Source organism: Hemiscyllium ocellatum, chromosome 6 (assembly GCF_020745735.1).
Source record: "Hemiscyllium ocellatum isolate sHemOce1 chromosome 6, sHemOce1.pat.X.cur, whole genome shotgun sequence".
NCBI classification, from domain to species: domain Eukaryota; kingdom Metazoa; phylum Chordata; class Chondrichthyes; order Orectolobiformes; family Hemiscylliidae; genus Hemiscyllium; species Hemiscyllium ocellatum.
Window position 1 is genome coordinate 111,926,502 of NC_083406.1, and position 72,089 is coordinate 111,998,590.

A 72,089-nucleotide genomic window follows, 5' to 3' on the forward strand; every position below is an offset into this window, starting at 1 on the left:
ATAGTCGGTATTGCTTTGTACGAGAAAAATTGTGTCTCAAAAACTTAATTGAGCTTTTTTTGAGGAAATAACCAAGAAAATTGAAGGCAGAGCAGTAAACATTGTTTGCCTGGATTTTAGTAAATCCTTTGGCAAGGTTCCGGTAGACTAACTAATAAAGTTAGATCTTGGGTTTCACAGTGAGTTTGCCAATTGTGTACTTATTGGCAGGAGACAAAGGTGGAGGGTTGTTTTTCAGACTGGAGGCCTGTCCCCAGTGGTGTTCCATAGGGATTGGTGCTGAGTCCATTTTTGTTTGTTGTTTATGCAAATTTAGATAAGAATATTGTAGGCATGGTTGGTAAGTTTACAGATGACCCCAAAATTGGTGATGTAGTAGACAGTGAAGAAGGTTATCTGAGATTACAAAGCGAACTTGATCACTTGGGTCAGTGGGCTGAGGACTGGCAAATGAAGTTTAATTTGGATAAATGTGAGGTATTGTATTTTGGTAAAACAGCCAAGGGCAGGATTTGTGTAGGTAATGATAGGGATTTGGATGGTGTTATAAAACAGAGACCTAAGGGCTCAAGTTCATAGTTCTTAATTCTTTGAAGTCTGCTTCACATGTAGACAGGCTGGATAAGAAAGTGTTTAGCATGCTTGCTTTCATAGCTCAGTCCTGTGAGTATAGGAGTTTGGATGTCATGTCAAGGTTGTACACAATGTTGGTAAGGCCTCTTCTATGTCCAGTTCTGGTCACACTGCTATGGGAAGGATATTATTAAGCTGGAAAGGATTCAGAAAAGATTTGATGGAAAAGGGCAGCAGGTCAGGCAGTATCCAAAGAGCAGGAGAATCGACGTTTCAGGCATGAGCCCTTTGGCTTATGCCCGAAACGTCGATTCTCCTGCTTTTTGGATGCTGCCTGACCTGCTGCGTTTTTCCAACAACACATTTTCAGCTCTGATCTCCAGCATCTGCAGTCCTCACTTTCTCCTTCAGAAAAGATTTACCAGGATGTTACTGGGAATGGAGGATTTGAATAACAAGGGCAGGCTAGATAAACTTGAAACTTTTTTTTAACTGGAGCATAATTTGTTGAGAGGTCAACTTACAGAGGTTAATAAAATCAGGAGAGGTATAGATAAGAAGAATGGTAGATATCTTGAAATTGCCCACCCCAGTGAAAAGCTATTTTCAAGGTGCTAGGAGAAAGATTTAGAAAGGATGTGAGGGGCAGTGTTTACACAGGGTGGTCCATGTGTGGAGTAAACCAGTGGATGTGGGCACAGTTACCATGTTTAACAGATATTTGGATAAATACATGAATAAGAACTGTTTGGAAAGTTATAGGCCAAATGCAGGCAGATGGGACTAGTTTAGTTTTAGGGTTATGGTTGGAAGGAAGGGTCTGTTTCTGCGCTGTATGACTATGACAGCTCAGAGTCAGGGTCAAAGCATGTGCTGCTGGAAAATCACAGCCAGTCAGGCAGCATCTGAGGACAGGAGAAGTCTTCAGGAATGAGGAGGTGGCCCAGGGTGGCTGAGAGATAAATGGGTGGGGTGGGGTGGGGGGGGAGAGGGGGGGGAGAGTAGCTGAGAATGCAATAGGTAGATGAAGGTGGGGGAGATGAAAGTGATAGGTCGGAGAGGAGGGTGGAGCAGATAGGTGGGAAGGAAAATGGAGAGGTAAGACAGTTCAAGAAGTCGGTGCTGCATTAGAGGGTTGGATCTGGGATAAGGTGAGAGGAGGGGAAATGGGGAAGCTAAGAGAATCCTCAGCTAAGAGTCAACCAACATTATTGTAAATCTTGAGTTACATATAGGTCTTCGAGTAAAAAATGAGGTCTGCAGATGCTGGAGATCACAGCTGCAAATGTGTTGCTGGTCAAAGCACAGCAGGCCAGGCAGCATCTCAGGAATAGAGAATTCGACGTTTCGAGCATAAGCCCTCGCTCGAAACGTCGAATTCTCTATTCCTGAGATGCTGCCTGGCCTGCTGTGCTTTGACCAGCAACACATTTGCAGCTTACATATAGGTCTACCCAGGTAAGGCAGATTACCTGTCCTAAAGGACATCAGTTCATCAAGTTATTCCATGATAGTTGTCCTGATTGTCAGTACTAATAGAAGCTTTCAGTTCCAGATTTTGATTGAATCCACCAGCTTGATAGTTGGGTTTTGAACCCATTTCTCCTGGAGCATTCCCCTGGATCTTTGTATTACTAGGCCAATGATATTACAGTGTCTTCCTCCTGAGACAACTTAACAGGTAGATTCTGTAATAATAAGAATATAGGGCCTTGGAATGGAATAAGGAGAAAGAACTGCACTCAATTAATTAATTAACATGAACTCAAACTACATAAAGCAAAAATGTGCTTATTAAAATTAATTTCTCACTTCACTGCATCTGTAACAGAATAAGCTAATTAAAGTTTTCTCTTGGGTTTCTGATTTGGTTCTCTTTGAACTTGATCCACTTCGGGCTCAGAGAATTTAAATGCACAGTTGTTGAACCATTCTTTTAGCAAAACTTCCCTAATTTTATATTCCATTCCCTTTCAAATAGAGGCCAATATTTCATTTGTCTGTGTGTATTTCTCTTAAAAGCTTTTAACTTCTGTAATGGGAGTAGCAGTCGGGTAAGAATCATAGTGTGTAGCTAACTTATCTTCACATATTGTTATGGATTCGTTCCCACAAACTGGAAGAAGTTGAATAAAGTCAGTTTAATGATAGTCAGATCTCATCATCTACGGATAGATTTTCAGGCTAGAGCCAGTTCACATGTAGTGCCACCTAACATTGGATCATTTCTGCAGTTTACTTGATTTTGGTTAATAATAGGCAGAACATAGATAGTAGGAACAAATGGGTCATTCTCACATTGGCAGGCTGTGACTAATTGAGTAGATGTTTTCTAATCAATCTGTTTGGAGATGTTACACAACCCTGTGGCAGATGTGACTGGTGCATGGGCCTCATGGCTCAGATGAGGCTCAGAGCTGGGGATGCTACTATGACACCACATGAGCCCATGTGATTGGAGGGGAGGGGGGGTTGGGGTACCCCAAGAATCAATACTTGGGTCCTAGTTGTTCACAACATATATCAATGATTTAAAGGTGAGTACCACGGGAGATACAATGCTTTATTTCAGCCTCCAAATTTGATTTAGCCCCTTTCCCTACTTCCCCCTCACTTTTCTGGTTTGCATTGCTCATAATGGATGTTGTTTGTAAATGTTTAATTGACTGCTTGGGTGATTACTGGTAGTGGTTAGTACTTAAAAGGGAGAGAAAAATGCAAAAAAAAAAGCCATGGTGATTTTGGCGTGGGAAAGTCGTTCAGTTGTGCATGGTAGCACTTGCAGGGGCCAAATCTAGTATTTCCAAATTTGCAGTTGATACAAAGTGGAAATGTGTGCTATGAGGAAGATGTAAAATGACTTCAGGAGGATGTGGCTGGGCTTCGTGAATGAGCAAGAACATGGCAGATAGAAAATAATACGAAACAAATGTTGGAGTAACATGCAGTGTATTTCTTAAGTGGTAAGAGGTTGGAAAGTATAGATCTACAAAGAATCTAGGTGTCTTTTTCAATAATTCACCTGAGGGCTAACCTGCTAGTTCAGGGAGCTATTAGGAAGGCTAATGGAATGTTAACTTGCATTGCAAGAGGTTTTGAGTTCAGGAGTCACGAAGTCTTGCTGCACTTGTATAGGAGCTTGGTTAGACCGCACCAAGTGGACTGTTAGCTGATTTGGTTTTTTTTTATCTCAGGAAAGATATTGTCATAGAGGGAGTGCGGACTTGTTCCCAAGATCCCAGCACTGTCCTATGGAGAGAGATTGGGAACACTGAAGTTTTTTTTAAGAGTTTCAAACAATGAATGTTAATCTTGTTTGAAACTAGAAGGATATATACAGGTAAGATTTTTTATCATGGTTGGAGAGTATAGAACCAAGGGATGCAATTTGAAAATAAGGGAAAATATACTTAGATCTGAGATTAGGATAATTCTTGCTACTCAGCGGGTTGATAATCTTTGAAATTCGCTATCACACAGGAGTGTGGAAACTCAGTCTTTGAATAAGTTTTTAAGATAGAGATTTCTGATTGCCAATGACACATAGGGTTACGGGGATGGATGGATGATAGACATTGAAGTATTTGATCAGTTGTGATCATACTGAATAGTGGAGTAGGCTCAACATGCTGAATGGCCTACCCCTCTTCAAATGAAACTAGCTTTCAGTCACAATTAGATTTTGATTAATTGGTTAAATTTATTAACTAAATTCAAATTCCACCAGCTGCTGTGGCAGGATTTGAACCCATGTCCCGAGAGAATTAGCTTGTTCCTATAGATTGCTAATCTAGTGACACTGTCACTGACTCCCATCTAAGAGTGTGGGGCAATGATGTGATTATGTTTCAATACATGGAGGCTGCAAACATTCTTGGTGTCCGGTACCCTAAGATTCCGTAATCTGATCCAGACCATGAGGGGCTTGTGAAGCTCTACCATAAATACAAGTTCATTTCGTTTTCTCTTGTCGACCTGCTAGGATAAGGAGCCTAATTATCAAAGTGTTAATGTCAAAAGAGACCACGTGTAGATATAATCTCCTTAACTGATTAGAAAGACATCTGGGATTAGTCCCTCAGCAGCCAGTGAAGCAAACAGAATCATTTTGTTGTTCCTGTGAGATTAAAGTTTCTAAAAGTTACGTCGATGAGCTGCTAATTTAATGGAGAACATCCAATGCTGAAATATTGAGTTGCTGGTGCAAATTTTATAATGGAGCTATCCAAACAGGAACTTGAATATCCTCAGAAACTGTTAAGTTATATGGATGGATTTCTTATTTCTAAGGTAGGTTAAGATCCCACAGAGGTGGGAAAATAATCCATTCCCCGAGGCATTTATAGTACTGCCTGTCAATTGATCAGATTGCATTGGAGTCATATTGACTTTATGCAATTGTTGAAAATGGATGATATAAAACCAGATCTCTTGATTTGCTATCTCTGCAATCTTATTTCCGATGACTCCAAGAGAAACAAGAGCCTGAGTTTGCAAGGGAGAGGATTCTGCTTGACTGACCTTCTGAGGGACAGCTAAGGTCTGACTGCAGAAAAATATTTGGTGAAGTTTGGCATGCAGAGCTATTAACTGAGTTCAAAGCTTTGCGGATTCAGGAAAACTTGAGAATTGGCTGAAGAGTGAAAAGAGCTGGGTATCTGCTAAAGCAGTTACATAGGATATTAATCTAGGTGCCCCCAAAGAGCCAATGCACCCTTTACATCAAAGAACCAAACCCCAAAACTCAACGCCAATCGATCGGATGTGCAAATGATGAAAAGACACAGGGGGATGTGAAAATGTAAGTGACAGCTAAATTAATTAGGAAAAAACTGTGTAACTGAGCAGAAATAGCAAATGAGTAGTACTACTATATTTCCTTTTCGAAGAAAGGTTAACAGCGCATGCAATCTATGATTGATGTGATCTGGGGTGCGGCCACACTTGGTGTATTGTACACAGTTCTGTTCACCTCATAGGAAGAATGTGGAAGCTTTGGAAAGGGTTCAGAGGAGGTTTACTAGGATGTTGCCTGGTCTTATGAGGAAAGGCTGAGGAACTTGAGGCTGTTTTCGTTAGAGCGAAGGTTGAGAGATGACTTAATTCTAATGCAGAAGATAATCAGAGAGTTGTATAGGTTGGACAGTGAGAGCCTTTTTCTTCACTTTGCAATGGCTTGCACGAGGGGACATAGCTTTTAATTGAGGGGTGATAGATATAGGGCAGTTGTCAGAGGTACATTCTTTACTCAGAAAATAGTGCGGGCATGGAATGCACTACCTGCAACAGTAGTAGACTTGCCAACTTAAAGGGCATCTAAGTGGCCATAGAGTCATAGAGATATTCAACAAGGAAACAGACCCTTCAGTCCAACCTGTCCATGCCGACCAGATATCCCAACCCAATCCAGTCCCACATGCCAGCACCTGGCCCATATCCTGCCAAACCCTTCCTATTCATATACCCATCCAAATGCCTCTTAAATGTTACAGTTGTACCAGCCTCCACCACATCCTCTGGCAGCTCATTCTATACCACTCTCTGTGCAAAAATGTTGCCCCTTAAGTCTCTTTTATATCTTTCCCCTTTCACCCTAAAGCTATGCCCTCTAGTTCTGGACTCCCCAACCCCAGGGAAAAGACTTTATCCTATCCCTGCTCCTCATGATTTTGTAAACCTCTTTAAGGTCACTCCTCAGCCTCCGATGTTCCAGGGAAAACAGCCCCAGCCTGTTCAGTCTCTCTCTGTAGCTCAAATCATCCAACCCTGGCAACATCCCTGTAAATCTTTTCTGAACCCTTTCAAGTTTTACAACATATTTCCGATAGGAAGGAGACCAGAATTGCACACAATATTGCAACAGTGGCCTAACCAATGTCCTGTACAGCCGCAACATGACCTCCCAACTCCTGTACTCAATACTCTGACCAATAAAGGAAAGCATGCCAAATGCCTTCTTCACTATTACCTGCGACTCCACTTTCAAGGAGCTATGAACCTGCACTCCAAGGTCTCTTTGTTCAGCAACACTCCCTAGGACCTTACCATTAAGTGTATAAGTCCTGCTCTGATTTGCTTTCCCAAAATGCAGCATCTCGCATTTATCTAAATTAAACTCCATCTGCCACTTCTCAGCCCATTGGCCCATCTGGTCCAGATCCCGTTGTAATCTGAGGTAACCTCCTTTGCTGTCCACTACACCTCCAATTTTGGTGTAATCTGCAAACTTACTAACTGTACCTCTTATGCTCGCATACAGATCATTTATGTAAATAATAAAAAGTAGTGTACCCACCACCGATCCGTGTAGCACTCCACTGTTCACAGGCCTCCAGTCTGAAAAACAACCCTCCACCATCACCCTGCATCTTCTACCTTTGAGCCAGTTCTGTATCCAAATGGCTAGTTCTCCCTGTATTCCGTGAGATCTAACCTTGCTAACCAGTCTCCCATGAGGAACCTTGTCGAACGCCTTACTGAAGTCCACATAGATCAGATCTACTGCTCTGCCCTCATCAATCTTCTTCAAAAAACTCATTCAAGTTTGTGAGACATGATTTTCCAGGCAACAAAGCCATGTTGACTATCCCGAATCAGTCCTTGCCTTTCCAAATACATGTACATCCTGTCCCTCAGGATTCCCTCACAACTTGCCCACCACCGAGGTCAGGCTCACTGGTCTATAGTTCCCTGGCTTGTCCTTACCACCTTTCTTTAAACAGTGGCACCACGTTAGCCAATCTCCAGTCTTCTGGCACCTCACCTGTGACTATCGATGATACAGGTATTGGATAGGCATCTGGACAAGAATGGAATAGTGTAGGTTAGTTCGGCTTCAGATTGGTTTCAAGGTCGGTGCAACATCAAGGATCAAAGGGCCTGTACTGCGCTGTCATGTTCTATGTTCTATGTTCTAATGTTCTCATTGAACTGTCAAACCAAGCTGACAGGTAGCTTAAAATAAGTCTTTTTATGATATGTTTGCTAGGTTGGCTGGAGCAAAAATATTTTCTGCTTTCAAGAAGAGTTTGGATGTACTGTTCATAAATACAAGTTAGTCATGAATTAATGCTGGTAAGAATTTAGCATGAATGCGCTTTCTCAAAGAGTAGTTACAAAGTAGAATTTGTGACCTCAGAAATTAAAGGTAACAAGCGTGGATGGATTTAAGGGCCAGTTCGATGAGTACATAAAGGGGAAAGGAATAGAAGGTTTTGCAGGTCAGGTTAGATGGAGTAGCCAAAGAAGAAATTTGTGTATTTCACAAAATGCTGGCATCGGATAATTGGGCCAGTGGGCTGTTTCGCTGATGAAAGTAGCGGTAATGTCACTGGACTAGTAAACCAGACAGCTACTCTGATCCTCTGGAAACATGGGTTCAAGTCCCATCTTGGCAGATGGTGAAACTTGATCGGAACAACACAATTATGTAATTAAAAATCTATAATTAATAATCATTATCACAAAACCCCATCTGCTTCATCAATGTCTTTTTGGAAAGGAAATGTGCCACCTTATGTGGTTGGGCCAATATGTGACTCCAGATTCGCAGCAATGTAGTTGACTCTTAATTATGCTCTGGACAACAAATGCTCGCCTACCTATAAGCAAATTTTTTTTAAAAATGGTGTGAAATACACCCATACACTGAGTCTGGTTCTGATCCCTGAGAAACATTGGAACCAATGGACAGAAGAGGTCTGAGTTAATCAGAAATTGATATGCTTTTCCAGCCTTGATAAGGAATAGCAAATCAAATTTTTTATTAAAATGCATATGTTAGCGAATGATTATGAAAAATTAATTCAAAACAGATAACAGAATTGGAAAAGCAGTACAGAGTCACTTAATCTGAATGATCAACACCCTTTCTCCACCAGCAGTCCGTCACTCCCTACCATTGTATGATTGCTGCCCTCTCCATACTTTGCATCTGCTCTGATGAAGAGTCATCTGGACTTGAAACATTAGCTTGCTCTCTCTCCCCATGGATGCTGCCTGACCTCCAGCATTTTTGTTTTCAGCATGGAGTCAAATTGCAGTTTCACTGGAAAACTCAGTTGCTCAAGCAAAATGCATACTGGAAATCTAAAATTCAAACAGGAAAGGCTGAAAATACACACAAAGTCAGGCAGTAACAATGGCAAGGTCTGGATTGATGAACTAACATGCATTAATCACATGTTTCCCCCTGCAAGTTCCCCTCGAAGCTACTCACTGTCCTCACTCTGGAACATTTGACTATTCCTATGCTTTGCTGAGTCAAAAGCCTGGAATTCCCCACCTCATGGCATCGTGGATCAATCTATAGCACAGACTCTGCAATGGTTCAAGAAGGCAGCTCACCACCACCTTCTGGTGGACAATTAGGAATGGACAATAAATGCGGGCCCAGGCAGCAATACTCACGTCACAGAAGAGAAAAGAAAAAGTAAAAACTGCCTACATGTATCAATTTGGTAACAATCAGGTAATCTGGTTTCAGGAGATTCTAAGCAAGAGTACCAAGGAAAACTCTCACACGTTTTCAAATAACGCAAAGATGTTTTCTATCTTATAGAGTCATAAAGATGTACACCACAGAAACAAAAACCTTTGATCCAACTTGCTCGCACTGACCAGATTTCCTTAACTCGTCTAGTGCTGTTTGCCAAAATTTGGCCCATATCCCTCCAAACCCTTCCTGTTCATATCCCCATCCAGATGCCTTTTAAACGCTGTAATTGTACCAGCCTCTGTCACTTCCTTTGGCAGCTCATTCCATACATACACCACCCTCTGTGTGAAAAAGTTGCCCCTTACCTCCCTTTTCTACCTTTCCCCTCTCACTTCAAATATATGCCTTCCAGATTTAGACTCCCCTACCGTCAAGGAAAGATCTTGTTCACCCTATCCTTGCCCCTCATGATTTTATAAACCTATATAAGGTCATCCCTCAGACTGCGACGCTCCAGGAAAAACAGCCCCAGCCTATTCCACCTCTCCCTATAGCTCAAATCCTCCAATCCTGGCTGCGTTCTTGTAAATCTTTTCTGAACACTTTCAAGTTTAACAACATCTTTCCTCTCGCAGGGAGACCAGAACTGAATGCAGTATTCTAAAAGTAGCCTCTCTAATGTCCTGTACAGCCACAACATGATGTCCCAACTCCTGTACTCAATACACTGATTAATGAAGGAAAGTGTGCCAAACCCTTTCTTCATCACCCTATCTACCTACAGCTCCACTTTCAGGTAGTTCATCCATTCAGAAATACCAAAAGAACGATGCTCCCCAAGATCTCTTTATTCGGCAGTACTTCCCAAGGCCTTTCCATTAACTGTGTTAGTCCTGCTCTGGTTTACCTTATAAAAATGCAACACCTCGCATTTATCTAAATTAAACTGCACCTGCCACACCTCAGTCCATTGGTCCATCTATTCAATGCCTTGTTGTACTCTGAAATTACCTCCTTCACTGTCCATTACACCACCAATTTTACTGTCATTAGCAAAATTATTAATCATACCGCCTATATTCACAACCAAATCATTTTTATAAATGATAAAAAACAGTTGACCCAGCAACAAACTCTGCAGCACACTACTGGTCACAGGTCTCCAGTTCAAAACAAACCCTCCACCGCTATCCTGTATCTCCTACGTTCAAGTCAATTTTGTATCTAATTAAATATCACACAACACTGGATTATAGTCCAACAGGTTTAATTGGAAGCACTAGCTTTAGGAGCGATGCTCCTTCATCAGGTGATTGTGGAGGGCTCAATTGTAACACAGAATTTATAGCAAAAATTTGCAGTGTGATGTAAATAAATTCTGTTACGATCGAGCCCTTCACAATCACCTGATGAAGGAGCGTCGCTCCAAAAGCTAGTGCTTCCAATTAAACCTGTTGGACTATAACCTGGTGTTGTGTGATTTTTAAGTTTGTACACCCCAACACCGGCATCTCCAAATCATGACTTGTATCTAATTGGATGTTTACCCCAGATCCCATGTGATCTAATCTTGCTAACCAGTCTACCATGCAGACACAGCCTCCATTTTATTGCTAGTTTGGAAGAAAAGTATTAAATGCAGAGCACAAGAGGTTAGGGATGAAACTAACTGACACTCTGCTGTCACCCACCTCCAAACCAATTCTGTTTGTAGACTATGTTTACTGCCTGTGAGCTGGGAGTATTTGATCTGCTGGAGAATGGAGAGGCACTCTCTTCCAAAGCGGTGGCAGAGAGGCTTGGCACTAGTGCTGATGGCATGGACAGACTCCTCACTGCTTGTGTTGGACTACAGCTACTGCAAGTCAAAGGGCACCAAGGTGAAGGTAATCGCATACTTTTTAGTGACCGATTTATTTTGAGTATGTTTACTTGTTTGTGTACTTGAGTAAGTGTGCATCTAAAGTCCCAGGATTAACAATTTATAGGACACTTGTTTGTATTTAGAGCAGTGCAAGTATGTTTAATTTAAAATGAGCTCCTCTTGTGCATTCTGTACATGGTATGACCCTCTTGTCACATGTTCCTGTCAGTGCTTTTCTTTTAATTCATTTTGTGGCATGTGAGTGTCCCTGGCTGAGTCAGTATTTATTGCCCGTCCCTAGCTGCCCTTGGAAAGGTGATAATGAGCTGCCTTCTTGAATCGCTGTAGTACACATCCTTAACCCACAATGCCAATGGGAGGGTATTGCAGGATTTTGACCCAGTGACAGTGAAGGAACAGCGATGTATTTCCAAGTTTGGATGGTGAGTGGTTTGGAGGGGCACTTGAAGGTGGTGGTGTTCCCATGCATCTGCTGACCTTGTCCTTCTAAATGGAAATGGTCGTGGGTTTGGAAGGTACTGTCTGAGAATCTTTGGTGAACTTCTGCAGTGCACTGCCAATGAGCATCAGTGGTGGAGGGAGTGGATGCTTGTGAATGTGTGGTGACAATCAAGCATGCTGTTTTTGTCTGGATGGTGTCAAGATCCTTGATTGTTGTTGGAGCTGCAGTCATCCAGGCAAGTGGGGAGCATTCCATTACACTACTGACTTGTGCCTCTGACCTGCTCCTGTAGCTACTGGGTTCATGTGGTGAGTCCAGCTGAGTTTCTGGTCAATGATAACCCCCAGGATGTTGATAGTGGGGTTTTCAGTGCTGTTTTAATAAGGAATTTTTACTTTCAGAGGATGGTGAATCTGTGGAATTCCTCACTGCAGAGGGTGGTGAGGTCAGGTCATTATGTATATTCAAGGTTGAGAGAGACCTACTTTTAATCATTAAGGGAACTGAGTTATAGGAGCAAAACAGGAAAGTAGATTTGAGGATTATCAGATCTGTGGAATAGTAGAGTAGACTCAGTGGGCTGAATGGCCTAACTCTGGCAAAAGTGAGGACTGAAAATCAGAGTCGAGGGTGTAATGCTGGAAAAGCACAACAGATCAGGCAGTATCCGAGGAGCAGGAAAATCAACGTTCCGTTGATTTGCCCACTCCTTGGATGCTGCCTGACCTTCTGTGCTTTTTCAGTACCACACTTGCCCTAATTCTACTCCTACATGTTGTGGTCTTGTGGTCTCAGTTATTAATTAAAGGTTAAATTCAATGTAATTTGTTTCTTAATGCTTCCTGGAAAGCCTAGCTCCTCAATTCGAGGGCAACAAAAGCCCACTCCAACCAAGAATTCTTTTCATAAGTCTAACTGATTCTCACTCTCAGAGATGCCACCGTCTTTCACAGAATCAGTTGTTTGAGTGGAAGAAGAATGTGATAATGCTTTGAACCCAACCTCATGAAAAGTTTCCTAACTGTAAGAAGTGAGCAATTGCCCATTTCTCCCCTGCCCCAGGTGATCTTGCTTTCTCCTTCTGTATCTTGTCCTGTTGCTGTTTAGAGAGTACCCTATCTGTCTTTATCACAGATTATATCAATAGTATTTGTTTTGTTTACTCACCAAGGGAGCATTGATTAATACCAGAATGGGTATCACTTAAAGATCCCGTAATAGTACAGAATGCATGATAGTTAATATATTCATCTTGGACAGAATTGGAACGTAATTTGCTAGAATTAAAGTAAATAAATCTATCTAAAAAAGAAATTTGAGTGTTTGTAAGTCAAGTACCACACAGGAAAGTGATTATGAATAAATATGATCATTTATTCTTCAATTCACAGTATTGTACAGTAATACAGATCTGTCACAAATCTACCTGACCAAGGCGAGTCCCAGAACACTGTACTATTCAATGGCCTACTATTCACAGACTATCTACCATTGCTTTGCCTTCCTGAGTGATGCTGTCAGGTGAGAGAGACTTTGTTTTTAGCTTTGTGTGTTCATTAAAGGTACCTTTGCCATTACAGTTTAGGTTTGTATTTTAAGACACATTGAAACTTTAGTGGATTTTGCATTGAGCATTGCAGTAGCTAATCACAGTTAGGCTGGCAGATAGGTAACTGACCGCTCCAGTAATGTGTTTGCCAACAGAGAGGGGAAACAGTTCATGTTGTTCTCACACATCCCTTTGTAATCGGCTCAGTTTGGGAAATGGTGGAGGTGTAGCTGGGGGTGACACATTCACTTTTTCAGAGAAGGAGTTGGTGAGAGAGATGATAAAACACATGGTAACCCCAAAAGAGGAAAGGTTTAGATTGCATCAAAGTCATTTCTGCCTTAGGAACAAAGCTTATTGCAGTGTTAGAATAGAAACAGAAATACTCAGCAAGTTTGGCAGCATCTGTGGAGATCTCCGCCTCAATAGTAAGGGATCTCTTAATGAATGGAAGAAGATGCACTAGTCACAAGACCTCCCCAATCTGTACTGTACATGCAGCCCAAAAGAGAAGGGACCCTTCAGTGATTTCTATCAGATCAATGAAAGATATTAAAAGGAGGTGGGGTAGGAGAGCCTTCCCAAATGTATCCTGGAGGTCTGAAGATAATCATCGCAAAGATTTTCCAGACATTTCACTTCATTCCTGGATTCATGGAGGCCCAGAAGGTGAGCTGCTGAGCATTTCCAGCATTTCCCTGGTTTTGCTTCAAATTCCCAGCGTCCACAGTATTTGGCCTTTGTTTTTGTACAGTGTGCCACACTCTCACTGAATTCTGCCCAAGGATGCAACCTCCATTAAGCTCAGCCATGCTCGCCCAGAACCAGCTGGTAACATGTAGGGCAGCACAGAATGGCAATGCCTCACGAAGATGAAGCCACACTTCTTTTCTCACCCGACCAATGGTCACGATCTACGTACGAGCTGTTTAAATGGATGCTGGCAGCACATGTGATGGCAGTTGGCAAAAAATTGGTGGATCCAGAGTTGAACAGCAAAAAGAAAAATTGCTGGGCTAGGAAATGATAGGGAAGGGGAATGGCACCAATTGGATAGATCTTTCATTGAGTTACCCCAGGCATGATGGACCAAATGGCCATCTTCTGTGCAGTAAGACTCTATGGTTGTACATCCCAAAAGAAACTGTTGGACTTCACCAAATCTAATACTTTATTGTCTTATTAAAGAGTTATCTTACATTCTATATTTCTGCAGTATAATTTCTCTTTCAATATTTCACTTCAGGGAAGGGAAGAATCAGTATGAGAGAGCGTTTGGTATTTCTCCTCAGGAGCTATTTGAAAGTCTCTATCGGTAAGTTCCTAAAACGTTCTGTGTTGCTCTTCAAACTCCTTAACAACTACAATTCAACTGTGCAAAAGGAAAAAAAGCTGAACTGTTAACAGAATGAGAAATAACTTTGCTGTCTCTTTCCTGCACTGTGCACATGTCTTTGATATGCACTGCAATTAGAGTTTTCCATGAATTAATTGCATGCTATTTTAGATCAGATAGAGTCATAGAGATGTACAGCATGGAAACAGACCCTTCGGTCCAACCTGTCCATGCTGACCAAATATCCCAAACCAAGCTAGTCCCATCTGCCAGCACCCGGCCCATATCCCTCCAAACCCTTTCTATTCATATACCCATCCAAATGCCTCTTAAATGTTGCAATTGTGTCAGCCTCCACCACTTCCTCCGGCAGCTCATTCCATACACATACCACCCTCTGCATGAAAAGATTGCCCCTTAGGTCTCTTTTATATCCTTCCCTTCTCACCCTAAACCTATGCCCTCTTGTTCTGGACTCCCCCACACCAGGAAAAAGACTTTTTATCTTTTCCATGCCCTTCATAATTTTGTAAACCTTTATAAGGCCACCCCTCAACCTCTGACGCTTCAGGGAAAACAGCCCCAGCCTGTTCAGCCTCTTCCTATAGCTCAAATCCTCCAACCCTGGCAACATCCTTGTAAATCTTTTCTGAACCCTTTCAAGTTTCACAGCATCTTTCCGATAGGAAGGAGACCAGAATTGCATGCAATATTCCAATAGTGGCCTAACCAATGTCCTGTACAGCCGCAACATGACCTCCCAGCTCCTGTACTCAATACTCTGACCAATAAAGGAAAGCATACCAAACGCCTTCTTCACTATCCTATCTACCTGCGATTCCACTTTCAAGGAGATATGAACCTGCACTCCAAAGTCTCTTTGTTCAGCATCACTCCCTAGGATCTTACCATTAAGTGTATAAGTCCTGCTAAGATTTGCTTTCCCAAAATGCACCACTTCACATTTATCTGAATTAAACTCCATCTGCCACTTCTCAGTCCATTGGCCCATCTGGTCAAGATCCTGTTGTAATCTGAGGTAATCCTCTTCGCTGTCCACTACATCTCTAATTTTGGTGTCATCTGCAAACTTACTAACTGTACCTCTTATGCTCGCATCCAAATAATTTATGTAAATGACAAAAAGTAGAGAACCCAGCGCCGATCCTTGTGGCACTCCACTGGTCACAGGCCTCCAGTCTGAAAAACAACCCTCCATCATCACCCTCTGTCTTCTACCTTTGAGCCAGTTCTGTATCCAAATGGCTAGTTCTCCCCGTATTCCATGAGATCTAACCTTGCTAATCAGTCTCCCATGAGGAACCTTGTCGAACGCTTTACTGAAGTCCATATAGATCACATCTGCCCTCATCAATCCACTTTGTTACTTCTTCAAAAAACTCAATCAAGTTTGTGAGACATGATTTCCCACACACAAAGCTATATTGACAATAGAACATAGAACATAGAACAATACAGCACAGAACAGGCCATTCGGCCCACGATGTTGTGCCGAACATTTGTTCTAACTTAAGCACTTATCCATGTACCTATCCAATTGCCGCTTAAAGGTCACCAATGATTCTGACTCTGCCACTCCCACAGGCAGCGCATTCCATGCCCCCACCACTCTCTGGGTAAAGACAATCCCTAATCAGTCCTGAAATATCTCAGCAAGAGGCCCAACAATCACTTCTCTAGCTTCCCACAGAGTTGTTGGGTACACCTGATCAGGTCCTGGGGATTTATCCACCTTTAACCGTTTCAAGACATCCAGCACTTCCTCCTCTGTAATCTGGACATTTTGCAAAATGTTACTATCTATTTCCCTTAAGTCTATATCTTCCATATCTTTTCAACAGTAAATACTGATGCAAAATATTCATTTAGTATCTCCCCCATTTTCTGCTACTCCACATAAAGACCACTTTGCTGATCTTTGAGGGGCCCTATTCTTTCCCTAGTTACCCTTTTGTCCTTAATATATTTGTAAAAACACTTTGGATTTTCCTTAATCTTTAGAACTGATCTCACGAAATGTTAAGTTTCTTGAAATCTGTTAAATCTTGAGTGGATCAACATAAGAAAAAGCATAAAAAACAGAAACAGGTGTAGATTACATAGTTCTCCATACAATATAGTCATAGCTAATCCATAGTTTCAAATCTACTTTCCTGCCTGCTCCACATATTCCTGGTTCTCCAAGCAATCAAACTGCCATCTATCCCACCACTGAAGGTAATCAATGATGGGGCATGTATAAACCCCTGGGGATTTCAAACATGAGTGAATAAATCTGTCCCCATGATAGTCCTAAGTAATAGACATCTTATCCTGACACTGTAATGGGTGTTTCAGATCTGATTCTTGTCAAATCCTTCAGAGTTTTGTAAGGGAATGGGGCAAAAGCAGGGGCCTGAGTTGGATGATAAGCTGTGATCATATTGTCACCTATGACTCTTCTGAAGCCCACAATATTGCCCTCACTTTAGCACTTCAAAAGCTTAAAGAAAGTTGCTGTTAATTCTCAAGTCAACTATTAATGAAGCTCTATCCTAATCTATAATTGCCAATGCATTTTTTCAGAACATCAAAACTAGGAACCGGGGTAGACAATTTAGCCCCTTGAGTCTGCTCATATTTAATATGATCATGGACTGATCTCATCTCAGCCTCAACTCCACTTTGCTGCCTGTGCCCCACAATCCTTCAGCCTGTAATGAATAAAAAAGCCTGTCCATCTCCTCCTTAAATTTGCTTAATGCCTCACCATACAACATACTTTGGGGTCATCGATTCCACAGTTCCTACTCATCTGTTTTATTCTGCCACTCCTTCGTCTAAAAGTATGACATCTCATTCTACATTAATCCACAAGAGGAAACATCCTCTCTACATCTACTTTGTCAATCCTCTTTAGCATCTTTTGAACACCATTAGATCTCCTTTCATTTTTCTAAACTCCAAAGAATATAAGCCGAAACTGCTCAAGTTTTCTTAGAAAGACAAGATTCTCATCTCCTGGAATCGATCTCGTGAACCTTCTCTGAACTGGCTTCATTGCAACTACATCCCTCTGATGTAAGGGGATTAAAATTCTACACAATACCCCATGTGTGATCAAACTAATACCTTGGACAGTTATAGCAATACTTCCCTACTTTTATGTTCTATTCTTTTAGCAATAAATGGCAAAATTCCAGTTGCCTTCTGTAGTGATTGTAATGAGGTCAGCCAAGTGGACCTTGTTGAATATGAGTTCCAATGGTCCAATCAGGGAGCCCTGGCTGACAGATAGAAACAGGAGTGATAGAAACAAACAGAGGTTCTGTTCACTGCGAGGAAGCTGAATCAGTGTCAAGGTGACTTGGTGATGGGATACCGGCCTCTGTGGACTTATTTCACCTTCCTTACGGCCAGCTGTATCTGCATACTAGTTTTCTGCGATTCATGCATGAAATATTTCAGCACAGGCTTGGAGTGCCGAAGGACCTGTTTTTCTTTGTTTTTGTAAACATTCAGATCCCTCTACATGAAAGCACTCTGAAATTTCTCTCTATTTCAATCATAAATTGCTTTTCTAGTCTCTGTTAAAATAACAGAGAGGAAGAATACTCCATAGTTGAGTCATACATGTTTACACTGATGGTGCAGAGTTGTGTCAACACACTAACATTGTGATGCCATAGATCCGAGGAGGAAATGCTAAAGTTCATGCAGCTGATGAATTCAATATGGAATATTTGTGGAAAAGCTGTGGTCATGGCCTTTGATCTTTCGATTTTTACTAACATCATTGATCTTGGCGGTAAGTATCTTTTTCAAAATGCTCTCTTTCAAGAACTTTACAACGTTTGATATTTTTATGTTTAGTTAGTTTCTTTCTCTTTTTTACTGTCCCCAAGCCCACTCATCATGGAGATTTGATTCTTAGTTAGCCCAGTCTATGACCTGCTATTGAGATTGTTTTGGTTTCCTCTCATCATCTTCTCACTTAATATGTTAATATTAACATGCTTTAAAATATTAGATGAATGTTATACATTTCACAGAGAATTTTACAAAGGGCTCACTGGCGTACATACGCACCCACTCCAGTTCCGTCCTCATCCCTCCCTACCTCTGTGATGGTTTCTAAATCACTTCACTCCCCCCAATTCTGGAAACATGTCTAACATAAATTTCAATTGCCCCACAACCCAACAGTTACCTCAACAGGTCATGTCAGAATGAGCACCAAGCATACTTAAAACTCAGGATTAGAGCATGCTAAAACAGTAAAAACAACATGCGATGTATTGAACTAAGTGATCCCACAATCAATGGATTGGATCTAGGCTCCACAGTTCTACGATGTCCAGTCGTGAATGGTGACCAATTGATGATTCATTAGAGGAAGAGGAAGCTTCAATGATTCATGTTTCCTGTGCTGACTGAGGCGGGGTGGGGTTGCGGGGGGGAGGAGCGCGGGAGCCCAGCACATCAGTGCAAAAGATAAAGCTGTGGTTAAATAAAATGAATAACAGGAAAATCAGAAATTGCTGGAGGAACTTAGCATATCTGTCAGCACCTGTGGAGAGAAAACAGAGTTAGAGTTTTCTTATTCAAGGCTAAAGCATTTGCATCTACTTTCAGCCAGAAGTGCTGAGTGGATGATCCATCTCTGCCTCCTACTGAAATCTCCAGTATCACAGAAACCAGTTTGCAGCCAATTTGATTCACTCCGTGTGATATTGAAAAACAGCTTATAGGCACTGGATGCTGTAAAGGCTATGGGCCCCAGTCCTGTTCTGGTTAGAGTACTGAAGACTTGTGCCAGAACTAGCTACTCCCCTGTCTAAGCTCTGTAGCCACAGTATCTAACTAGCTGGTTCTTTTCAGTTTCTGGTCGATGGTGCCACCAAGGATGTTGATTGTGGGGGATTCAGTGATGGTAATGCCATTGAATGACAAGGGCGGTGGTTGGATTATCTCTTGTTGGAGGTGGTCATTGCCTGGCATTTGTGTGGCACAAATGTCACTTGTCGCTTATCCGTTTGGGCCTGGACATTGTCCAGTTTGTGCTACATTTGAGCACGTGGGCTGCCCTAGTAGCTAAGGAATCACAAATAGTGTTGAGCATTGTGCAATCATCAACTAGCATTTCCACAAGTGACTTTATGATGGAGAGAAGGAGAGAAGCAACTGAAGATGATTGGGCTTTGAACATTACCCTGAGGAACTCCTGCCAGGACGTCCTGTGGCTGAGATGCCTGACCTCCAGCAAATGCAACCTTCTTCCTTTGTGCTATGTATAACTCCAGCCAGTGGAGGGAGATTTCCTCCAATTCTGCTTAACAATGTAGTGATAAATCTGTCATTCATGACCTTGATATAACTTTATTTATATAATTGCTACACCCAGGGTCCAAATGTAGTGATTAAAAGAAACCTATAAAACGACACCAATGTTTATTTTGAAGGGGTAAAGTTTGGATGGTTTTATTCTTTTCTGGATTAGTGGTGCTGGAAAAGCACAGCAGTTCAGGCAGCATCCAAGGAGCAGTAAAATCGATGTTTCAGGCAAAAGCCCTTTACCTAGTTGGTTTTATTCTTGGTCTGTTTTGCAGGATGTACTGGTGCAATAGCCAAGGAATGCAACTCTACATATCCACAGTCGAGGGTAACCATCTATGACCTTCCCAAAGTCCTCGAAATGACAAGAAAACACTTTGTGCCTCCAGATGAAAGGCGGATTGCATTTCATGAAGGTACATACAACCATAGCAATTGCTCGATGGTAATTTTTAGATTACACTGTTTATGCATTTCATGATGTCCATGGTGTAGTGACAATGGAGCTTTTGTCTCACTGTTGCTAACAGATTTTAACCAAAACAGACCCAGACATAAGGTGAGATAACACACCAATGGGGGATCTTTGGGAACCCTGGGCTGAATCTCAGGGAATTGGGAGGGATGTAAAAGGCTTGCCTACTCTTCAAAGCCTTTAACAAAGACCCCGTGCCGATTTTGAAAGCAACCTTAAGCAGGTAATGGTTGAACTTCTGCAGCTCAGGAATGGGAAATCAGGAGTTGCTTGCTAACCTCATTGACCACCAACTGAGTAGTCTCAGCAGTGCCAGAACTCAGTAGTGGCAGCTGCTGGGAACTACAAGCAGTCTCATGAAGAACACAGATACCTGACTGGGCATTTTGATAGGAAAAGGATTGAGGATCCTGGTGGGACGGTAAGGGTGAAGTTTGAGATTACGTTCCAGCATTTCCATACAGAATGTGAATCCTGTTCCACAAAGGACAACTTCCCCTCCCCACCCTCCTTTGCCTTACGAAGGACTGTTCCCTTCGTAAATCTTTGGTTTACCCCCTCAACCCCCTCAAAATCCCAGGTACTTTCCCCACAACCATAAAAGATGCAAAACCTGATGGCACACCACCCCATCACCTCCACCCAGGCCCCACATTGTCTTTCCAGGTGAGACAGAGGTTCTCCTGCCTCTCCTCCAACCTAGTTTACTCCATCCGGTGCTCCCGATGTGGTCTTCCCTATATCAGGGAGACTAAACATAAACTAATGGAATGTTTCACTGAGCATCTCAGCCGGGCCCACAGGGGCCAACCTGACCTCCTAGTCACTGCCCATCTTAATTCGCCTTCCCACTCCCTTTCTAACATGACCATCCCTGGCCTCCGCCACTGCGACAACTAATCAAATTGCAAGTTGGAGGAACAATACCTCATCTTCCTCCTGAGCAGTCTAAAGCCCAGAGGATGCAACATTTCAAATAACCTCCCTTCCCGTCCCCTGACTCCCTTCCCAGCCCTTCCCTTCCATTCCTCTGATCAACCATTCCTTCTAGCCACTAGCCAGATTCATTCCTCCCATTGACCAATCAGGTCATACCCTCTAATTATGTTCACCTATCCCTAATGCACCACCCTGCCCCCTCACCACCATTCCCACCCTCCCCACCACTTTATCTGCAACTCCCCTACCCCTACCCACAGCCCTGAAGAAGGGTTACACCTGAAATGTTGACTTCTCCACCATCTGATGCTGCCTGGCTTGCTGTGTTTTTCCAGCCTCCTGCCTGTCTACCTAAAGAACCTCATCTCTATCAGCGCACTATAACACCTTCTGCTTTTGAAGATTAAAAATCCAAAAATTAGAAGATAAAAATCCAAGTCTCCAACATTTTGAAAGATCTGTGCACTTCCACATTGTATTTTGTTATGGACCAGACTGGATCACCTCAAAATATATTACGAAGGTCACCTAGACACTAACATTTTCTTATTTCAAAGGAAATATGAAGTGCTGTGTTCCAAATGCAATTTGATTGGTCAAACTACTCGATGTTTAAGCAAAACACAATTTAATTCGAGCACTATTGTTAAAATTCAACAAGAGAATGAAGAACTTAAAAAACTTAATTTTAGTGAAAAACTTAACAGGCTAATAGAACAATACCCATTACTAATTAACTGGTCCAACCTAGTAACATTCCATAAACACAGCCTTGGCAAAAAGGCAAATTTAGAAAAATGATTTTCCTATCCAGGAGGAAAGAAAACCCAAAAGATAATTCTGAGAGTGAGTGTAGCAGCTGGGAGAGATACCCTGCCTTTCAACACTTCTGAACCCTCAGCAACAACTGCTGAAAGCTGACTAAAAATCCTGGAACTGTGAAAGCTTGATCACACCCAATTGCTCTTCTATTGTTCCAACTATTAAAAAGACCCCAAGGCCTCAAAAGTTGTATTTCTTCTCATAGACTGCTCGGCATCTGTCCTCCAATCTGCCTCTCTAAAAGGAACCAGCACAAAAAAAATCTGATAAAGCCACAGCATTGTCACAATTTCAGTTCTTCAACTGTGATTAAATAATGGACTCCATCTGGAAATGTCTTTTTAATTTTCATGGGCTGTGAATTCATCCTTGATCATTTTGAGCTGAAATTGCAGATGGCAGTTAATAGGCAACCACATTGGTGTGTCTTTGGTGTCAATTAATCAAGAATTGGCAGATTTCCTTCCCTAAAAAGGCTTGAATGAACAAGATGGGTTTTTATAACAATCGAAGGTAGTTGTCATGGTTACCATGACTGAGACGAGTGTTTACCACAAACTTGTTAGTTTATTTCCACGGTTGCTGTGATGAGAATTGAACGGATGTCTCCTGACACTGGTTTATTATTAACCTACTGACATTATCACAATGGCGCTGTCTCTCCCTTGGTACAGTCACAAACATTGATCCATTCCCTGCACCCATCCCTTGTTATGAAGTCTACATTTTAACAAGTACCTGCAGCATAAACATCAAGTCATGTTACTACTGGGTCTTTGTCTTAATCATTCAGTGGCCTGCAAGTTCATCAATTTGTATCGATCGGTGGGAGGTTATGAACAAATTGCCTTTCTCTATATTTTCTGATCTCCTAGTATGCTACTTTTAATTCAGTAAAATATGGAATATGTGTAGTAATGGTAATATTTTGTACAAATGTGACATTGGTTTTGGACCTAACCATCCTGGCAGAAACTAGGCACTTTGGCAGTTAGTATTGACCAGCTACTTTACTCACCTACTGTCCCATCTGGTTCACAACCTCTTCCATTGTAGTTCAATCTCTTGAGTAAATGACACTTTCACCTGCCTGGAGCTGCAGGACTCCCTGAATTTAGAACATTTAGACCTTCCTGCACTAACTCTCCAGTTTCAAGCCATGAGATCCCCCCCCCCCCCCCCCTCCCCACCCCACTCCCCCATTCTGTCCCCAGAAACTTGGTTCCTGCATGTATCTGGATATCACAACGTAGCATTTCTCAGGACAGTTCTCAGATCAATGTCAGCTTGGATGTTCCAAGTGCTTAAACATTATTTTCTCCCTCACTTCATTCAGATTTACAAACCAAACTCAATCTCTGGATATGGGCATCAGTGGCAAGATACAAATTTATTGACCTTTACAAACTTCTCTAAAAGAAATATCTAGAGGGAAAAATCCAGTTTTTAAAAACGTCCAGAAAATTTCAGAAATGAATGTACTGATCATACTTTTTTCATTGGGGCGTAGGGGCTTGAGGGTTGACCTAATAGAGGTTTATAAAATCATGAGGGGTATAGATAACAGAAATGTGAGGTGTCTTTCCCACAGGTGGGGGATTTCAAGACAAAGGGATACATTTTTAAACTGAGAGGAGAAAGATTTATAAAAGATGTGAAAAGCTAATATTTTACACAGAGGATTGTTCGCGTGTGGAATGAACTTTCTGAGGAAGTGATGGATGTGGATATCATTACAATGTTTAAAAGGCATTTGGATAAATGAATGAATAGGAAAGGTTTGAAGGGATATGGGCCAGAAGGTAGGAGGGACTAGTTTACTTTTGGGATTATGATCAGCATGGACTGGTTGGGTTGAAGGGTCTATTTAGATTAGATTAGATTAGATTACTTACAGTGTGGAAACAGGCCCTTCGGCCCAACAAGTCCACACCGACCCGCCGAAGCGCAACCCACCCATACCCCTACATTTACCCCTTACCTGACACTACGGGCAATTTAGCATGGCCAATTCACCTGACCCGCACATCTTTGGACTGTGGGAGGAAACCAGAGCACCCGGAGGAAACCCACGCAGACACGGGGAGAACATGCAAACTCCACACAGTCAGTCGCCTGAGTCAGGAATTGAACCCGGGTCTCAGGCGCTGTGAGACAGCAGTGCTAACCACTGTGCCACCGTGCCGCCCACCGTGCTGTATGACTCCAAGAGACTTACAACATTTCATAGGCCACAAATCCATTGACTACTGAACAGCTTCTAGAATATTACAAAGTGGGGGATATGGGTACAGTTAGAATGTTTAAAAAGCATTTAGATAAGTACGTGAATAAGAAATGTTTGGAGTGATCTGAACTAAGTGCAGCTGGGTGGGACTAGTTTAGTCTGGGATTATAGTCAGCACGGACTGGTTGAACCGAAGGGTGTGTTTTTGTGTTGTATGACTCCATGACTCTTCATTTTGAAGTATAAAAGACAAGTTGAACCGTATGTCCCTTTCACCAATTTTACTGGCTTTTCCTTCTGGGAAGCTAGTTTCCCTTTTAATGCAAAAATCTTTGTCAGGAAACATCCTCTAGAATTGCCAGTGGAAATGATTAGGGGAAAGTAGTTTCTTCTCAATCTCTCCCCTCATCTGAGGTATGGTGGCCCTCAGGCTAAATCATCACCAGGCTAATGAGAGAGCACCCTTATGATCTGGTAAGAGCATGGTGACATAATAGAGTCTAACTTGAGAATTCCATGTGTTACAGCAGCATATGATTGTGTATCTGGACTTGACTAATGGACCAAAAACAAGAGTTCAAAGCCACATTATAGCAGCTCAGGAGTTTCAATTCAGTTACTGAGAAAACAAATGGCACCGTTCCAATATAGTCGACCTCTGAAATGGTCGAACAAACCACTCAAAGGTGATCAAGAGCTTCAAGTTCTTAGAAGTAAATATCACCAACAATCCATCATGGTCCATCCATATCAATGCTACAGTCAAGAAAGCACACCATTGCCTTTACTTCCTCAGGAGACTAAGGAAATTCGACAGGTCCACAATGACTCTTAACAATTTTTATAGATGCACCACTGAAAGTATCCTATCCAGACACATCACAGCTTTTGGTATGGCAACTGCTCTACTCGAGATCGCAAGAAATTACAGAATTGTGAACGCAGCCAGTCCATCACGAAAACCAGTCTTGACTCCGTCTATACTTCCCACTGCCTCTGGGAAGCAGCCAACACCATCAAAGACCCCTCCCACCCCGGTTATGCTCTCTTCCATCCTCTTCCATCAGGCAAAAGTTTGAAAACACGTATCAACTGATTCAAGAACAGCCTCTTCCCTGCTGTTGTCAGACTTTTGAACAGACCTCTCATATTAAATTTAATATTTCTCTGCACCCACTATGTAACAATAACACTGTATTCTTCATTCTGTTCTATTGCCCTGATGTATTTATGTAAGGTATAATTTTACTGGTTAGCACGCAAAGTGGTAGCAAGGTGACTCAGTGGTTAGCACTGCTGCCTCACAGTGTCAGGGATCTGGGTTCGATTCCAGCCTCAGGCAACTGTCTGTGGTGGAGTTTGCAAATTCTCACCATATCTGTGTGCTCTGGTTTCCTTCCACAGCCCAAAGATGTGCAGGTTAGTGTGAATTGGCCATGCTAAATTGCCCATAGTGTTCCGGCATGTGTAGGTTAAGTGCACTAGTCACGGGTAAATGCAGGGGAATGGAACTGGGTGGGTTATTTTTCAGAGAGTCAGTGTGGATTTGTTGAGCCGAATAGCCTGCTTCCACATTGTAGGGATTCTATGAAAAGACTACTTTTCACTGTATCTCGGTACATGTGACAATTAAGTTAAATCAAATCAGTTATAATCAAGATAATGACTTGTTATCAATTTATCAAGGACGATTGGAAATGGGTAAGCATCAGTGAATTAAAGAAAGGAAGACAGATCATTGTAATAGCTGTATTTATTTTTTTCTAAAGGGCATCAATGGCAATATACTGTTGTCCTAATATTACAACCTTTTTAAATACAGGAGACTTCTTCAAAGATCCTATACCTGATGCTGACCTCTACATTCTTGCTAGAATAATTCATGACTGGACTGAGGACAAATGCCTGAAGCTTCTCAGCAGGGTTAACAAAGCTTGTAAACCAGGTAGGTCTACTCCGAACAATGCAGAATATTAAAGGGCACTTGAGTATATTCGATTTTTCAAGATGTGGAGGTGCCGGTGTTGGACTGGGGTGGACAAAGTTAAAAATCACACAACACCAGGTTTTGGTCCAACAGTTTTATTTGGAACTAAAAACTTTTGGAGCGCTGCTCTTTTGTCAGGTAGCTAGTGGGGCAGGTTCATAGGACACAGAATTTATAGTAAAAGATCTTCTGTGTCCTATGATCCTGCGCCAATAGCTATTGATGAAGGAACAGTTTTCCCAAAGTTTGTATTTCCAAATAAACCTGTTGGACTGTAGCCTGGTGTTATGTGATTTTTAACTTTGATTTTTCAACTCAATACAAAAACAAACAGTGCTCATTTGATGAACTTTTGGGAGCAAGTGTTTGAACTGCTGAAAACTATCACACGATCAACATCCTGGGCATGATCATTGAACAGAAGTTGAACTGGACTCACCATATAATCACAGGAGCAGGTCAGAGGCTGGGTGAACCTCAGTGGGTAACTCAATTCCTGACTCCCCGAAGCCCGTCCACCATCTACAGTTCACAGATAATGAGTTTGATGGAAAAATCTCCATTTGCCTGGATGAGAGCAGCTCCAATAACACTCAAGAAATTCAATACTATCCAAGACACGATCACACCATTGGGTGACTGTCTGTGTGGAGTTTGCACATTCTCCCTGTATCTGTGTGGGTTTCCTCCAGGTGCTGCGGTCTCCTCCTGCTGTCCAAACATTTGCAGGTTAGGTGGATGGACCATGGAAAATGCAGGGTTACAGGGTAGGGGTCGGTCTGAGTGAGATGCTCTTTGGAGGGTTGGGGTGGACTCGATGGGCTGACTGGCCTGCTTCCACATTGTAGGGATTCTGTGATTCTATGATTCTGCAAAGTAATCCATCTAACATATTCAATATTCACTCCTTCCACTATCAATGTATAGTATCAGCCATGCATACCATCTACAAGATTCACTGTAGTAACTCACCAATGCTCCCTAAACAGCACCTTCCGAATGTATGAACTCCACTGTCTATAAAGACAAGGGCAGCAACTAGACACATGGGAACACCGCCCCCTCAAGTTCCCCTCCAAGCCGCTCACCATCCTGACTTGGAAATATATCGCTGTTGCTTCAGAGTCACTGGGTCAAAATCCTGGAATTCCCAGCTTCGCAAAATACAGTACGTGGACTGCGGCAGTTCAAGGAGGTAGCTCACCAGCACCTTCTCAAGGGCAACTAGAAATGCTGGGCCAGCCAGCAATGCCCACGTGCTGTGAAGGAATGAATAAGAGAAAAGATACACAAGTTCCCATTCCTGTAGCGAATGCTCAAGCTGAAAGTCCAGGCAGGAGAATATTGGTAGGTGCAAGAGGGCTCTTTACCAATTGCACTGGAGAAAAGGATCTCTTTTCAAAAGGATGCATTAATTTTTGCGATTTATATCTCTCTGAATTAGGCAGTGGAGTATTGCTGATTGAAGCATTGCTATATGAGGACCGGAGTGGCCCTGTCACTGCCCAACTGTACTCTCTGAATATGTTGGTACAGACCGAAGGGAAAGAACGAATGGCCTCCGAGTACATCAGCCTTCTGGAATCAGCAGGATTTAAGGATGTCCAAGTCCAAAGGACAGGGAAAATTTACGATGTGATCCTAGGGAGGAAGTAAACTAGCATGTCTAATTTTCACCCTAAATATATTTCACTCTGGTTAAAGCAAAATGTGTAAATGTTCAACAGGAAGAGAGGCTATTTTCTTCAAGATTCCATCCTTTATGCTGTAAAATGTACCTCTCTATTCATGTATACCAGCTAATATAAGGATCATAATTTCACAGTTGCCATTTTCGTCAAGATATTTGTTGGTTCCCTCCACTCCGTGGGTTTATTTCCATTGGAAACCCATCTGCTCTCACTCACGTCACTGTGGTTATGTTACGGATAGGGAGTAGCTCTGCATTGCCAACTGTGACAATGCTGTGGCTTTGGAGGTTATATTTTCCTAGATGTTTTTAAAAAGAACTTGTATGGCACAGGGTTCGAGCAGTTGGGGTAATGTTAACAGCGTGGAGGATTTAGCTTTTTTTGTAACAGCCTGAACGGTTGTGGCCAGATCCAGATTCCTTTGGTATTTTTGGTATTTTGCAGTAGCATTAGCAGCTATTGGGGTCCTAACAGAGTTGGAAGCTTCAGTGGATGTCTCCTGGCTACTATTCTCTTGATGTTTTTCTCTCCTGTGTCTGAATTTTCCTTTTTGCCAAGGGATGTGTTTATGGGATGTTACTCTAGTGAAACAGTTAATTAGTAATAGTTACTGCATCTCTTATTCTGTTTGGTTTTTCCAATACAGTTAAGTTATTCTAAGTTCCTCTTTCCTTTTTTGTATTTTAACTGTAACGTTTAAATAAATGGTGTTTTGTTTAATGTTGAGTAGTTTGATCAGTCAAATTGCATCTGAATCAGACACTTACTTTTGTCTTAAAATCAGAAAATGTTAGGGTCTAGGCTATCATCTTAAAATAGTTGGAGAGGGTCTGATCTGTTTCATAACACAATGGCCATTGACATCGAGATTCACTATCACAATCCAAGGATAAGTCTGAAAGACTTTGGAATGCTAGGTCAGCTTCAAACTGTTACCCTGCTTCATCACCAGGCCATGAATTTGCTCCCTGGAAGTTGGAATAATGGTCAGAGTTTAATGCCCTCCCTCAGTAGTTCTAGGCCTTTCCAAGGGTGCGATGCTGCCAATAGTCCCATTCACATTGTCTGCACTGGACAGGATTAACCTCTGATTGACCAACCGCTCTTGGTGGAGGAATAGGGAATGGGATTCCCACTGGGTGTCTTTGCTCCCAAGGAAGGCCCATCCTTGGCCAGTTAAGTCCCCAAAAGGCAACCAGCTGGTCTTCCCTTAAAGAGACAATGTAGTACTCCTGGTAGGCAAGATTCCCATTGCCTTGATTCAATGCTACCTAATGGTGGTGATTTCACAAGATCTTAAAAGACATTTGGATAAATATATGAATAGGAAAGGTTTGAAAGGATATGGGTCAAATGCAGGAAAGTTGGCTTAGTTTGGTTTGGGAACATGGTCCGTATGGATTAGTTGGACCAAAGTTTCCATGCTTCATGATTCTCTGGCCTATCTGGTGATTTGAATCAATTTGTCCTAATTAATTAAAGAGTTAAGAGGCTAATAATGTCATTTAATGATACCTCAATCAGTTTATATAATTGATTGCTTCTGAAGGGCAGCTGCTGTTAGATGTCAGCCATGGTTCAATGGTTCCCTTTTCACCTTCTTCATTTGATCATGGGTTCAAGTCTCACTCTAGACACCTGAGCATAAAATGTAGATGAACACTCCCCATCATGCAACCCTACAGAATGGTGAGCTGGAAAACAAAAAATATTTCATCATCATATCAACTCAGAAATTACAAAAGACAACACATAGCATTGGTATAATAGTTGCTTTAGTTTAAAATAAATTGTCTAAAATAACGGAAGCAGGAATAGGAATTGGGAAACATTTTCTTTTTATAAGACCATAAAACAAAGGAGCTGAAATTAGGCCGTTCAGCCTATCAAGTCTGCTTCGCCATTCAATCATGGCTGATAGGTTTCTCAACCTCATTCTCCCACCTTCTCCTTGTAACTCTTGATCCCCTTGATACTCAAGAGCCTATCTATCTCAGTCTTAAATATACTCAATGACCTGGACTCCACAGAAGGCTGTGGCAATTAATTACACAGATTCGCCACTCTCTGGCTGAAGAAGTTTCTCCTTATCTCCATTCTAAAGGGTCTTGCCTTTACTCTAAGGCTATGTCCTCAGGTCCTAGTCTCTCCTACCAAGGGAAACATCTTCCCAACATCAACTCTGTCCAGGCCATTTAATATTCTTTATGTTTTAATCAGATCCCCCCTCATACTTCTAAACTCCATCGAGCATAAACCCAAAGCCCTCAAATGTTCCTCATATGTTAAGCTTTTCATTCCTGGGACCATTCTCGTGAACTTCCTCTGAATACACTCCAGGGCCAGGACATCCTTCCTGAGATGTGGGGCCCAAAACGGCACACAATACTCCAAATACTGACCATATCCTTATAAAGCCTCTGAAGTACATCCCTGCTTTTATATTTAAGTCCTCTCAAAATAAATGTCATCATTGCATTTTCTTTCCGAGCTACTGACTCAACCTGCGAGTTTACCTTGAGAGAATCCTGGACTAGAACTCCCAAGTCTCTTTCCACTTCAGACTTCTGAGTCTTCTCCCCACTTAGAAAATAGTCTATGCCTCTATTCTTCTTACAGTCATGCATGATCTCATACTTTTTCACATTTTACTCCATCTGCCACTTCTTTGCCCACTCTCCTAACCTGTCCAAATCCTCTTCAGCCTCCCCGTCTCCTCAACGACACCTGACTGTCTATCTATCATTGTATCATCTGCAAACTTAGCCAGAATGCCCTCAAGTTCTTTCATCTAGATCATTACTGTATAAAGTGAAAAGTTGTAGTCCCAACACTGAGTCTTGTGGAACACCACTTGTCACTGGCTGCCATCCTGAGAGGGACTCATTTATCCCAAATCTCTGCTTTTTGCCAGACAGCCAAACTTCTATCCATACTAGCATCTTGCCTCTGACACTATGGGCCCTTATCTAACTCAGTAACCTCCTGTGCCGTACCTTGTCATAGGCCTTCTTGAATCCAGGTAGATAACATCCTTTGGTTTTCTTTGGTCTAAAATGTTCATTACTTCCTCAAAGAATTCTAGGAGATTTGTCAGGCATGACCTCTCCTTGATGTGGCCATATTGACTTTGCCCTATTTTATCATACACTTCCAAGTATTCAGAAATCTCATCTTTCACAATGGATTCCAGGAACTTACCCATGACTGAGATTTGGCTAATCTGTCTGTAATTTTCCATCTTTTGCCTGACTCACTTTTTAAGTAGAGGTATCACGTTAGCGATTTTCCAGTCGTCTGGGACCATCCCTGATTCCAGTGATTCCTGAAGGATCACCACTGCCGCCTTTGCTACCTCTTCAGCTATCACCCTTAGAACTCTGGGGTGTAGTCCACCTGATCCAGATGATTTATCCACCTTTAGAATTTCTAAAACCATCTCCTTGGTGATGGCCACCATACTCACTTTGCGTCCCCTCCACGACTCTCTTGAATTTTTGGGATATTAGGGATATTACTTAGATCTTCCACTGTGAAAATTGATGCAAAGAAATTATTCAGTTCCTCAGACATTTCTTTGTTCCCCACTACTATCTCTCCAGCATAATTTTTCAGTGGCCCAATGTCCACTTTTGCCTCTCTTTTGCCCTAAATATATCTAAAGGAACTCTTACACTCTTCCTTTGCATATTACTGACTTGCTTACCCTCATATTTACTCCTTTCCCTCCTTATTTCTTTTTGTGTTGCCCTCTCTTAGTCTTTGGTAAGCTTCCCATCCTCTGGTTTCCCAATGCCCTTCACCACATTATATGCTTTCTTTTTTATGCTATCCCTGACTTCCCTCGTCAGCCATAGTTGCCTCATCCTCCATGCTTCTTTTTCCTTGGGATAAATCCCTGCTATGTCTTATGGATTACTCCCAGAAACTCCTGCCATTACTGTTCCACTGTCTTTCCTACTGGGCTCCTCTCCCAGTCAGGCAGCATCCAAGGAACAGGAAATTCGATGTTTCGGGCGTCGAAGTTCCCATTCCTTGGATGCTGCCTGACCTGCTGCACTTTTCCAGCAACACATTTTCAGCTCTGAAGTCCAGCATCTGCAGACCTCACTTTCTCCTCTCCCAGTCAATTCTACCCAGCTCCTCCCTCATGGCTCTGTAGTTGCCTTTATCCAGCGGTAATACTATTACCCCTTATTCTGTCTTCTCCCTCTCAAATTGCAGAGTAAATTCAATCATATTATGATCACTGCCTCCTAAGGGATCCTTCACCCTAAGCTCCCTTAATAGGTCTGCCTCACTGCAGAATATTGCCTGTTCCCTAATGAGCTCTATCACAAGCTACTCCAAAAAGCTATCTCATAGACATTCCACAAATTCCTTTTCTTGCATTCCACTGCCAACCTGATTTTACCTGATTTTCTGTAAGTACCTCAAAAAGTAAATATGAAGCTATATTTTCTTCATAAAGGAAAACTAAGTACTTTGAATGTTAATCATTTGCTTCCTTCTCAAAATCCACATTGATCTCCCTCCCAATCCACTAAGATCATGCAAGTCCTGGGCCTCCTCCGCCACCTGACGCCTGGAGGAAGCACGCCTCAACTTCCACCTTGGGACCCTCTAACCACATGGGATCAATGTGGATTTCACCAGTTTTCTCATTTCTCCTCCCCCCACCTTAGCACAAATCCAACCTTCCAACTCGGCACCACCCTCTTAAGCTGTCCTACCTTTAATCTCTTTGACCTCCTTTTGTGTCCTATTGTCATTGGTGTTGTTACACTGTTTGATTAGATTACTGACAGTGTGGAAACAGGCCCTTCGGCCCAACAAGTCCACACCAACCTGCCGAAGCGCAACCCACCCATACCCCTACATTTACCCCTTACCTAACACTACGGGCAATTTAGCACGGCCAATTCACCTGACCCGCACATCTTTGGACTGTGGGAGGAAACCGGAGCACCCGGAGGAAACCCACGCAGACACAGGGAGAACGTGCAAACTCCACACAGTCAATCGCCTGAGTCGGGAATTGAACCTGGGTCTCAGGCGCTGTGCGACAGCAGTGCTAACCACTGTGCCACCATGTCACCTGTCCATTTCCTTTCCGTCCTATCTGCTCCATCCTCATCTCTGACCTACCACCTTCACCCCCACCATCATCCACCTATCGCATTCCCAGCTATCTTCCCGCCCCAGCCCCACACCCCTCCTATTTATCTCTCAGCCACCTTGGAGGACCCTTACATTCCTGATGAAGATCTTATGCTTGAAACATCGGCTTTCCTGCTCCTTGGATACTGCCTGACCAGCTGAGCTTTTCCAGCGCCATACTCTTTGACTCTGATCTCCAGCATCTGCAGTCCTCATTTTGTCCTTTGCTTCCTTCTGCCATACACTACAGTAGGTTTCCTGTAGCAATGATAGGAATAAGTTAGAGAGGAAAACATAATGATTTCAGAATCAAGTGGCTGTCATTAATTGTATACAAGTCGATATCACTTAATCGTAGCACTGAATAAGCGCTGTTCTACCAACGCTGCTGATTTCCCAGTGAAACACAAAAATGCCTTCTGCTTATTCAGGTGAACATAAAAGATATCACAATGCTATTTGGAAACAACATAAGAACATAATACGTAGGAGTTAGAATAGGTCCCTTGGGCCATCATTCAACACAATTGTGGGTTGTTTCCTCCCACAATGCAATCTTTTGGCCTGATGCTGTGAGGCTTTGAGCCACCGAGCACTTCAAACATGACTACTACCTGTGAAATGGTTTGAGAAATTTTAGGATGGTCATTAAAATCTTTCGCTGTCTCTCAACTAGCCAAATAAAATAGCTTGACGAGAGCTTAAATGCCCTTCTTTTGAAGAGCAGAGGAGCCAAGTGTTAAGCAGGAATCTTCAATCCTGAGCTTTACTCCAATAATTTCCTACATGTTTTCAATTATCCTTGTTTCATTTCTACTATTTCCACTTCATGTGTGTGTCGATAGGAAGGCCAACAATTGAAACCCATCCTTAATTGCCCTTTGACCCAATGGCCATATGGTGGGGTCCCAAGGTTGTATGATACATTGATGTAGAGTTTGGGTTTGGTGTTGGGTTTCAAGTTTTGTATGCCAGCCGAGGATCAGGATTGATGCTAGCTCATTGGTAAAGTCATAATTAGTGCCTTGGTGAGCCATTTGCCATGTAATTTTAAGCTGAAAAGCAGGAATCCTGAAGAAGGGCTCATGCCCGAAACGTTGATTCTCCTGCTCCTTGGATGCTGCCTGACCTGCTGCGCTTTTCCAGCAACACATTTTCAGCTCTGATCTCCAGTATCTGCAGACCTCACTTTCTCCATGGAATTTTAAGGCCTGAGTTTGACAGACAGTTGAGATTAGCAAGTTAAGAGAAGATTAGTAACTCATATTGAGGTTCTGGATGGAGGTTTGCTTCCTGAGCTGGAAGGTTTGTTTCAAATGTTTCGTCACTATACTAGGTAATATCATCAGTGAGCCTCCAGCTGAAACGCTGATGGTATGGTGTACAGTTGAAATGCACAAGTCATTGCTTTGATGCTGCTTCAAACCCACACCACTTCTGGCAAACCTCCAGTCCATTGAAAACTCAGTGTGTTCGCTCCCACTTCACACCCCATTTCCTAATGAAGGGCTTATGACCAAAATGTGGACTGTCCCATTCCTCGGAAGCTGCTTGACTTGCAGTGCTTTTCCAGCGCCACACGTTTTGACTCTGACTCTCCAACATCTGCAGTCCTCACTTTCTCCTATCTCCCACTTCTAGGCCAGAAGGTCCCACCTACCACTGAAGTTTGATTGGACAGGTTGACTAAGAATAATTAACTATCTTTTGAAGAGTGTGTTTTCTGGCTTGCACTTTCATTGCATCTCTCACTTTGAGCTGTATACACCACTAGAGGGCAAACACAGCCAGAAAACTACATTTTGTCTGTTTCTTACGTGAATTCTCAGGAGCGAGATAAGCCATTAGCAAACCTTTGGGATTATCCTGGCTTCGCACACAATACCCAGCACTTTTGAGGTGTTTTTCAAAGCAGTTAAATGTCCCAAAAAATTAATTTGACACGAAACCAGCTGTGGAGATATTAGGAGAGATGAGCAAACATTTGGCCAAAGAGGCAGGTTTTAAGAAATACACACCTTAAGGAGGGAGATCTGAACAGACAATGAAAATTACGGAGGCACTTGCAAAACGGAGGGATTCAACAGGTTAAAACATGGCTAACAATGCTGGAATAAATAAACTTGGGAATAGCAGGAGTCAAGAATTGGACGGCTACACATAACTCAAAGTGTTTTACTCCTGATTTGGAGATGCCGGTGTTGGACTGGAGTGTTACTCCTGGAGGAGGTTATTGGGAACGAGGAGGGCATAGTCATGGAAAGATAGGCCCATACAAGGTTAAAGGGTGAATGGGATTGGGTGTGAGTTACGGGCAGTAAGTTTTAGATGAGCTTAGGTTTCCAGAGGGTGAAAAATATGTGGAAAGCCAGGAGAGTAGAGGCAAAAGTCAAGAGTGTGGTGCTGGAAAAACACAGAAGGTGAGGCAGCATCCAAGGAGCAAGAGCCTTTCATCTGACGTAAGAGTGACATGGGTTAGGTTCCTTCCCTTATGGACATTAGTGAACCAGATGGGGGATTCCCCCTTACAATAGATTCATGATTATCATTAGACTCTCAATTCCAAATTTTTTATTGAATTCAAATTCCACATCTGCTGTGGTGGGATTTGAACCCAGGTCCTCAAACATTACCTGGGTTCCTAGATTAACAGTGTCGAAAGTGCAGTGCTGGAAAAGCTCAGCAGGTCAGGCAGCAACCAAGGAGCAGGAGAATTGACATTTCGGGCATAAACCCTAATGAAGGGCTCATGCCCGAAATATTGATTCTCCTGCTCCTCAGATGCTGCCTGAGCTGCTGTTTGTCCAGCACCGCACTCTCGATTCTGATCTCCAGCATCTGTCGTTCTCACTTTCTCTGAGTATAGGCAAAAGACAGGGATGGACATATCAGCAGAGAAGGCGAGCTGAGGCAAGAATGAAAGATTAATCTCCGCAATTCTGCTGTGGCCAAGTCAACTAGGAAGGAAGTTCACAGTGGCTCAGTGGTCAGCACTGCTGCCTCGCAGCACCAGAGACCTGGGTTCAATTCTAGTGTCGGGCGACTGTCTGTGTGGAGTTTACACATTCTCCCAGTGTCTGCCTGGCTTTGCTCCGGTTTCCTCCCACAATCCAAAGATGTGCAGATTAAGTGAATTGGCCATGCTAAATTGCTACAGTGTTCAAGGGTGAGTAGGTTAGGTGCATTAGTCAGGGGTAAATATAGTGCAGTGGGTTTGGGTGGGATACTCTTCAGAGGGTCAGTGTGGACTTGTTGGTCTGAAGGAATTGTTTCTACACTGTAGGGATTCTAATTCATAGGGGCATTAAAGTTTTTTTCTGTTTATTGTACAAATAATAGAGAAGGAAAATGAACACTGCTTTGCAAAGCCATCAAAAATTATTCAACCAGATAATGGAAAGTGCATTAATTTTCCAATTGGTTTAGCAAAACAATGTGCCTTAAAGGATCAACATGCCTGTCCACCTACAGTGAGATTGCCAGAGGGAGAGACAATGAGAGATGGGACTCCACATGAAGATACGTCCATGAACATGCAAATTTTTCAGCCTATTTTTAATTATACCTACAAAAACAGAAGTTGCTGGAAAAGCTCAGCAGGTCTGGCAGCATCTGTGGAGAGAAATCAGCATTAACGTTTCGCGTTGAGTAACCTTTCTTCAGAATAATACCTATTTGTTTCATCATTAATAATGAAACAAATTATTAATGATGAAATAATTCATCATTTCATGCTTCAGCCTCAGCCATCTGAGAGTGTAATTCCCTCAGAAGTAGTGATTTCTTGCTGCAGTTGCAGTACTCCTACTGAAGTAGTGATGGGGAGCAAAGATATGGAGGAGAATACTGAATAAGTACTCTGCATCAACTTTCACTGTGGAAGACATCAGCAGAATACCAGAACTTCATGAGAGTCAGGGGTCAGAGGTCAGTATTGTTACCATCACTAAGGAGGAGGTGCTTGGAAAGCTGAAAGATCTAAAGGTGGATGAATCACACTCCAGAGTTCTGAAGGAGGTAGCTGAGAAGATTGCAGAGGCATTAGTGGTGATCTTTCAAGAATCACTGGAGTCAGGGAGGGTCCCAGAGAACTAGAAAATGGTTCATGTGACACCCCGATTAAGAACGGAGAGAGGCAGAAGACAGGAAACTAGGTCCGTTAGTCTCACCTCAGTCATTGGTAAGATTTTAAATTCTATTATTAAGGCTGAGATCATATAGTACTTGGAAGTGCAAGGTAAAATAGGGCTGAGTCAGCATGGCTTCATAAAGGGGAGATCATACCTGGCAAATCTGTTGTAATTCTTTGAGGAAGCCTTTGACAAGGTGCTGCACAGGAGGGTGCTAAATAAGATAACAGCCTATAGTGTTAGGGGAAAGAGAGGACTGCAAATGCTGGAGATCAGAGTCAAGAGTATGATGCTGGAAAAACACAGCAGGTCAGGCAGCATCCGAGGAGCAGGAAAATCGATGTTTCGAGCATAAGCCCTTCATCAGGAATATAGTGTTAGGGGCAAGATACTGGAATGGATAGAGCATTGGCTGGCAGAAGGCAGGCAGTAAGAATGAAGGGGCCTTTTTCAAAATGGCAGCTGGCAGAGTTTTGCAGGGGTCCATGTTGGGACCACAACTATTGCAGTTATATATTAACAATCTAGACAAAGGAACTGAGGGCATTGTTGCTAAGTTCGCAGATGACAAAAAATGGGAGGGACAAGTCGTGTTGAGAAAGCAGGGAAGCTGCAGAAGGATTTGGAAAGATTAGGAGAGTGGGCAAAGAAGTGGCAGATGGAACACCATTTGGGAAAGTGTAAGGTTATACATTTTTGGCAAGAAGAATAGAGGAGATGAGTATTTTCTAAATGGGGAAAGGTATTAGAAATCTGAAGCACAAATAGACTCATAGAATCCTGAACCAAGACTCTCAAGATTAACGTGTAGGTTCAGTTGGCAGTTAGGAAGGCAAATGCAATATTAACATTCATTTCTGAAGGGCTGGAATACATGAGCAGAGATGTAGTACTCGGGCTATATAAGGCTCTGGATAAGACTATATTTGAAATATTGTGAGCAGTTTTGGGCCTCATAAAAAAAGGATGTGCTGGCGTTGGAGGGGGTCTGGAAGAGGTTTACAAAAATGTTCCCAGAGATGAAGCGCTTGTCTGATGAGGAGCAGTTGGAGACTCTGGGTCTGTATTCGATGGGGTTTAGAAGGATGAGGGGGTATCTGAATGAAACTTTACAGAATACTGAGAGGCTTGGATAGAATGGACATGGAGAAGATGTTTCTACTAATAGGAGAGACGAGAACCTGAGGGCACTGCCTCAGAGTGAAGGGACGAAGCTTTCGAACTGAGATGAGGAGGAAATTCTTCAACTAGAAAGTGGTTATTTAGTGGAATCCATTGCTGAAAAAAGCTATTGAGGCCAAGTCATTGACTGTATTTAAGACAGAGATAGATAGGTTCTTGATTGGTAAGGATTACAGTGAGAAGGTAAGAGAATGGGTTTGAGAAACTTATCAGCCATGTTCAAATGGCAGAGCAGACTCAGTGAGCTGAATGGCTTAATTCTGGTCCTATGTACTGTAGTCTAATGTAATTATACAGGGCTTTGGTAAGACCTCATCTGGAATATTGTATACAGTTTTGGTCTCCTTAAGAAAGCATGTACTTCCTGGAGAGGGAGGGCAGCAGAGGTTTAGCAGATGGAATCCTGAAAAGACAGAATTATCATACAAGGAAAGATTGAGTCAACCGTGACCTGTATTCAGCAGAGTTTAGATGGAAGAAAGTGGATCTAACAGGCCTGGACAGACTAGTATGATGATACTATGACTTTAAGGGTGTACTTTATCCTGGCTTTCTTTATGAAGAAAGGTTAAGACAGAAGCGTGAAGCATTCTACTCAAAGCCAAGAAAGTAAACAGCTTGTGAGGCCTTAAGGCTTTTATTTAAGGTTGAAACAATAGAAGCAGCCTGAATGGGTAGGATCAGAATTTTTAGTTTTAGCTTTCAGTTGTGGTTGCCAGAATCTTGAAGCTGGATGTGGAAGCTCTTATTCCTCCCCCTGTTACAGCTAAAAGCTGGGGCTCTCTTCCTGCAGCTAGAATTGCATGCGAGGCAATCTTTTTTACTGAATTTGTCTTTGGCAAGGGTGTGTTTGTGGGATGTTACTATATTGGAGCAGTTAATGAATAGTTTATTACTTTGTTAAGTATTTTGGTAGAGTTATAGTTAAGCCAATTATTTTTTCATTTTATTTTATGTGTATTTGAGCAATAGTGTATGAATAAAGCATGTTTTGCTTCAAGCCTGGTAGTCTGATCAATTGAATTGTAACTGAAATGCAATGCTTGGCACTTGCTTTTAATTTAAGACAAAGTTAGGGTCTAGGCTACCTCCTTGACATGATTTGAGGAGGTTTGGTCTGGCCCATAACTTTAGAAGCAGGGAGGAGGATGTTTTCCCTTATTGGAGAGTCTCGAACCAGGGGTCATAGTCTCAAGATATTTAGGCCATTTAGGACTGAAATGAGGATTCATTCAAGGGATAGTGAACCTATGGTATTCTCATGCAGAGAAAGCTCTGGAGACCATGTCACTGAATATATTCAAGAAAGGAATACGTAAGTTTTTACAATTTGAAGAGGAGAAAGAAGGAATATGACATTGAGATGGAGGATCAAGCAAGATCATATTGAATGGCAGAGTAGGCTTGAAGGGCCAAATGGCTTCCTATATTTCTATATTTCTAGGTTCACCAGTTGGTTAAACATCTGTATCTGTCATTTGAAGTCAGCAGTTATACTTTAAAGTAGAATACCTGCACTAAGATGCCATGGAGCTTTGTGTGAGAATGTCCATTGAAATAGGTGGTAACAACACACAAGAAGCTCAACACCATCCAGGACAAAGTGGCCCACTTGATTGGCATGTCATCCACAAGTATCTACTCCCTCCACCATCAACAGCAATGTGCACTTTCTACATGATGCACTGCAGAAATTCAACTGCAGAGATCCTGAGACAGCATCTTCCAAATCCATGACAACTTCATCTAGAAGGACAAGGGCAGCTGATATATGGGAACGCCACCACCTATAAGTTCCCCTCCAGGCCACTCGCCATCCCGATTCGGAAATATGTCGCCATTCCTTCACCATCGCTGAGTCGAAGTTTTGGAATCCCCTTCCTAAAGGCATTGTGGATCAACCCTCAGCAGGTGGACTGCAGCCGTTCAAGAAGGTAGCTCAATATCACCTTCAAGGGTAACTGGGAAGAGTAGTAAATGCTGCCCAGTCAGCGACACCCACATTCCACAATAAAAAAGGGCTCAAAATACGTTCATAAGTCTTGCTGAATCCATGTGCTCTATCACACTGCCTAACTATGCTCATTTGAAGAGCAGATACAAGCCAAATGATCTCCGTCTGAGCCAGAAGTCTGTGATTCTGAATGAAAGTGGGGATTATTGAGAATGATAGCATTTTCAGGACGGACAATCTGTAACTGGGCCGTAGTTATCTACAATATACATTCACTGACTTAGATGATGCAAGTGAATTGAAGTTAGGTTTGATGGAAATCAAATTTGCAAATGAGACAAAAATAGATGGGAAGGCAAGTAGTGAGAATAACACAATGTGTCTACAGAAGGATATAGACAAGTTAAAAACCTGGCAGATGGAACATAATGTGGGAACATATGTGGGAAAATGTGAGGTTATGTACTTTGGCAGAAAGAATGGAAGAGTGGAGTATAAAAATGATGAGGTCTTGCTCCAACTATGCAAGATACTAGTTGAATCACAGCGAGAATACTGTGAACAGTTTTGATCCCCTTACGTAAGGAAAGCTACTGGCATTGGAGACAGTCCAGTGAAAGCTCACTCAATCAGTTGCAGATTGGAGAAGGGATTTCCACATGAAGAGAGGTTGAGAAAGGCCTGTGATCATTGGAATTTAGAAGAATGAGACATGAGCTTATGGAAAGATATAAGGTTCTTGGGGACCTTTATAGGGTCAATGTTAAAGCATAATTCTTTTTTCTTTCTACACCCCCCCATTATTAATATTGCCTATCTGTGAGATCAGATACAAAACTCACATGCCTTTCTTTCTAGTGGATGTTGCAATTGTGACAAAGTAAGTATAACTGAATTTTCTATCCTTACTATTTCTTTATGTTCGTACAGGTCTTGAAAGCCTAAAAATTGCATCCCTTTGGAGACCTTATGATATACTTGGCAAGTAAAGAGTGTACTGAGTACATTATATCCCTCTGCTAAGTTGTGTTAACTTTTGTTAGACCTCCTTTTTGGGTCTAAGCCTTCTCAGATATCAATTCTACGCAGCTTGGAAGCCATTCTTAGTATGGTGACCTTTATTAAATTGTGAAGTTATGTACAAAAAATGAGGGGCTGTCATTGCACAGTGGTAGTATCTCTAAGCCTGCATCAGGAGGCCTGCTTTCAGTCCCACTTGCCCCAGATCATGTCACAATGTGTCTGAACAGGTTGATTAAAAATATCTATATGTCTGAGCAGTCCTGATTAATTGAACTTATCATTAATTTCAAATGAGGGAGGTTATGGCCTAGTGGTATTATCACTTAAGTAGTGATCCAGGTAATGTTCAAGGACCTGGGTTCAAATCCTACCACACAAGATATGTAATTTGAATTCAATAAAAATTCTGGAAATAAGAGTCTAATGATAATCATGAATCGTTTGTTGATTATAAAGGGGAAACCTCCATCTGGTTCACTAATGTCCTTCAGGGAAGGAAACTGCCCATGTCATGCCTACATGTGACTCCTGACACACAACAATGTGGTTGGCTTTTAATTGCCCTTTGGACAATAAGGGAAGGGCAATAAATGATGGCCTGGCTAAAGGTGCCCTCATTCTGTGAATCAATATTTTTAAAATGCACACCATACCAGAGCTGAAGTGGACTATGAAGGTAAAGGTGGAAGTGTCTGCACCTCTGAGCCAGAAGTCCTGTGTTTAACTGCCACCTCATCTAAAAGTGTGCAATAACATCTCTGAATGTTAATCTCAATGAGATTAGAAGTATAGTCACAACAAGGACTCTTGTGGTACAGTGGTCATGTCTCTACCTCTGATATAGGAGGCCTACATGTTCCACAGATGTGTAATAACATCACCAAACAGGTTGTTTAGAAAATACCTGTACTCACAATGACACTGGTTGCTTAGAAATCCCCCGTGGAAGCTGTCTCAGATGGTCAATCTGTCAACAGATCCACTGTTATGTCTTCAGTGCAAGAAACTGTTCGATCCACCTGCAGCAGCGTGTTTCTCTCAAAACCTTTTCTGTGCTATAGAAGGGAATAGCTGGGTTTGATACCTTTAACTGTTACTTTAATTACATCTCTGTCCTGTTCAAAGCCATTACCAATTGTATTTTCTCTGGCCTCTGTTCAAGATTGTCTTTGTAGAAAAACAGGTTGCTATCTAGGGTCTTATCTCCAACTCCCCTATCTTAACGTTCACAGAAACAACAGGTGCAGTTCCCTCACAGCTCTAGCACAGTTGAAAAAAAATTACTTTGTAGATTTTTGCAATTACAGGGTGCCTGTTCCTGGCACAACCTTCCTATCCTGCCTTCTCGATCTCAAACTCACAGAGCAGTTCTTCAGTAAGGATGCCATTCCTTCTTCAACGTTGCATACCATCACCATGAAACAAACACAGCTCACAGGGACTGAATCAAGCTACATTCATTCTAATGAATAAAGAAAAGGAGAGTCACATGATTAAAAGTGATTAAGTAATACATTGGCTTATAGAACGTTTGTGTCTGTGTTTGAACATGAGCACTATCTTACATTTAATGAAAATTCCACAATTCTTCTTAGTCAATGTCTGAAACTCAAATACTGAAAAAAATTAAAAGACTCCACTCTCTGGTGAACTCTTGTCTAATCTATAGCCAACAAACTGCTCTGAAAACCCTGTACACATTTTGACGGTTGTGATCATCCATAACATTTAAATCATGCAAAAATATTTGAATTAGATCAACTTTCAATATTCTAAAAAAAAATCAATTTGCTCTATGTCGTAATGTCAATAATATTTTAAACAATCCCATGATTTGGTTTGGGAACCACAATATCAGCAAAAAGAACAGGTCTTGCTAAAGACATAGCTGAAAATGTGTTGCTGGAAAAGCGCAGCAGGTCAGGCAGCATCCAAGGAGCAGGAGAATCAACGTTTCGGGCATGAGCCCTTCTTCAGGGCTCATGCCCGAAATCTCGATTCTCCTGCTCCTTGGATGCTGCCTGACCTGCTGCGCTTTTCCAGCAACACATTTTTAGCTCTGATCTCCAGCATCTGCAGTCCTCACTTTCTCCTTGCTAAAGACATGCTCTATTTATTTGCTTTAGCTGTCAAAATCTATTTATTCGTTTCTTGTGATATATTGTTCACACAGAAGTGAACAAACAGGAGCGAAAATATTACCTTCTTTAAGGGGGGACATTACCTTGCTGATAGAAACAGGCAAGTTTATAAAACAATTGAAAATTGACATCACATAGGATTAGTTCAAAATACACATTGAAAGAGAAAATGATGGAAATTCTCAACTGGCCAGGCAGCACCTGTAAAGTGAGAAACTTTTTTTATTCATTTGTGCGATGTGGGTATCGCTGGTTGGGCCAGCATTTATTGCTCATCCTTAGCTGTCCTTGAGAAGGTGGAGGTGAGCTGCCTTCTTGAACCGCTACAGTCCACCTGCTGTGGGTTGAGCCACAATGCCCTCAGAGAGGGAATTCCAGGACTTTGAACCAGTGACAGTGAAGGAACAGCGATACATTTCCAAGTCAGGATGGTGAGTGGCTTGGTGGTGAATTTGCATGGGATGGTGTATCTGTTACCCTTGTCTTTGTGGATAGAAGTGGGTGTGAGTTTCAAAGTGCTGCCTGAGGATCTGTGGTGAATTTTTGCAGTGCATCCTGTAAATAGTACACACTCCCCATACTATGGGGAAGATTTTAGTGGGGGATTAGAGATGTGGGATTTGGTAGGTTTAATGCAGAATTGGGTGAGAAGTCTGGTGAGACTCGTCTCAGCGTCAGGAGCATCTTGCTCCATCCTTTCTGCTTTACACAGGTGATGCAGCAAAGTTCTCACTAGGTAGCAACAAGTTGCCTATTAAGAGGGGTTATTGCTTGTTAAATACCTTACTGACAGCCCAGCTCACCTCATTAATATGCAGCTTCCTACCTAACCAAACTTAACGAACAAAATTGACATCAAGAAAAATCAACTTGGAAACGGTGACATCAGTTCACCGTTTGGTCTGAAATAGCTCCATGTTGGACATCAGGCACTGAAGTCACAGGGCACAATCCATGGGCACTAGTGACATATACCCAAGCCTATGGACTGTTCCATCCAACATATAATAGCATCCATGAACCATCAGTTCATACTGCAATGTACTGACAGGGTACTATTGCACCTTGGCCTTGACTGACAATTCTCATTCAAGAGTGTGGCGCTGGAAAAGCACAGCCAGTCAAGCAGCATCCGAGGAGCAGGAGAGTCAACATTTCAATCATAAGCTCTTCAACTGGAATCCCTGCTTATGCTCAAAAACTCGATTTCCCTGCTCCTTGGATGCTGCCTGACCTGCTGTGCTTTCCCAGCATCACACTCTCAATTCTGATCTCCAACATCTGCAGTGCTCACTTTCTGACAGTTCTCACTGTAATACTGCAACAATGATACTATATGTTCAGAGACACACACCCAGTTCACAGACAGGACCAGACTGCAACTCTGGACTCTTCGTTTGTTGCCATAGTGCACACTCATTGAGACGACCTGGATTCTCCTTGACTTGCAGGTCTGAGGAAGGGTCACTGAACCTGAAATGTTAACTTTGATTTCTTTTCACAGATGCTGCCAGACCTGCTGAGCTTTTCCAGAAACTTCTGTTTTTGTTACTCTTTGACTTGCATTGCCTTGACTGATTTTGTGCTTCATCCCCTTCAGCCATGGATACAAGGCACACAATACTCTGCTTTGCTATTTAAAGCAGGCTCAGCTATCAGCAATCATCAGTCAAGTCAAGAAGATAGCCTTCAGTCAGGACCTGTCAGTGCAGTGAGTCCAGGGCAACCTCCAATAGCAGTCCAGGAGCTTTGACATGGTCAGTCAGCCACTCAGGATGGTCAGAGTGAGAATTGTCTCCTCAGAAGCAGTGAGGAACAAAATATCGGGCAGCCCAACACCCACATTGACTCTTTCTGCTCAATTGTGTGCCTCCTGGAATAAGAGAGAGAGGCAGACGTTGAGGCAGATGAAGATGGGGAGTGAGCTGTGTGCAGGCGAGGAGGTGTACTGAGTGAGTAAGTATAACAGAGGGCATATAGGGTCCGTGATGTCGGGGGTCATGATAAGTGACAGTGTGTGAGGGAAGACTTTGCAGGCAATAGTGAAGGCCATGAACCTTGGTGAGTAGAGTAGCAGAGATATAGTGAATGTGCGTTATGAGAGAAAACATGATGGCACTTATTGAGTGAGAAAGACATTGACCTCCTTCCTTCTATTCTTGATATTCAGACAGCATTGCTTTAACCTGGATGCCAACCTCAGACAAGGGTGACATGGTCTGATGTTGTGCTGGATCTGCGGGACAAGGAAGTCCTGTTTGTGTACCACCCTCATCCAGCAGGAGCTCCAGGTCCCTGCCTGTCAAAGTGAGGCACTGACCACCATGTCAAGGGCTTCTCTCAGGAACCATGAAGGGAAGTTCTGGACTGGCAGTGTACACAACTGACTTTTAATAATGGCACAGGTGCAAGGAATGCTGGCCAATTCTAGGATATCCTGGTTACAAGATGTTCTGTAACTAGCTTGTGGTAAGATGGAGCTGCACCTAGATGTGACGGACATCATGATGGTGAGGGGGTAGGGTATAGTTCTTGAGTCAAGCCAGTTAAAGAGACTACTTCCTAGATCTCGGGGCAGAAATCCCCATTAAAAACCCAAAACAATTCAGACTTAGCCAAAAAAAATTGTAAGATTCAGCCCAATGTCTCAAGTCAATGATTCTTCATTTGAACTGGGCATGAGACGAAACTCATCTTTGAAACATACAATAAACCCAAAATCCACAGCATTTTGTGAGAATAGAATTCTACATTCCGTTCCCATTTGTGTGAAAGAGTGCTTTTATTATGTTCACACAAGAGGACACTGACTCCAATTTTAAGATTGTACCCCTTGTTCTGGGTCCCTTCAGCAGATGGAAATAAGTTATCAGCACCACCACCCCCCCCCCAACTCCTTGAATCCCTTTCCATTTTAAGTGCTGAGACTTTCCTCCCCATTTTTAACTCAAGATCTGAATTTAAGTGACTCCATTAATGACCTAATGCTAACAATACCATCAAGGTGATTATGACTGCTTGTGATTGTAAATTTTCCACAAAAAGTGGGCTTTAAACCCGCTCTGATTTCAAAGGGCATCTACTCTGAAAGCTATGTGAAATATCAAAACAAATTTGTAAGTACCTGCTTTGAAAGCTAAAGTTTGATTTTTATCACTTGCTCAGTTCCATCTATTCATGCGTATTTATTTTGCAGCGTGTATTACACACAACTGAGGAGAAAGGAAACAGCACCTTGATGAATAGCTGCAATAACAGATGAGTCACAGCCTTGTGAATGAAGTGTAGTCATTTGTAAAATACTTCTGGATGTCATTTCATCTCAACATATTCATATCACTTGTGCAATGCTGATCGGGGCCTACTGACAAGATCAAGCACAAGGACTTTGTAACTTTATTTAATTTAAGTGCCAGTCTCGATTTTATCATTTACCACACTGGACAGAAATCTTCCTTCTCTGCAGTTGTAGTATCTCCACTGAGTGGAAGCAGGCCATTCAACCCATCACTGATCCTCTAAAGAACATTCCATCCAGACCCACCCCAATTTTTTTCTGGCTAATCCATCTAGCCAGCACTAGACGCTGGACACTATGGGCAATTCAGTATGGCCTATCTACCCAGTCTACACATCTTTGGATTGTGGGAGGAAAACAGTACAGCCAGAGGAAACCTGCACAGACACAGGGAGAACATGCAACTCCACACAGACAGTGACCCAAGGCTGGATGAGGCTTAAATCCACACCTTCTTGTCCAGAAGGAGGGACACTACATTGTGACACTAGACCCAACTATCATTGCTATCCTTCAGTGCTGTGGATAGTCAGTGCTAACAATATAGTAGTAACTAAACTAATATTTAATTTAGCTCGTTAAGGATTTACTCATCACTGAATTTGACACTGAGCAACGAGGTAAACAAGCTATGCTGGCCTCAGTTGGACTCTGGCTAGCCAGGAGAAAAACACTATTTACCACCTTAATGCTGGCAAATGGGTCTAGTTCAGTTTAAGAAACTGAGTGAGCATGGACAAGTTGGGCCAAAGGGCCTGTTTCTGTGCTGTATGATTCAATAATCTGTCATCCATTTATCTCATCCCAAATATCTACCTTGGAAAGTTCAATTGATGAAAATGTTTTGCTGTTGAAACATTCCACTCTCATAGAAATATAAATAAAAGGAGCAGAAGTAAGCCTTTCTACCCATTGAGCCCACTCACCATTCAACATGGCTAATCTTCTCGAACAATGTCATGCTCTCACTCTTCCTCAAACTTCCTTTATATCTTTAACTTCTAAAATTCACCTATTTCTTTCCTAAATATATTCATCGACTTGGCCTCAACAACTTTCTAGAGTAAATAGTTCTGTAGGTTCATCACCCTCGGAGCAAAAAAAAATTCCTCATCCATTAACTTTTGTGAAAGAAAGTTTGCTCTGATTTTACTCCCGATTAATCTAATGCTGAATTTACAATCTGCCAGAGGAAACAGCTTCTCTGCATTTACACTGCTGCATCTCTTTAATTAGTTAAATCTCTTCAATAAGATCTCTTCTTAACCTACTACATTTAAAGTTGAACAAATTTATACAGCCTATCCAAGTTATGCAGTGCGGTGGCAGTGTCCATACCTCCTACACAGGTGACCTTGGTCCAAGTCCCAGACGTATGTAAATATATGTCCAAACAGGTTATTTGAAAATAATCATATAGTCTGTCTTCATAATTTACTAAGCTACAGTATCATTCATTTGCATCCATACTGTACTTCCCTAAAGCAAATATTTATTTCCAAATATTTGGTAACCAAAACTGAAAACAGTTGTTACTGGAAGGCTGTCCGAAGTTTTTTTCTTTTAATCATTTTTGAGATATGGATATTGCTAGCTGACCAGTATTTATTGCCCATCCCTAGTTGGCCCTGTGAAGATGGGGCTGAGCTGCCTTCTTGAACTGCTCCAGTCCACTTGTTGTGGAGTTGACCCACAACATCATTGGGGAGGGAATTCCAGGATTTTGACCAAGCAACAGTGAAGGAACAGTGATATATTTCCAAGTCAGGATTGTGAGTAGTTTGGAGGGGAATTTGAAGGTGTTGGTGGTGTTCCCATATATCTGCTGCCCTTGTCCTTCTAGATGGAAGTGGTCATGGGTTTGGAAGGTGCTGTCTGAGGATCTTTGGTGAATTTCTGCACTACATCCTGTAGGTAGCACACACTGCTACTACTATGCGTCAATGGTGGAGGGATTGGATACTTGTGGATGCAATACCAGTCAAGAGTCTAATTAGGGCTGCAATTATCCAAGCAAGTGGGAGAATTCCATTGCATTCATGACTTGTGCCTTGTAGATAGTGGACAGGCATTGAGGACTCAGGAGGTGAGTCACTCACCACAGTATTTCTGGATTCTGATCTGCTCTTGTAGCCGCTGTGTTTCGGTGGTGATTCCAGTTGAGTTTCTGGTCAATGATAATACCCAGGAAGCTGACAATGGAATATTCAGTGATGATAACACCATTGAATGTCAAGGGGCAGGGTTAGATGGGCTCTATTGGTGATGCTGAGCTGAAAATGTGTTGCTGGAAAAGCGCAGCAGGTCAGGCAGCATCCAAGGAGCAGGAGAATTGACGTTTCAGGCAAGGGCTCATGCTCCTTGGATGCTGCCTGACCTGTTGCGCTTTTCCAGCAACACATTTTCAACTCTGATCTCCAGCATCTGCAGTCCTCACTTTCTCCTAGAAGATTCTAATGGTGATGGTCATTGTCTAGCATTTGTGTGGTGTGACTATTACTTGCCACTTGTCAGGCCAAGCCTGGATATTGTCCAGATCTTGTTGAATTTGGACATGGACTACTTCAGTATCTGAGGAGTCACAGATGGTGCAAAACATTGTGCAATCACCAGCAAACATATACACTTCTGACATTACAATTGAGACTCAACTGAGACTTGACCCCCCCCCCCCCCCGCCCCCACCCCTCTCCACCCCATATCCTGAGTCCATCTGAGATCAATCAACTTCGTGCAGATTGGAATCTCCATTGCTGTATTAGTTCCATGCTGAAGAGGACGATGAACAAATAACAATTGAGGAGTTGGATAGTTTACTGTTACATGGAAGTTCCAGGCACTTTTTATAAATCTTGACACTGGAAGATTTGAAATCAATCCAACGAATACAGATGTTACTATAGTATGATTCATACAAATTCAATGCATTAGCATTCAAAACTAGAATCAGTGGCTATCAATGAATATAGTAGAAAAGTAGGTTAAATAAATAAATAGCATAAATTATTGGTGTGCTTGACATCTGTGTACTTGTCCTTAAGAGTGCAAGGAGAAAGGCTTTCAACATTATTCAAATGCTGTCCAACTAAGCTACCGTAATTAACATTTTAATGAATGTATTGAACCTGACTATCACTCAGTATTTTGCTAGGATCCCCATGGTGGAATTATAAACCAAACCAGCCAATTACAGCCCAATATACTCTCAATTGTTGATAAAGTGATGGAATGGGTCATCAAACTGCTGTCAAGATTTTGCTCAGCAATAACTTGCTCTGTGATGCCCAATTTGGGTTTTGCCAGGCACACTCAGTTCCTGACTTCATTTCAGCCTTGATTCAAACATGGACACAAGAGCTGAATTCCAAAGGTGAGGTGAGTGACAGCCCTTGATATCAAGGTCACAGTTAACTCAACATGTCATCAAGGAGCCCTAGCAAAAGTGGAGTCAATGGGAATTGCCAATGAACAAACATTCTCTACTCGTTGGAGTCATACTTGGCACAAAGGAAGCTGGTTGTGATTTTTGGAGGTTAATCATCTCAGTGTGACGTCATCTCCTCAGGAGTTCTGCAGTGTAGTGTCTGAGACCCTACCTTCTCCTCTGGCTCCATCGATGACATTCCCTTCATTATAGGGTCAGAAATGTGAATGTTGACCAACAATTGCATAATATTCAGCACCATTCATGACTCCTCAGGTATTTAAGTAATTGAGGTCTAAATGCAGCAAGATCTGGACAATATCCAGGTTTGGACTGAAGTGAGGCAAGTGACATTTGTGTCACACTAGTGCCAGGCTATGACCATCTCCAAGTATAGGGATGCAAACCATCACCACTTGATATTCAATGAAATTACCATCATTAAATCCCTACCACCAGCATCCAGGGGGTTGCCATTGATCAGAAATTGAACTGGAGTAGGCATATAAATACAGTCAGGTAAAACCAATGACTGCAGATGCTGGAAACCAGATTCTGGATTAGTGGTGCTGGAAGAGCACAGCACTGCTGTGCTCTTCCAGCACCACTAATCCAGAATATAAATACAGTCGCTAAAGAAGCACGTCAGAGTTTAGGAATCCTGCAATGAGTAACTTACCGACTAATTTCCAAAAGCCTGACTACAATCTCCTGGACTCAGGTCAGGAATGCTCTTCACTTTCCTGGATGAGTACGGATTCAATAACATTCAAGCCACTCAAAGTAAGTTCAAAAATTAATTGACAGGCGAATGATACTTCAAGGTTATTGTATGAAATAGAACAACATATCAATCTGAAAAGTGGACTAACTGCCAGAAAGAAAACAGAGACAATACAGAAATGAGTCATTTTCAAATTGGCAGGATATGACAAGTCAAATCTCATGAGATTTTGTACTGGGGGCAGAAGATTGTACAAGTTATATCAATAATTCAATGAGGGAACAAAGGCACAGTGGCTAAATTAGCTAGGTGGGAAGGTACGTTGTTAAGAGGGAATCCGCAGGATGCAGAGGGATGTAGATATATTGAGTGAGTGGGCAAAGATCTGGCAGAAAAGTAAAAAATGGGAAAATTTGGCAGGAAGAATAAAAATATAGAGTCTTACTTAAATGGAGATGACAAAGGTAAACAGATTCTTGCTAGACAATGGAATATAAAGTTATCCAGAGTAAATAGAAATATGGAATTCAAAATGTTAGCAAATCAGCAATGATCTCATTAAACCACAGATCAAACTTGAGCAGTCAAATCCTGATTCATATATTTCTGTGTTTGTATGGAGGAGAAAGTGAGGACTGCAGGTGCAGGAGATCAGAATCGAGAGTATGGTGCTGGAAAAGGTCATCCGAGGAGCAGGAGAATTGACTTTTCGGGCATAAGCCCTTCATCAGGAATGAGGGGCTGTTGAAGGGCTTATGCCCAAAACATTGATTCTCCTGCTCCTGAGATGCTGCCTGACCTCCCATGCTTTTCAAGGACCACACTCTCAACTGTGTTTGTATTGAATTGAATTTATTGTCACGTGTACCAAGGCACAGTGAAAAGCTTTGTCTTGTGAGCAATACAGGTAGATCACAGAGTTAAATAGCAGAGATAAGTAAATAATAGGTAAATAGCAAAAACCAAAACATAGGTATTGGTAAATACTCAGAGTTTGTGAGTCCATACAAGGTGATCAGAGGATTAGATAGGGTAGACAGTGAAATACATTTTCCTAGGATGATGATGTCAGCTTGTATGAGAGACCATAACTACAAATTGAGAGGTGATAGATTTAAGACAGATATCAGAGGAAAGTTCTTTACGCAGAGAGTGGTAAGGATGTGGAATGTCCTACCTGCTAATGTAGTGAACTCAGCCACATTATGGAGATTTAAACAATCCTTAGATAAGCACATGGATGATTTTGGGATAGTGTAGGGGGACAAGCGGAGAATAGTTCACAGGTTGGCACAGCATCGAGGGCCGAAGGGCCTGTTCTGCGCTGTATTATTCGATGTTCTATGTTCTACGTTCTATTCTAACAACAGCAGGTTAGAAACTGTTTCAAAACTGGCTGGTGCATGTGTTCAGGCTTCTGTACCTTCTCCCCAATGGTAGAGGTTGTTGAAAATCATTGCCAGGGTGGGATAGATCTTTGAAAATGTTGCCGGCCTTTCTTTGACAGTGGGCCTGGTGGATGGATTCTATTGATGGGAGGTTGGCCTTTGTGATTGTCTGGGCCGAGTTCACCAATCTTTGTAACTGTATCAGATCTTGAATGGCACAGTTGCCGTACCAGGTAGTGATACATCCAGACAGAATGCTCTCAATGGCACACCTATAAATGTTGGCAAGGGTATTCGCCATCATGCGAAATTTTCACAACTACCTGAGGAAGAAGAGACGTTGTTGGGCCTTTGTAACCAGTGCATCCACATGAAGAGTCCAAGAAAGCTTGTTGTGGATGACCACTCCCAGGAGCTTGACACTCTCCACTCGTTCCACCTCTGTGCTGTTAATGTGTAGGGGGAATGAGTAACATCCTGCTGAAAGTCAGTAATGAGTTCATTGGTTAAGTCAGCATTGAGAGCTAGGTTGTTCTCAGTGCACCATTTTTCCAGATATTCCACCTCCCGTCTGTAGGCTGTTTCATCACCATCTGAGATTCGCCCGATTATGTTAGTGTCATCAGCAAACTTATAATTGGCATTAGTCTGGTATTTGGCAAAGCAGTCATGGGTATACAGTGAATGCAGTAGGGGACAGTGTACAAATTTCACTTTAAGCAATTGCTAAAACAAAGGTAAGTATTACATGACTTGCATCAGCCCCAATAGACATGTAGCTACAGCGTTAGACAGCACGTCGCTCTTCAATCCAACAGGGGAGTTCAGGAGTCCCATCCAACGCAGCTTTCACCTTTAAGTTTCAGGTTATGATTTAACATCAGCAGGGCATACATCTACAAACCCTCTTGCCCTCGGGTGCTGATCCTCCAGCTTTCCAGAGTTCCTTGTCAACCAATCAACTAACAAAATATGGTTCTCAGTTTGACTATTCCTGGTGATCCACCCCACCCTTTCCCTCACCTCTGCCACCCCCACCATCCCATGTCCCCTCCCCAGTTCTTTAACCTTTTTGTACTATTACACAGGTTTTTAGATTTTAGATTTTTTTATCCAGCTAGTGTAATATTTCCAGGAGCTCCTGTCTGTCAAACAGAAAAACTGACCGCTTTATGTGATTTATTTGTTTCTTCCCCTCACAAGAATCCTTTCTGTCTCTGACTAATTTCTTTCTGTATCTGAATTAGTGTCTTCAGTTTCCATTTGCTTTGCTTGTGGCTGACCTTTGCTCTGAGCTCTCCTTTGTGTTTGGCTATGCAGCTCCTGCCATAACCTCCTTCTGTTGGTATAACTTCCAGGTAAAGGGTCACCAGTAATTCTTATAAAATGAATAAATAGCGATTAGATTAGATTAGATTAGATTTACAGTGTGGAAACAGGCCCTTCGGCCCAACAAGTCCACACCAACCCGCCAAAGCGCAACCCACCCATACCCCTACATTTACCCCTTACCTAACACTACGGGCAATTTAGCTTGGCCAATTCACCTGGCCCGCACATCTTTGTGACTGTGGGAGGAAACCGGAGCACCCGGAGGAAACCCACGCAGACACGGGGAGAACGTGCAAACTCCACACAGTCAGTCGCCTGAGTCGGGAATTGAACCCGGGTCTCAGGCGCTGTGAGGCAGCAGTGCTAACCACTGTGCCACCGTGCTGCCCCCTTCAAATGTATGCCTTCGATGTATCCCTTCAAATGGGAGTGAACACTTAAAAGTATTTTTTGAAAATAAATCTACAAACATTTAATGAAAATACAAATGTTCCTTACGGTACTGCATTCAGATCAAATGCAATTACAGAGTACAAAGGTTAACGATTCAAGCGATTGGTTTAACTACGCATCTCTGTTCTCATTCCATAGTAAACACGTGTGGATATGGAAGATATAGACTGCAGGGAAATAGATGGTGATATCTTGCGAAATGTCCATATTACAGAGGAGGAAGTGCTGGATGTCTTGAAACGTGTAAAGGTGGATAAATCCCCAGGACCTGATCAGGTCAAACCAGATCAAATCCTCCAACCCTGGCATCCTCCTTGTAAATCTTTCAACTTTCACAACATCTTTCCAATAGGAAGGAGACCAATATTTCAACAGTGGCCTAACCAATGTCCTGTACAGCCACAATATGACTTCCCAACTCCTGTACTCAATACTCCAACCAATAAAGGAAAGCATACCAAACACCTTCTTCACTATCCTGTCTACTTGTGACTCTACTTTCAAGGAGCTATGAACCTGCACTCCAAAGTCTCTTTGTTCAGCAACACTCCCTAGGACCTTACCATTAAGTGTATAGGTCCTGCTAAGATTTGTTTTCACAAAATGCACCACCTCACACTTATCTGAATTAAACTCCATCTGCCACATCTCAGTCCATTGGCCCATCTGGTCCAGATCCTGTTGTAATCTGAGGTAACCCTCTTCGCTGTCCACTACACCTCCAATTTTGGTGTCATCTGCAAACTTACTAACTGTACCTCTTATGCTGGCATCCAAATCATTTATGTAAATGACAAAAAGTGGAGGACCCAGCACCAATCCTTGTGGCACTCCAGTGGTCACAGGCCTCCAGTCTGAAAAGCAACCCTCCACCACCACCCTCTGTCTTCTACCTTTGAGCCAGTTCTGTATCCAAATGGCTAGTTCTCCCTGTATTCCATGAGATTTACCCTTGCTAATCAGTCTCCCATGGGGAACCTTGTTGAACACCTTCATGAAGTCAATAAAGATCACATCTACCGTTCTGCCCTCATCAATCCTCTTTGTTACTTCTTCGAAAAACTCAATCAAGTTTGTGAGACATGATTTCCATGCACAAAGCCATGTTGGCTATCCCTAATCAGTCCTTGCCTTTCCAAATACATATACATCCTGTCCCTCAGGATTCCCTCCAACAACTTGCCCACCACCGACGTCAGGCTCACTGGTCTATAGTTCCCTGGCTTGTCCTTACTAACCTTCTTAAACAGTGGCACCACGCTAACCAACCTCCAGTCTTCTGGCAACTCACCTGTGACTATCGATGATACAAATATCTCAGCAAGAGGCCCAGAAATCACTTCTCTAACTTCCCACAGAGTTCTCGGGTACACCTGATCAGGTCCTGAAGATTTATCCACCTTTATGCATTTCAAGATACCCAGCACTTCCTCCTCTGTAATATGGACATTCTGTAAGATGTCACCATCTATTTCCCTACAGTCTATATCTTCCACATCTTTTTCTACAGTAAATACTGATGCAAAATACTCGTTTAGTATTTCCCTATTTTCTGCAGCTCCACACAAATGCTGCAATTGTATGAGCCTCTACCATTTCCTCTGGCAACTCATTCTATACACAGACCACCCTCTGCATGAAAACATTGCTCCTTAGGTCCCTTCTATATATTCCTCCTCTCACCCTAAACCTCTGGTTCTGGGGACCCCACCCTAGGGAAAAGACTTTGTCTATTTATACTATCCCCATGCCCCTCAGGATTTTATAAACCTCTATAAGGTCACCCTTCAGCTTCCAACACTCCATGGAAAACAAACCCTTACTATTTAGCCTTTCCCTATAGCTCAAATCCTTTAACCCTAGCAACATTCTTGTAAATCTTTTCAGAAGTCTTTCACATTTCACAACATCCTTCTGATTGGAAGGAGACTAGAATTGCATGCAATATTCCAAAAATGGCCTACCCAAAGTCCTGTACAGCTCCAACCAATCCATTTGATCTGATAGGATTTGCAACCAAAGACACTTCATGCAGACATAATCCTCAGTGACATGTAAACTGTCCCTAAATACCCACATCTGATAAGAGGAGCATATCACTTTCCTAAAGGCTATCTTTGCTTCTTCACAATCTACAGACCCAGAAAATAGTGCCATCTTTTTGCTCTAAAGAAGGTGCTCCAGTCTAACTTAGTACTTATGGTTTATATTTTTAAAAATTAATCAAAAGACAGATTTCAATAAAACATATAACCACTCTAATCACTGCTGCAGACTTACAACACAGTTACATGTTAAAAACTATGCACTTAGAGGTTCCTGTTCTTGTGCTGTGAGCTCCCCACAAAGGCTCTTCTAAGATCAGTTGTGAATCTCGCTGTTTGTTCAGTTTTCCTAGATACACTCCAATATCCAAAGATACATGAATTCAAAGAGAAAAGGCAGTAACTGAGCAGATTCACTGCTGTGTCAGTTAGCAGTGTAGGTTTCTTTCTCTCTGTCCTTCACTGACCATGTGCTCACCTTTTGTCAGTCCTTCTCCCGTTTAAAAGTGCCATTGTTTTGATGTTTCTTTCCCTCCAAAGTTTCAAAGCAATGCAACAGCATATAAAACAGTAATTGCTGCTCCTGGAATTCAAGGAAATCATCTCCAACATCGAAAACCCTCAAAAAAGGAACAGGTCTGACAGCCACAATTTTTCCCGTCCTCCATCTTGGATTACCACTATCTATCTTTTGAAAAAGACCCATTGATTGGTTCTCTCTGTTACTGTCTGCCAACTAGTTTTTTTTTATCCATCTCAATAAACTATCCACAATCCCCAATTCTTTAATTTAGATCCAATCCTCAATCCTAGCACTTCCATTTTGCATACTGATCTCTAATGTGGAACTTCTTCAAAAGCCTGCTGAAAATATAAATAATCTACTTCCAATGGCTCCCCCTCATCAACTCTACTAGTTGCATTCTCAAAGAACCCCAGTAGATTTGTCAATCATTTTTTCCCTTTCTTAATTCCACCCCCTGAATTTTCTAATTTTGCCACTGGTTTCTAAGTTCATTGCTATTAAATCTTTTATAATGGACTCTCACATTTCCCTACTACCTATGTCGGGCTGACTGTATAATTATTAGTGAACCAGTTGCTGGGATCAGCTGTCTCAGCAGAGATTGAACCTGAGACCTCCTAGTCTGTCTCCCTCACGAGTTGGTGCATTTACTCAGAAATTCAGTGGGCTGCAATCACCAGCTCTTTGTATTATGTTAGCACTGGGTGCACACAAGCAGCTAATTCCCTGCAATTGTTCCCACCAGTTCATTTATTTCCTAAAAGATAAAATGAGAACAGGACACAGATTATTATTTTCCCAGTCTGCTGCCTGATTAAGTCTGGTGCTTACAATAGCGATCATAGCAAAGTAATTTAAGCATGAATTCTATAGCCTCATTGTCTCCCACGTAGGGTTAGATCAAATTTAATATCAGTGTGTGGGGACCCATAAATTAGTTCTTTTTATCCACATTGAATCAGTGCAACTTATCCTTCAGCAACGTTAGAGTTCAGTCATTCAGCACTCCGTATGCAATCCATCTTAAGGATAGGCCAACACTAAGCACATTCTTTTATTCCCCAATAATAGACATTAATTGTACAATCTCTCATTAATTTTTAGTTCCATAAATGTTTGTTCTCCTTGTCGAGTCTTTTGATGGATTTTTCTTGTCAACTCAAATAGATTTCATATATTTTCTTCTGATGTGATCATTAGTGTTTATCCTGAACTTTTTATAACCCTGCAATGTTTGATTTTGTTTTCCTTTTCCTTCCATTTGGTAAGGTTAGAAGTAATTGCACAAGAAAATTTAATACATGAATTTAATAAAACTTTTAAATGGTGTGTACTGCAGATGGCCAAGAAATGGTGTAGAAGTGTTTGTTTATAAGGCTACCATCTAAAACAACGTTGGATTTGGTTATGTCTTTTAAATAATGCTGTCAGCTTTATTTTATAAGTGTAACTGGTGTTGTTAAAAAGAGAAATGAAGTCAATGCTTTTTGTCTTGTACTCACCAGGACTGAAAACATAAAAAAATTCAAATCAGAAAGGGATCAGCAACTATTAGCTGGGCTGACAGGGTGGTTCACTGGCATGTGCTTTGAAGCAATGTTTATTCACACGTGGAACAATTTTATTTTGCAGACAAAAAGAATGCGCCCACACATTCACCTTTTTTCAAAGAAACAGGAAAGGTCTATGGGTGCAATTAATCTCTGCTGTGTCTCTGTGGCAATACTTAATCAATTTGCCATGTTTAAATTTAATCAGTTTTCTAAATATTTTTTGTAAGTAACAGAATTACAGATCAGAAACAGTAAAACAGTGAACAGTTCCTACTATATTGCTATGCTAACCATTCAATCCATTAGCACTGTCTTCTCTCACTGTATCTTTCGTTCCTTTCAGAATTTGGGTCTTTTCCACTTTGATCCTAACAAGCACAAGACAAAAAGATTGAACCTCAAGGATCTCTTTAGCAATGATGAACTGATGTGTTCACTTATAAAGTTATAGAGTCAGAGGTACAGCATGGAAACTAACACTTCAGTCCAACTCGTCCTTGCTGATTAGAAATTCTAAATAAGTCTGGTTCCATTTGCCAGTTTCCAGCCCATATCCTTCTAAACCCTTTCTACTCATATACCCATCCAGATGCCTTTTAAATGTTGTAATTGTACCAGCCTTCACTACATCCTCTGGCAGCTCATTCCATACACGCACCACCCTCTGCATGAAAAAGTTGCTCCTGAGGTCCCTTTTATATCTTTCCCCTCTCACCTTAAATCTATGCCCTCTAGTTTTGGACTCCCTCACCTGAGGAAAACTTGCCCCTACCCATGTCCCTCATGATTTTATACATCTCTGTAAGATCACTCCTCAGCCTCCGACACTGCAGAGAAAATAGCTCCAACCTATTCATCCCCTCCCTTTAGCTTGAGCAATCCAACTCTGGCAAAATCCTTAGAAATCTTTTCTGAACCTTTTCAAGTTTCACGGCATCATTCCTATAGCAGGGAGACCAGAATTGCATGCAGTATTCCAAAAGTAGCCTAACCAATGTCCTGTACAGCAGCAACATGACCTTCCAGCTCCTGTACTCAATTCACTGACCAATAAAGGTAAGTGTACCAAATGCCTTCTGTCTCAGGTGGTATTGTCCATACTTTTTCAGTTCACACTCAGTGTTACAGTTGTATTGTCTGGAGGCAAACATAGAATTCTCTTGATCATGTAATTAAAATTCCATCTGAAATTATTATCACGAACTACTCCACCTTCAATTAACATAATCAACAACTCTGCCCCCAATCAATATAGTGACCTTATTCTCTTTCGCCCAACAGTGCGAAAGATAATGCATCTCATTCTCAATAGCAGAATGCTTCTACATGACACAGGCACAGCATTTATCCACATAATAGTCACTACACTGAAAGTAAATGGTAAAGACAAAATATGACAATGCACAAATTGTGAAGAATGAGAACCAGTAAGAAGTAACTAATTTGCATGCAGCAAGTACACAAACAGCAAAGTGGCGCTGATTGAGAGTTAAATATTGTCCAGGACAACAGTGATAATTTTCCCAGTATTGTTAGAAATTGCGGCATTTTCACATCAACCTGAGAGCACAGAGTGGGCCTCCCTTAGCAAAATGCACTCCAGGCAGTACAGTACTCCCTCAACACTGCACATTTGTATTCAGGTATCTAGAGTGGGTCTTGAACTCATAACCTTTTGCCTTAGAGGTGAGACACCTTTAATTGACCCACAGTAAATAACCATGCAGTTTCTCTAACACTAAGTTTTATTTGGCACGCACATTAAAAAGTTGGAGACTTCTGATTCTCAATAGGCTTTTCACAGCCATTTAACAAGCTCAACAAGATCTCACAAAGAAAATCAATACCCTGCTGCACACTTGCTAATCCAGAGACACAATTTTCATGAGGTGATCGGAATATCAAGACAATGCTGTTGCATGCAACTCAACACCAAATTGCACAGTGATAGCACTGCAGTACATTGATCAGTGCGCTATTGGCCTGGTTTAATTAGTCTAACAAGGTCGCAACAACCTGTCTCAATTCCCTCTTCAGAAGAATAGTACCAACTGTACTAGAAACAGAAAGACTGAAACACAAAGCAGTGTTAAAGAGATAGTCGTGTTCACTTTATTTTTTTCTTAAAAACCAGATTCAGTGCCAGTTGGAACACAATTGTGGCTTTCTTCAGGATTTTACCCCTCACTACCTCTGTAACCAACAACCCTCTGAGATTCCTACATTCTCCAATTCTAGACGCATGTACATCCCCAGTTGTAATTGCATTGACATGACCTAATATGTTCTCATACCTGTTCTTTGGTTTTGCAACTCCATAAGAAACTTCTCACATTTTTGACTGAGTTTTTAGCCGACTGTTCTAATAAATCCTTGTGTGGCTCATTGTGCTTAAGGTCATAGAGTTACAGAGTTTTTAACATTATAGGAAAAGGCCCTTTGGCCTTTTATTCCATGTCAGTTATCAAGCATTGATATTTTCTAATCCCATTTTCCAACACTTGGCCTCTTGTCTTGTAAGCTATGGTGTTTCAAGCACTCATCTAAATACTTCTAAAATATCTTGAAGCTTCCTGCCTCTACCACCTTGTGAATGCCAGAAACTCACCAGTCTCTGGGTGAAAGCAATTTTCCTCAGTACAGACAGACCATAAGATACAAAGTGCATTAGGGTAATAAAATAGTTCGACAAGTCATACAAGAATACAATGTTATGGCTGTAGAGAAGGTGCACAAGGAGTGAGATCAACAGTAAATTTAAAATTTAAAACACCCATTCGGAAGTCTAATAATAGTGGGGGAATAAGCTGTTCTTAACTCTATTGGGACATGTGTTTAAGCTTTTGTACCTTCTGCCGGGGTGGAAGAAGTTGGAAGAGATTATAACCGAGGTTGGAAGGGTTTTTGATGATGCTGGTTGCCTTCCTGAGGCAGCTGGAAGTGGAGATGAAGTCAATGGATGGAAGGTTGGCTTGTGTGATGGACTGGGCTGTGTTCACTACTCTCTGTACTTTCTTATGGTCCTGGGCTGAGCAGTTGCTGTATCAAGCTGTGATGCATCTGGATAGAATACTTTCCATGGTCCATCTGGAAACATTTGTGATTGATAAAGTCCTTCAGAGTAAGCTACTTAATAAAATAAGAACCCGTGATGTTGGGAGCAATATATTAGCATGGACAGAGGACTGGCTAACTAATGGAAAACTGAAAGTTGGGAAGGGTAGGGGTGTAATTTCAGGATGGCATGCTGTAACTAGTAGAATACCACAAGGGTCAGTGCTGGGGCCACAATTATTTACAATATATATTCATGACATGGATGAGGAATGTGAATGTTCTATAGCCAAGTTTGCAGATGACACAAAAATGGGTGGGATATCAAGTATTAAGGATGATGTAAAGAGTCTGCAGATACAGACAGAGTTATGTGAGTGGACAGAAACCTGGTATAATGTGGGGAAATGTGAAGTCAGGTATGTTGACCGGAAGAACCAAGGAGCTGAACATATTATTTAAATAGAGAAAACTACGGAGCAGAGGGATTTAGGAGATCTCACCATGAATTGCAGAAAACTAGTTTCCAAGTTCAACATGTCATAGGAATGGGAGATGGAATGCTAGCCTTCATTTCAAAGGGAATGGAGAATCATAGTTGGGAAATTTTGCTAAAACTCTACAAGGCATTAGTCAAACCAAAGCTTGAATCCTGAGAACAGTTTTGGGCTCTGTACCTGAAGAAAGATATTACTGCAGAGGACTGGGTAGAGTATTCAAGTCTGAAACAGGCATTTATAATCAGTTAGGAAATCAAGAGTTTTGGGGAAAAGGCCAGAAAATGGAGCTGAGGATTATCAGATCAGTCATGATCTCAGTAAGTGGTAGAGGAGTTGGGGGCTGAATTGCCTACTTCTGTTCCCACCATCTCATGGTCTTATTAATGCTCGCTTGAATTCCTCAATGTATTTCCCCCAATGTGATCTGAAATGTCTTTTCTCTCATCATATTTTTCTAATGTACACTGACCAGACTCCTCCGTGATTTTGAAAATTTCTATCAAATCTCTTTTTTGCTTTCTGCTCACCAAGGAACAAAGTACCCCAGCTGCTCCAACCTGGAGCTGAAGTTTCTCAACGATGGAGCCATTCTCATAAGCCTCATCTACACTTTCTCCAACATGTTCATATCTTTCCTAAGATATGGTGCCCAGAACTGAGCCCAATACTCCAGGTGAAGTCTAACTTTTGTCTTATATAAGTTTAGGATAACCTCCATACTCTCATACTCTATACCGCTATCAGTAAAGTCTAGGATACAGCATATGTTTTATTAACAACCCTCCCAACTTGCCCTGATACCTTTACCGACCTATGTGCTTATCCACCCACATCTCTCTTTTCCTGCAGATCCTTTAGAGTTGTATCCTTTGAATTAGATTACTTACAGTGTGGAAACAGGCCCTTCGGCCCAACAAGTCCACACCGGCCCACCGAAGCGCAACCCACCCATACCCCTACATTTACCCCTTACCTAACACTATGGGCAATTTAGCATGGCCAATTCACCTGACTCGCACATCTTTGGATTGTGGGAGGAAACCGGAGCACCCGGAGGAAGCCCACGCAGACACGGAGAGAACGTGCAAACTCCACACAGTCAGTCGCCTGAGTCGGGAATTGAACCTGGGTCTCAGGCGCTGTGAGGCAGCAGTGCTAACCACTGTGCCACCGTGCCACCCACTATTCTGTTTTATTCTGTCTCTCCACATCCTTTATACCAAAATGGATCACCTTACAATCCTCCACTTTGAACTACACTGCAATCTATCTGCCTACTCCAGCAACTTGTTGATGTTCCTTTGAAGCTGTAATCCGTCAGACTCACTGTTCACAACGCTGCCAAATTTCATATCATTCGCAAACTTTGGAACTGTTCCCTGCACACCAAAGAGCAGATCACTAATATCAAGTCAAGAGTAGTTTTATTTGTCATTTCTACCATATATAACTAATATGGTAAAAACAACACAACGTTCCTTCAGAACCAAGGTGCTACATGAACAACAACAACAATAATAGAAACTACAGTGTAATAATGAATGAACACTCATAAAAAAACTTGAGAAGTCTTGCAACAAATTTCAGAAGGAATAAAATGTGATCATACAGTGTTCAGGAACTTGGAGGAAGAAACTGTTGCACAGTGTGGTCATGAGAGATTGAATGCTCCAGTATCTTCTGCCAAATGACAGGAAGAAGAAGAGTTTGAGTGAGGCGTGTGTGGAGTCTTCCCCAATGCTTTTAGCCTTTCGGATGCAGCATGTAGTTTAAATGTCTGTAATGGAGGGAGGAGAGACCTTGATGACCTTCTCAGCTGTCCTCACTATCCACTATCCACTATCTTACGATCCAAGACAGTACGATTCCCAAACCATGCAGTGATGCAGCAGCTCAGGGTACTCTCAATGAATATTCTGTAGAACGTGGTGAGGATGGGGCAGGAAGATGGGCTTTTCTCAACCTATGCAGAAAGTAGAGACACTGCTGAGCTTTCTTGGCTATGGAGCTAGTGTTGAGGAACCAGGTGACATTCTCCGCCAAGACATTTGATGCTCGTCACGGTCTCTACAGAGGAGCCATCGATGTCCACTGAGGAGTGGTTGTTTTGTGCCTTTCTGAAGTCACAACCATCTTTTTTGTTTTGTCCACATTCAGAGACAGGTTACATAGAACATAGAAGGATACAGCGCAGTACAGGCCCTTCGGCCCTCGATGTTGCGCCGACCGAATCCTACCTAACCTATACTAGCCCAATAACTTCCAAATGCCTATCCAATGCCCGCTTAAATGACCATAAAGAAATAGAACAACATAGGTTGTTGGCTCTGCACCAGTCCGTTAGCCGCCGCACTCCTCTCTATATGTTGACTCCTTGTTCCTGCTAATGAGACCAATTACAGTCATGTCATCAGCAAAACTGATGATGTGATTCGAGCTGTGCATCACCGTATGGTCTTGTATCAGCAGGGTGAACAGCGGTGGACTGAGTACACAGCCCTGGGGGGGGGCCCTGTGCTCAGTGTGATGGTATTGGAGATACTGTTCCATCCTTCCAGCCTGAAAAATATCACCCCTCATATTTTTATACAGCTCAGTCCAGGTCCCCTCTCAATTTTTTCTGCTCTATGGAATCCCAGTCTGTCCAATTTCTTTCCATAACTGAAATTCTCCAGATCCGGATAATATCCTGGTAAATCTCTTCTGCCCCTCTCCAGTGCTATCACATCTCTGCTGTGATGTGGATTCCAGAACTGCACACAATACTCCAGTTTATGTGATGAATCATGGAGTTAGTGGAATAGAAGTCACATGGAGATTGGAACATAAATTAAACATTTGTAGCAGAATGTGACTCAAAATCTTCCTATCACTCTGCTAATTAGGTATTCACATTGTTATTGTCCCCTTTATTCCATGGACTCTAATTTAGCTCACAAATCTATTATGCAGCACTATATCAAACACCCACTATATCAATCTTCTTTGATGTAACATCTGTACTAAGTGCTGAGGTAATGGTGATCAATCTCATGAAAGGTGCGAATCATGGAATGTATTTTAATTATTTCCTTCATGGAACAAGTATCAAAGTTCGAACCCCGCTATTGAAATAAAAAAAAACTAGAATTCCGAAGCCAAATCATGTAAGCATGGTAAACTAATGGTAGCAAAGAAGCTTTTATTTCAAATATTAATATATTTTTTTCCAAAATAAGAAGACTGATATGCAACGTACAAGCTTAATCTTGTAAATCATGTGTTAGTCACCTACAAATTGGGAATATCGCTTTGGCTCAGTTGATAGTAAACTTTTCAATCCATCTTTAATTAAGAATCAACACATTGAGATCTCTTAAATTTCCCTATTATTTGATTGAATTACAAAAACATTTAAGTGGGATGATATGACACAAATAAATAAAAATATTGCATTAAAGCAAACTCCTTTATGAACACATGATGGCCCAGAATAGTAGAGATAATGGTGCATTGTTGGAAGTCATTGGAAAGAAAATTAGATTAGACTTACAGTGTGGAAACAGGCCCTTCGGCCCAACAAGTCCACACCGACCTGCCGAAGCGCAACCCACCCATACCCCTACATCTACCCCTTACCTAACACTATGGGCAATTTAGCTTGGCCAATTCACCTGACCCGCACATCTTTGTGACTGTGGGAGGAAACCGGAGCACCCGGAGGAAACCCACGCAGACACGGGGAGAACGTGCAAACTCCACACAGTCAGTCGCCTGAGTCGGGAATTGAACCCGGGTCTACAGGCGCTGTGAGGCAGCAGTGCTAACCACCGTGCCACCGTGCCGCCCATTGCAAAACGTCAGTGAAGCAATGGGAAGATATTAAAAGAATGAATGTGCAAAGAGATAAGATGGAGAACAGGTTAGCACCAGAGAAAATTGAAATGAGAAGTGCATTTCAATCTTCAGAACTCATTCTGACTTGAACCTCCAAAGGTGATTTCATTCAGGCATCATTCCAGTCCTCAAGATCAATGTTGGTGTTGATGAGATCTCAATCTGTCTGAGTTCAAAAGCAAACAAAATGCTGTGGAGCTGGAAGTTGGAGATAACAGAAATTGCTGCTGGTCAGCAGTCAGCAATGCTGAACAGCCAAACAGAGTTAACATCTCGCGTTGATGACTTTTCATGGGAATTATGACACCTGAGTGAAGGACGCCTGCATTTACAGTAGTAAAGGTAATGGACGTGTGGTGGAGGTGGGCTCAGTTGAGACATTCAAGTGTCAATAGATGATTATTTAGTTAGAAATGGTGTGTAGGGAGATGGGGAAAGGGTGGGAGATCAGCACAAGATAATACAACCAGTGCAGGTACGATGGGCCAAATGGCCTCCTGCTGTGCTATACAATTGTGTTATTCTGTGATAAGATACACAGAGCATCTCTAGCAGCTGCCAAGATGGATCAACAATGCAGCCTCGCTGATTCCAATCCATGGTTAGATTTTACTTCGGGTTCAGAGCACGTCCAAGGTCATTTTTAAAAATAAACATGACAAAGATCATTGAATTAAGTGACATTTATTTACTTGGGCAACTGAAGAATCACACTCTTCTTTTAATCCATTCCCTCCCTGCCCTTGAAGTGATGCTGAGTTTAATAGTCAGTTCATTCAGATTTCATTTTACTCTTCAAGCCTTTTCCGTCTTCATTCACATGCACAACTGAAATTAAAATAGAACAACGTACAGCAAAGACATCAAGGAGATTTCCTTTCCTTTTCACATGAGAGAGATTCATTGAGCTGTCACAATAGGCAACGATACAGAAGTAAAGCCGAGGGTGTCCTCTAGCAATGAATTGCAGGCATCAACAATGCCAGTCCCTTCACTAATGACCTGCCCAATGGAAATGTCAAATCTTAAAAAGTTCACTGAATTTCTGTAATAGGCATCTCTATTTCCACAACCATTGCATTCCAGTTGCCAATGGGCTACTGCTTGAGAACTGGAAAATTCATTTAGGAACTTGCAATAAAACAGCATCATTAACACAATGAAATATCAAACGAAGCATCGAATGATTTAAGGAGGACTTCAGGTTGGTGTAAGAAAGCAAACAGCTAGGTCACAAAGTGCACCTTATAGGTAGAGAGTGAGATTGTGCGGAGGTGTGATTTAGGGAAGGAGTTGAGTGTTTAGCAGGAGTTGGAAAGGTCAACAATCGTGGGGTGATTAAAATCCAGGGAGCTCAAGGGCACCAGCGTGGGAGGAGAACTGGGGTCTTTGAGCATTGTAAAGAGGTAACAGCGGGCTGAGACCATTGGAGAAGTTTGAAACCAATGAAACATTCCCAAGTCAGTCAGTAGAGAACATCTCAAACAAGAGAGGGAGGAAAATGTTTGCAGATGCCTTGGGATTTTTTGTTTTGTTCATTGACAGGATGTGGGTTGCTGACTAGTTCATCCCTAAGAGTCAGCCACATTGCTGTGGGTCTAGAGTCACATGTCAGCCAGACCAGGAAAGGACAACAGTTTCCTTCCCTAAAGTTCACTAATGAACCAGATGGGCATTTGAAACAATGGTCACTATTAGACTCTTAATTCCAGATTTTTACATTGAATTCAAATTCCACCATGGATGGAATTTGAACCTGTGTCCTTCAAACATTACCCAGATTATCAGTCAAGTGACAAAACCGTTAGGCCATTGCCTCTCCCCAGTAAAGGATTTCAATAAAAACAGGCTAAAACACTGATTGTTTTCAAGACGTAGATATAGTTCTTAGGGTTTAAAGAATCAAAGGATATAGGAAGAAAGTGGGAGCAGGGACTGAATTGGAAGGTAAACCATGGCCATATTGAAAGATGGAGTAACCTCAAAGGGTTGAATGGCCTACTCCTGCTCCTATTTTCTTTGTTTATAGATTTAAATGAACTGTCCCATAGCCTGAGTCTGTGACCCTTGATACTTGGATGCCTGAACCAGAAGCTTGACCATGAAACGACTAGATGACATCGCTCCATTCTCTGCCACAGAAAATGGTTAAGGTCAAAATACTGAATGTTTCTAAGAAGCGTTTCCTAGATCATGAGACAGAAGCTTCCCCAAGCAGGTGATCTACTTCCAGCTCCGAAATGGCAGGCAAGCCCCAGGTGGACAGAGGAAGTTCTTCAGCGATACCCTCAAGGCCTCACTGGTACAGTGCAGCATTCCCACCAACACCTGTGAATCACTGGCTCAAGACCGTCCAAGTGGAGGAGGAGCATCCAAGCAGACATAAAGAGTGTGCTGTTGTGCCAACACCCCAACCTACCCTTCCCATGTACACCTTTTGCCCAAGTGTGGCAGAAGCTGCATTGGACTGTACCACCACCTACAGGCTCAGCCTGAGATTGAGAGAGAGTCACCTCGTCTGTGAGGGACCGCCAATGATGATGCTTTCAAGAAGTTGGATACAGTTCTTAGGGCTAGGATCAAAGGGTAGGGGGACGAAGCAGGAAGAAGGGGCTCTGAGTTAGATGGTCAGCCCCACCTGCTCCAGTGGTGTGTACTGACAACTCTGAACAGATTGATCAATAATAAAAGTACAGGTATGCCCTGTTTTTCTAAAGTTTGCTTTACGCCACTTCATTTTTACCAAAGACCTACATTATTCCTGATTTTGCAACCGAAAAAAATCTAAAGACGATTTTCACTTTTACGAGAAAAGGCAAAATTGTTCACATATAAGTTAATGCTTCTTCGCTTTATGCCATTTTGGTTTACGAAAGGCTTCGTAGGATTGTTCTACTTTCAGATAGTGAGGAGTACCTGTACAGGAAATGCTCAGCCAGTATGACAGCGTCTATGTCATAAAAGACCCATAGAGTCATAGAGATGTCACTCCAACCCATCCATGCCGACCAGATATCCCAATCTAGTCCCACCTGCCAGCGCCCGGCCCATATCCCTCCAAACCTTGTTGGGATTTGAGCCCATGTTTACAGAACATTAGTAATACTGGATGAGTAGTCCTGTGACATTACCAATGTGCCATCGTTGGATGGCCATGTATATGCAATTTAGACATGAAGGGGCTGAACGGCCACCTTCTGTGCTGCACATTTATTGTGGAACTTAAATACCTCAGGTTCTAGGAATCTGAAATCAAAACATAAAAAGCTTGGAATACTCAGCAGGTCTGGCAGCATCCACAGAGAAAGAAACAGAGTTAATAGGCTAAATTACAATTACAAAAAAATCCATGCCTACGTTTTAGTAAAGTGTTGTCAGGTGGGGAAATCCACTGAGGGGCATGCCAATTCCTCTGAAGCCATGCAATGGCCAGATGAAGAAGGCAATATCTCTGTTCCAGGACGCAGGAAGATCTACTTTCAGAGAACACTAACCAATCAGAATATGGCAGTTGTTCTCTACTTTGGGGCAGGATCAGTATTTGGGTCAGTATTTGGGGTTCATGCCACATGCCAGGTTGACAGGATCCATAAGGAGACTGGGGAAATGTAGGAGAGCTGAGGTTTGAGAAGGAGAAAGTGAGGACTGCAGATGTTGGAGATCAAAGTCAAAATGTGTGGCGCTGGAAAAGCATAGCCGGTCAGGCAGCATCTGAAGAGCAGGAGAATTGACATTTTGATCAGAAACATTCCTGATGAAGGGCTTATGCTCACAATGTCAATTCTCTTGCTCCTTGGATGCTGCCTAACTGGCTGAGGTTTGAGAGGCCAATATGAGGGAAATAACCCAGGCGGAGGTAAAATCTTGTGTTTTTGCTTTATTCACAGGAATTCACTGGGTGTTAGTGAGCAGGCCAGCATTTATTGCCAATCCCTAATTGCTCAGTTAAGAGACAACCACATTGCCGTCGGGGGTCTAGAGTCACATGTAGGCCAGACCAGGTAAGGATGGCAGTTTTCCTTCCCAAAAAGACGTTAGTGAACCTGATGGGTCTTCCCTGACAATGGGAAATGGTTTCATGGTCATGATTAATCTTTTAAATCCAGATTTATATTGGATTTAAATTCCATTTGCCAAGGTGGGATTCAAACCCAGGTCCCCAGAACATTCCCTAGGTCTCTGGATTGATGGTCTCCCAATAATAGGCTATCTCATCTCCAGTTTGAGAGTGAGGATTGCAGAGTTCCAAACTGCCTTCAACCAGCACCAGCAGGGAGTCCCTTCTGCTTCCCCAGCAGTGCTGAGATGATACCCCTAGGTGAAAAGGAATTGCCAACTCAGGGACTTTAGTAGGCCCAATTGTAGGCATGGGCTACCCAGCACTGCCACAGGCATAATTGCAGAGGGGAAAAAGATGGTGTTTGTCAGGTAGACAGCGGCCCATTGTAGTTAACCAGACACCTTCCAACAACCTGCCTTCAAACGCTCCATGAGTTGGGGGGGTGGTGGTGATGGGTAACATCCTCCCCAACCTATCATTGTCTGTGACCTCTCAAGAGAACGGGAAGACGATTAGAAAGTGAGAAGGTGAAAGAAAGAAAAAGGGATGTCAGTGGTTGGTGAAGAGAGAAGAAATCACATAAAAAAGGTTCATGGTCTAAGGTCCAAGGGAACAAATAAATCATGGAATCATTGAATGGTTTATGTGTTTTCCTTCTCCTTGTTCTTATGTAGGAGATAAACATCAACTTTTATGATGAGTGAGAGGAAAGCCGAAAGAGTAACATGGCTTGAAAAATAATATTCACCTTCCACATTAAGAGTCAGTCAAGAGTCTGCCATGGGCAACAAGGGTTTGAACAAAGCTTTCACTTCTTTAGTCTTCAGTATCTGTCTTCCTTCAAAGCTGGTTACCATTTTAGAATCATACAATATAACTGAAGGCTTTCAATACTGTAATACTGAAAATACACTAAATCTACACTGTCCCACTTACCCACACTAGGTCCATGGTCTTGAATGTTATGACATTTCAAGTCCTCATCCAAATACTTTTTAAAGGTGGCAAAGTTTCCCACCTCTCCTAAACCCCCAGACATTGCATTCCACTCTGCGCAGTTTCCTAACCTACAGGCCACAATCAGTGAAGATTGGGGACAGTATTTCATCCTTGCTAACACTCAACACTGGACCCCCCTCAGGAGCACGTACTCAGCCCCCTACTGTACTCACTGTATACCCATGACTGCGTCGCCAAATACCAGACTAATGCCGTTTACAAGGTCGCTGATGACACCACCACAGTCGGTTGAATCTCAAATGGCGACGGAACAGACTACATATGGGAGGTAGAAGACCTGGAAAAATAGTTCACTGAGAACAACCTAGCTCTCAATGCTGGCAAAATGAAGAAACTCACTATTGACTTTCAGCGGGATGTTACTCATGCCCCTACCCCCTGCAGACATTAACAGCTCAGAGGTGGAACAAGTGGAGAGTGTCAGGCTGCTGGGAGTGTACATCAACAAAAAGCTTTCTTGGACTCTTCATGTGGACACACTGGTTACAAAGGCCCAACAATGTCTCTTCTTCCTCAGGCAGCTGAGAAAATTTGGCATGACGGCGAATACCCTTGCCAACTTTTATCAGTGCGTCATTGAGAGCATTCTGTCTGAATGTATCACTACCTGGTATGGCAACTGTGCCATTCAAGATCAGAGACGGTTACAGAGAGTGGTGAACTCGGCCCGGACAATCACAAAGGCCAACCTCCCATCTATAGAATCCATCTACCAGGCCCGCTGTCAAGGAAAGGCCGCCAGCATTCTCAAAGATCCATCCTACCCTGGTAATGTTTTTCTGCAACCTCTACCATCAGGGAGAAGGTACAGAAGCCTGAACATACGCAGCAGCCAGTTTCAAAACCATTTCTACCCTATTGTTGCTGGAATACTGAATGAACTGACAAACTCTTAACATTCGCCTGTACCTATGTTTTGGTTTTTGCTGCTGTTTACCTGTTATTTACTGTCTATGCTACTTTACTCTATGATTTGCCTGTATTGCTCGCAAGACAAAGCTTTTCACTGTGCCTCAGTACATGTGACAATAAATTCAATTCAATTCTAAATTCCCACCACCCTCTAAGTGGAAAAACCTTTTCCACACATCCCTCCTAAACATCCTGATATTCACTATAAAATGATATCCTCTTATTACTGCCCCTTTAACTAAGGGGAACAACAATTTTCTATCCACCCTGCCTATGCTTCTCATAATTGTACACACCTCTATCAGGGTCTTCCTCAAACTTCTCTGCTCCAAATAAAACAAGGCCAGCTTATCCAGCATCCCTGCGTAGCTCAGATGCTCCATTCCACGCAACATTTGGGTGAATCTCCTTTACACACCACACCCCCATTTCAGTGCAATAACCAGAATAGATGGAGCAGTCCAACAGTGGTCTAACCAAGGTCTTGTATAGCTCCAATATGATCTCCCTGCTTTTATAATCTATGTCACAACAGATAGTCAAGTATTCCATATGCTTTCTTAAATACCCTATAACCTGCCCTAACATCCTCAGGGATTGGTGGACAAGTGCCCCAAGTCCTTCTGATACAATGAGT

At 42.2% G+C, this 72,089-nt stretch overlaps 1 protein-coding gene across 1 annotated transcript; it reads left to right on the top strand.

The window, feature by feature from the left end:
• Positions 1 to 4,788: 4,788 nt before the first annotated feature.
• asmt (acetylserotonin O-methyltransferase) lies at positions 4,789 to 27,662 on the top strand. The gene is made up of 8 exons (XM_060826867.1): positions 4,789 to 4,863; positions 10,725 to 10,896; positions 12,729 to 12,858; positions 14,133 to 14,201; positions 17,912 to 18,030; positions 19,832 to 19,972; positions 25,842 to 25,964; positions 27,451 to 27,662. Exons 1-8 carry the CDS (start codon positions 4,789 to 4,791, stop codon positions 27,660 to 27,662), a joined length of 1,041 nt encoding a protein of 346 aa, XP_060682850.1.
• The last annotated feature ends 44,427 nt before the right edge of the window (positions 27,663 to 72,089 follow it).

Excerpts from the sequence above, each read along its gene's own strand:
- asmt (XM_060826867.1), top strand. The coding sequence starts at position 4,789 with ATGGAGCTATCCAAACAGGAACTTGAATATCCTCAGAAACTGTTAAGT. Across the intron at positions 12,859-14,132 it reads TTCCTGAGTGATGCTGTCAG|GGAAGGGAAGAATCAGTATG; the intron begins GTGAGAGAGACT and ends ATTTCACTTCAG. Across the intron at positions 14,202-17,911 it reads CTATTTGAAAGTCTCTATCG|ATCCGAGGAGGAAATGCTAA; the intron begins GTAAGTTCCTAA and ends GTGATGCCATAG.